This window comes from Tursiops truncatus, chromosome 11 (assembly GCF_011762595.2).
Source record: "Tursiops truncatus isolate mTurTru1 chromosome 11, mTurTru1.mat.Y, whole genome shotgun sequence".
Lineage (NCBI taxonomy): Eukaryota > Metazoa > Chordata > Mammalia > Artiodactyla > Delphinidae > Tursiops > Tursiops truncatus.
This window is the reverse complement of record NC_047044.1, coordinates 16,812,601-16,869,149: the sequence shown is the minus strand read 5'-3', so window position 1 is coordinate 16,869,149 and position 56,549 is coordinate 16,812,601. Positions and strand designations below refer to the sequence as shown.

Below are 56,549 nucleotides of genomic sequence, written 5' to 3'. Positions count from 1 at the left end.
AGTTATTAATCCACCATTTTAAGAGCAGCACCTTTTAAAAACTTGGCATTGAGATCACGTTATTCCACTCATGCTGCATAGTACATCCCCTCTGCTGTGATTTCATTATGATGTCCTGGTTTTCTTTTGGGAATTAACTGTTAAAGGTACAGAACCAACTTTAGTTTTTTTTTCAGGGATGTTCCAGAAAATAACCACAAAAAGCAAAAGAAACAGAAAGATAGTTTTTATTTGCTAGCTTTTATTGCTAGGTTAATTTATTATTACAAAGAAAGTGATATTACTGTTGAACTTCATTATAATTAAACATACTGTACCAATTAAAGATCATTATACTTGTTTCCTAGTGGGCTGGGATGCCTGGAACCGTCTATGTCAGGATGGAAATTGGAACTTTTATACCAAGCCCCATGGCCAGCTGTGCTTCAAGTGAGTTTTAAAGTTAATTGATCCCTTCTTTAAGGAGGGTCTGGCTCAGAAGAAACAGGAATTGGTAGAGCTGCACCCTGTCCATGGTGATCCACCCCTAAAAACAGTATCTAAAGGACCATGAACTTCTGAATGCTGGTTCATTAAGGTTCCACTGTAAAACTAAACATCTTTTGTGGTACTCATCTGCTTGTCTTTTTATTGCATGATGTTTGGACAATTACCAAAACTAGACCTGCATTTCTGCTAGTGCTTGAGCCTCAAAGCACAGGGCTCATCACCTAACTGCACAAATTAATGCTGTTAGGTCCAATTATGAGACAGACTTGATTATAAATATACAATTTTCAGAATGACAGGCACTTAAAGCTCATTAAGTAAAATACAAAAATAGATTATATTAATAGGAAATATTTAGTGTTTATCAAATTATAAATCTAGGCTTTTACCATTTTTTGGAAAGATACTGGAAACTGAAAAGAGATGACACTGAAATAAAGTGAACAATGCATTTTTCCCATAGCTTTCATTCTGAGCGCTGAACAATGCAATCTAAGAAAAGGACTTACCACAAAGCACCTAAAATAACATTTGTAGATGGGTATGTTGTCAACCATTTCTTACTGTTTCCCTCCCAAGTCTCAGTATCAAGGCATCAATAGTACGTTCCACAAGCAGCTGTCAGCATTCTGAAACCAAGTGGTGTGCCTGTATCAGAGAAGTTGAAAACCCTTAAGGAGGTAGCTCTCCTTCCTGGGTGCTCTTCACCCAAAGGCGCAAGAAGGTTATGCTTCAGATTCTGCGCCTCTATTTTCACTTGGACTTCCATCATTGTCATCTGGTTGATCGTTTAACAGTACATATTTTCCATCATTGGTTAGTGGTATGGACAGCATTAATTGAGCCAATGCTTCTGGATCCTGAAGTTATGGGAGTTTAAGAAGGAGAAAAGAAAATGCTTAAAATGCACTTAAAACCCCTTTGGCTTGGCTGTCACTATGTTCTGTAATCTAGCCTCATTCCTTCTGACTCGTCTATGTGCGCCTTCAGTTGGGTCTCCTTGAATCTCTAAAGAAACCCTCAGTTGAATTACTTCCTCCAGAAACTAGGCCAAGTTTCTACCTCTCAGCCAAAATATCATTACAGAGCCAACTCAGAATCATCTTTCTGGAAAGAGTCCAGAGAGGAACTTCCCTCACAACTTTGACCTTGTCTTTAAACTCCTTTTTTTCCTTTTACTCTATACCAAGAGTTGGCAAACTATGGCCATTTGGCTCACCGCCTGTTTTTATAAATGAAGTTTTACTGGAACATAGCCATGCCAATTCATTTACATACTATGGCAGCTTTTGTGTTAACAACAGCAGAGTAGAGTAGTTGGCAACAGAGACAGTAAGCTGAGAAAGGTTTATTATCTGGCCCTTTACAGAAAGTTTGCCAACTCTGATCTACACCATAAAGTACAAACTTGCAGGGCTTGCTGTGTTTTCATTATGTTGGTCTTAGTCCTTGATCTGTCTGCCCCTCCCTGATAGATTAGAACTGCACAAGTATGATACCCACTAGCTATTTCAATACATGTTACTATTTACATTAACTAAAAATTTAAAATCCAGTTCCTTAGTCACACTAGCCACATTTCAATCTGCATATTAAATAGATCCTTTCCGTTACTGCAGAAAGTTCTACTGGACAGTGCTGAACCAGAAGCCCCCTGTTCACTGCTGCAATTCCAGGGGTTTTCTTATACAAAATTGAATCTCAAAAATTAGTTGGGTAAATAAAGATTGCAAACTGCTGATAGGTCTGAGAGTCTTCATTTCCAATAAGCTTCCAGGTAACGTCTCAGTGTTGCTGGGCCTGTGACCACTCTGAGGAGGAAGGCCTTAGAGCATGTGGTAGATGCTGAGGCTTGTACCAGCTTCATTTGAAAGAAAGGAAATCTAGCCAACAACAACAGCAACAAAAAAACTGATAAAACAGTAGGAGGTGCAGCAGTGATACTTACTAAGAACTCTACGTGTTACCAGCGACCATGGAACTAGCTGATCAAAAATGCCTGGTAGTTAGAAGGCTTAAAAGGAAATCCCAAACTTGGCCACCCTGCCTAGTGAGCACCATTTCTCTTTTTGAGAGCTATCTAGGTGTAAAGATAGCCTTTGAGTTGTTGTTAAACCAGCACTAAAATGCACCTTACCTTCTGAACCTCAATGATTTCTTTTCCCAAGTTAATAGCATAACATATCTGCAAAAGACAAGAAAAGTAGTGTTTGGCAAAGGCAGAAAAGGATAAAGAATTTCAGAAAGAAATGTGATTATGAGAGTACAACGAGGTCACTGTCTGCTCACGTCAGCATGGGGACAAAGGACCTGGCTGTAGGAGACTCATCACACAGGGCTCTGAACACTAGCGTCCACCCGTCCTGGTCTCCTGTTGCCGGTTTGTGCGTACAAAGAATATCCAGGTTAAGTGAAAACTGAAGGTATTAAATCGTTTAAAGTTCTTACCGGGATACTTTTTTCCTTTCTCTCTTAACCATATTTAACCACTGCACGTTCATACACAGTGGTAAACAGATACTTCCTGAAAGAAGGGTTGATTCATTTTGATTAATTCTAAGTAGTGAATGCAGTTTTTCACACTAAAGAACAGTTTAGATATACTTTCCTGACACCTGCTTCCTTGGTTTGCTCTCTGAGAATAGATTTTCTCCATTGTAACTTTTGCTTTAATTTTTTAAAAAAGAATAAATTTGAGGGGAACTGCTTTAAACATTTCCGGATAGCTCTACTAAACACTTATATTTCACCATTAAGTTCTTCATTCACTCTATTTTGGTTGATATGTATTTTCCACAAGGAAATTATATTCTAGTTTTCTTTCGGTGGGGTCTTACTAGGAGGTATTATTATCTAAACTACTCAATGGGGACCTGAAGAATAGTCAACTAACTATCCAAGGAGGTTGTGTAAAATAACCCTTTAAGTATCTTTGTTTGGGCTGAAATATTATGGAATCTTAAGATGAAGAAAATAACAAGACCTTTTCGCCTTCTGAGTTGCTTTCAAAAACGTATGTGCTCAGGGACTCTCCGCCTGTGGATTCGGGCATGCGGACCACAAAGCCAACCAGTCTCTTGTTTTCTTGATGAGCAGCAAACTGGGTGACACTGGTGAGTTCAAACTAGAAAAAAATAGGAATAGACCTAATATCACACAACAAACTGGAATTAAAAAAGACAAGATCATTCTCCATGGCAAAAGTCATGAAAAAAGTACACTATTAGTGACATTTAATTTGGCAAATAAAATTTACTAAGTGCCTACTTTGTATTTCAGGTGGCTACAAAGGTGAATTAAGGAGTAATCACTAAAATTAGCATGCATGAGGGTACTTACATTGGCCCTTGTTACTTGAGTCTGAGGATCTATCAACCTGAAATTTTAAGAGATTCACTGTATCACAAATGTTGGATAAAATTATATCCTTAGATGAGTTTGTACAAGTTCAGAATAAAATCACACAAAACCCCTCGAAATATGAAAATATAAGACCTAGTTGAGGGCGAGGTGAGATCGCTCCATGTGACGATCCAAAGGGAGCATGTGCCATGATTTCTGCCTTTGTTGAACCTGTGTAGTTAAACCTCAGGGTATCTTTAATGGAAGATTATAGCAAATAGAGAATTTCACAGTATTTTAGTGCTTAGCCAAAAAGGCTGCATTATAATTCTCTAGAAAATTCTCCAGAAAATTAATGTGGATGGATCTTATTCCATATAGCCTCCATCTCAGCACTTACTATCAGTCTGTTTCCCTTAAAGTACTGGATAAATGAATACTTTTAAGTTTAACAATTTTTTTTTTAAACATGGGGTAGAGGTGAGACAACAGTGAAGGGATTTTAACAAAACTATTCCCTATCAGTTTGGGTGTAGGAGGAGTAACTTTAAGAAGGTATTCTAGATAAATTCTTTAACAACATTTTAAGCATCATCAGTGTCTCTGAGAAAATTAACTGCATTAGAGAATTTACTATTTTATATATAGATAAAAATTTCTACTTTCTAACACATGATATTGTGTATATAAATTATTATTGATTTGCTGTAAGTTTCGTAAGTGAAAGCAAAAAATCTGTTAAAAAGATGGTTATAATTCTGTTTAAATGAAATGTCCAGAATAGGCAAATCTATAGAAACAGCAAGATTAGTGGCTAGGGCTGAGCAGGTTGCAGGGGAAAAGGGAATGACTACTAACAGGTATGGGTTTTCTTCAGGGGGATGATGAAAATGTTCTAAAACTGTTTGTGGTGATGGTTGCACAAATCTGAATATACTAAAAAACACTCTAAAGGGGCAAATTGTACAGTATGTAAGTTATATCTCAATAAAGCTGTCCCCCCCCAAATGGTTACAATTTGAAAGGTATGCAGTTATACTTGTTAAAGCATGGTGTATTTTATAATCAGAGGGCTTAAGACTGAATTCCAACCTGGCTACGTATTTATGATCTTGTGTAAGTCACCCTGACTTCTCTCAACTGCTTTGTAAAATTGGGATAAGAACCTCCATATTTCAAAGAGGTGGTTAAGAAAACGAGAAAATGTGTATGGAATTTTAAGCTACAAAGCTAAATAAATAAATTTTTATGTCCCTATAAATGAGTATGAATTTAATGAGTTTTAAAATTTACATAATCAACAATTTCCCTCAAGTTGGGATAACTTTAAATATTTTGTAAAATTTTTCTATAAATGAAGATTTAAACCATTCATATCATATTTTGTGAGTAACTTTTAAGTTTGCTGTCTACATCAGGTAACCTGGATTTGCTTAAGGTCTGATTTTCTGTGTGACTTCTAAATTGTCTCAAAACATGAATTCCCATACAAGGATATGTATGGTAAAATTACCATTATTGATATTTAACACATCACAACGTTGTACAACCATCACCACTATCTAGTTCCAGAACACCTTCAGCACCTCAAAAGGAAATTCCATCCCTGTTACAGCATCGCTTCCCATTCAACTTTCTTCTCAGCCCTTGGCAGCTTCTCACCGATCTGCTTTGTCTCTATAGATCTGCCTGTTCTAGATATTTCATATAAATGACCGTACAATATGTGGCTTTTTGTGTCTGTCTTTCAATTAGCATAATGTTTTAAAGGCTCATCCATGTTGTAATATGTACCAGTACTTCATTCCTTTTTAAGGCTGAAAAATATCCCACTGTATGTATATACCACATTTTATCTATTCATCTTTTGATGGACGTTTGGATTATTTCTACCTTTTGGCTACTGCGAATAGTATTATTATATGAACACTTGTTTTCAATTCTTTTGGGTATCTACCCAGGAATGGAATTCTATGTTTAAGTTATAGAGGAACTGCCAGATTATTTCCCACAGTGGCTGAACAATGTTATATGCCCACCAGCAATGGGTTCCAATTTCTCCACATCCTTGCTAACACCTGTTACTTTCTTTAAAAAAAAAAAAATCCATAGCCATCCTAGTGGGTGTGAAGTGGTTCTGGATTTGATTTGCATGCCCTAGTGACTCATGACACTGAGCATCTTTCCATGTGCTTGTCGGCCAATTATATATCTTCGGAGGAATGTCAACTCAAGTAGACATTCTTCCATTTCTTACCTGGGTTCTTTCTTTGTTGATTTGTGAGCGTTCTTTATACTGGGTACTATACCTTTATTAGATAAATGATTTGCAGATGTTTTCTCCCATTCTGTGGGTTGTCTTTGCACTTTTTGGGATAGTGTTGTTTGATGTACTATGGTTTTTCACATTGCTTTTACATATATTTACTCTGATCTTTTTGGTGGTGATTTTAAGAAAGATTATCATAAGCTTTGTAGCTTATGAAAGCTTTCAATGCCCATGAAAGGTCCAGGACATACTTAGAGAAAATCTTTAAATAAATATAAGGCTTTATTCATAAGAACCTCATTCTCAGTAAAAGGTTTATAACAAATGAAAAGGACTGATTTTAATAAATGGAAGAAACTATATTCTGATTTTTGCCAAACTGCTAATTAACTTTTTTGAAACTATCATTTATTACTTTCTGTGTGCCCATCACAGCTGTAAGTGTTTTACATGAATTAACTCACTTATTCCTCATGACAATACTATGGGGTGTGGATATGGTTGTTTTCATTTTATAGCTGAAGAAACCGAGGCACAAAGGTTAAGTAACTTTCTCAAGTTCATACAGCTAATAAATGCCAAAGTCAGGAATAAGGCTCTAAAGCAGTGCTGCTCTGCTGTCCCACAGAAATTTAGTGTCAGCCTCATATGTAATTTAAAAATTTCTAGCAGCCACATCAAAAAAAGTGAAAACAGCTGAAATTAATACACTTTAATAAGTTGAAAATATTACCAGCTAGGTGCATTATTAATTTAAAAATTACTTTGCATTCTTTTTTTGGGGGGATAGTATGAGATCTTAAATGTTTGGTATGTGTTTTACACTTAAAACACTTCTCAATTCAGATGAGTTAGGTTTCAAGTGTTACATGTAGCTACAGTATTGTACAGCGCAGGTCTTAATGCCCATGGCAGCCACAGCTTGACTGTCATTTGCCATCATTCATATGGATCTTATTACTTGAAACCACAAATCATGTAGCTAACATGACTTGGCTTCTTTATTTTCAGCCCAACAAATATTAATCAGATTTTCCTTGTGGTGGTCTAGTTATCTCAGGCAGGCTCATGTTCTGTTTTCATAGTTTTTAATTTTTATAAATAGTACTCTCAGAGATGGAAGAGAAAAAACAAAAACACTTCCACTTGCAACCTCTGAGATACAGAGAGTAACTCTTTGAGTGATGGCATCTTTACGCCCAACAGGGTAGAATTCACTCACCACTAAAGATACCAGTTGCTAAAAATATCAGCTCATATCTTTAAGGGCACTTCGTCTAGCCAATGTATCTTATAAAACCAAAATGTAAAAAACAGCAGAAACATGAGTAGCATCTTTACTTACTATGAACATTCTCGATGGTTAAACGTGCTTTCAAAGGGGAATCAGTCAAAGCTGTAAGAAAATCTGAAAACGAAACTGAATGTACCTCAGAGCTTGACTGGTGACCATCAGATGGGATTCTGTCATACGGAAGATGTTATGAATAGCCCGAGCAGCCAATACTTGTCTCATCGCTTCGTAAATCACTTCAGTAGTGTTGTCTGTTTTAACTGCCATTGATCCCAAAAACCGAACTATAAACATCTGTTGCAAAAGAGAATCTGCAAGAGAGCATTTTCTGCTCAGGATCATTTCACTTCCTGCCTGTCGATGCGCATACCAGAAGCACATGTGCTGGTCTGAGAACAGGCTGAAGACCTAGGGTTTGCCTTGCTTTCTGGAGGGCTTTCTACCAAAACTCCTGAATACTCTGCTTTTATATAAGCCACAAATTGCCAAAGCTCTGAATCTCCTATTGTCCATATTTTGTCTGTTTGGAACTATTCATTAGACTAGAAAAGCACCTCTTTTTCTTCATCTATAAAATGAAACCACATGAACATCCTTCTAGCATGAAAACTCTAGGTTGACTACACGTAAGTGGCAGTATATGCATCTTACTTTTTCTCTGAAAATAAGAGCTTTTCCACTAGACAATAGAAAACTCATTCATTACTTTGGCCCGCTGTAAAGTCCTCTTACAGAAGAAAATGTATTTGAAGAAATAAGACCTGATGTTGGGTTTCATTCAAATCATGCACATCATTTATTACTGAAGGGCAGTGATGACGTTCCATAAACTAATGGAGAATGCAGAACTATCAGCTTATTTGATGCTAATGAGCTGGCAGTATTGGCTTCTTGATAATGGCACGTAACCTGACAAACTGAATAACAGCAGCCACACCTGGAAGATCATGAAGAAGGTTTAAAAGATCCTTTTTTTTTTTTTTTTCTGTAAGAACAGTAATTCACTTATCCACCATTTGAAACTAAGAAGGCTACTTTTTCTTCACTTGTTCTCCCTATGAGTATCCTTGCCCCTAAAAAATAAGGGTTAAAAAAAACTTATTAGGAAAATATAACTGATATGTTGTAAATGGTTACTCCCATATGAAGCTCGTTTTTACAAGTTAGAAAGTTTTTTATGTAGACAGTTAAGAAACTGGACTGTGTGAGAAGTCAGCTAGATAGTCAGATTTGATGCAGAGCCTATTAACATCATTTTTTCTTTTTTTACCTAAAGCTGTAAGGAATGCCAGTTCTCAAGTCCTACTTTTAAATTTAAATAAGTGGCATTTCATTCTAATGACATTCTCAGGCTTCAGTCAAGGGCTGTGTTAAAATGAGGTCTTGCCCGCACTTCTAAATTGCCTTGGCTGGGAAGTGTAGCTCTTGGGAGTAGCAGGTTTTGGTCAGCTCTACTGAGTATGTTCTTATGTACCTTGTAAGAATGTAAATCAAACACCAAAAATCAGAATCTGAATTTGAACAAATTAAATACCATATTTTTTTCATGTCATCTTCAAATTTAAGAATGAGTTATTTGTGTTTTTGGTTTTCTAAAATGAAATAGCAAGTCTGTGACTCACCCAGATTTTATCCTCTTGGACTTTGTTTTGCAGTAATGTTATAGCAAATTTAGATTTGGCAGCATTTCTCTGCAGGAGCTACAAAAAGGGCATGGATGTGGCTGATGGTACGACAGCTGCAGGAAATCTGTCAGCCTCCCCTTAGTGTTTATGCCAGGATGGTCCTAACTGCATGTGTCCTAGTGAGTCTGCAGAGAACACACATCTGTGGATCATAATTTCAATTCATATTTCAAGTCAAAGCTCTTTAGAACATGACTTCACATCTTATTTCAATGGCCCTGGTCATTTTGTGCCGGGGAAAGAATAAGAACACAGAACTAGCCACTTACCTTCTGTTTCTGGAAACGTCTCATCCTCAGTTTCACCAAAAGGGTTGATACGCCTAGGGGAATAGCCAGAGTCAAACATCCTGACAGTTTCAGCTAAAGGGACACGTGACACTTGAACTCTAAGTCAGAAGGTGATAGTCTCTGGAGGTGGGTAGGGACACGAGATGTTAAATTTATTTTCAGTTCTCCCAGAGATAAACCCCCTTAGCCCATACCTGCTCCCTCTGTTCTGATCAAGGAATTCTGTAGCAGGAAGTACAATGTCAAACTGAATAGGTGTTCCAGGTGCAATTAGTTGTTCAGCTTCAGGTATGACTGCTGCTTTGGGAACAATCTTGTCATTTTCCACCTCTGAATTTTTCATGTTCTGGCTGGAGTACAAAATAGGAAAAAAAATTTTTTTTTTAAATCCCTTTTAACCTTAAGCTTTTACAATCAAATGAATACTTGTTGAATGCCGATGTAACTTTTACAAGTAGATAAGGGAGAAGATTTAACCCACTCTACCAATAAATCTTCGTAAAATGTCATTTACGTCCATGGTTAAAATCCCTCAGATCTCCACATTACCTATAGCTTGTTCTGGTGCACAGCATTCTGCATTGTTAAGACTACTTATTATATTACCTGTTAATTTCCTGTTTGTATCTTTCTCTTGTTGAGACAGGTTTTTGAGGGTGGGAGCTATATAGCTAAATCATATTTATTACTTGGTACGTAGTAGGTACTCAAAACCGTTAGCTGAATGAATAATACATCTTGGCCTAGCATTCAACCACCTGGCTGTCCTTTCTCCTGAAGGTCTCCCTCTCCCCTCCCTTAATGCATCCTCCACTAGAGCTACACCAAACACGCACGTGCTTCTCATTTCCAGCTCCATCGCAGGTCTGCTGCTCACTCACTCTCTCCTGCACTTCAAACACCAGCTCAAATCGCCACTCATCCGCTAGGCCTTTCAAGCCAGCCTGACCCTCTCCTTCCTCTGCAGTCCTGTGGTTCTTCTCAGTAAGCCACGAGGACAGTCTTGGATCTCTATGTGCCTCCTGAGCTTAGCACTGTGCCCACATGTACTGTTTTGAGACTGTGGCACGTAAAAGGAGAGCACGGTCTGTAGTAATTGATGTGCCTCCATGTTTCTCTTCCAGTGTCAGAATGCTGTAATCTAACCTTTCATGTTTATAATCTTTTCTCCCCAGCTAGAGTGTAAAAACCTTTGAGGGGCAAATCGTGTAAAAGTATTTTGATTTCTTACATTGTTTGAACCATAAGAAGACTCTCAATATCTTTCCATTCATTTGATATTTTGTATATCAGTATTGCAAATTTCTCAAGTATGTCAATAAGTAAATAGGTTGTATGGGGCTTCCCTGGTGGCACAGTGGTTGGGAATCCGCCTGGCAACGCAGGGGACACGGGTTCGAGCCCTGGTCCAGGAGGATCCCACATGCCGCAGAGTGGCTGAGCCCGTGTGCCACAACTACTGAGCCTGCGCTCTAGAGCCTACGAGCCACGACTACTGAGCCCACGTGCTGCAACTGCTGAAGCCCGTGCGCCTAGAGCCTGTGCTCCACAACAAGAGAGGCTACTGCAACAAGAAGCCGGCACACCACAACGAAGAGTAGACCCCGCTCGCCACAACCAGAGAAAGCCCATGCGCGGCGGCGAAGACCCAATGCAGCCAAAATAAATAAATAAATAAATTAAAAACAAATAGGTTGTATGGAACTGTTATAGCATCAGCTGACGAATGAGCATAATGAATGGAAAATGGATACAAGCACAATAGACAGAATGGTAGACGGTCACTGCAAGGAGAGATGCTTAGTTTTAACCTCCGTTATTAACAGAAAAGGAAACCGAGGCCTCTAGAGAAGTTGAGTGGTAATCCTGAAGGCACTCAGTTACCTGGGGTCAGCTAGATTAAGAACTGAGGTCTCCTCACTGCCAGCACAGCGCTCTCCCACAGTGTCACACTGCCTCAGTAACCAAAATCAATCACATCTGCTCTATGGTCCAGTCTTTAAGAGAGGAGTATGACACAGTAAGTGAAGCACTGCAGGAAGGGGTGAGTAGAAGCTTCAAGGGAAGGAAGCGAGTCCCAAGATTTTGGCTCCCTAGTGGGATGAGGGGAGACCACACAAGGAAGACAGGATGGGGCCGGGCTGTTAACACCATCGGGTGAGGTCTAACTTGACTCTGCATGTAGGCGGCCACTGAAGACTCTTTGAACAGAGGAGTGAAATGGTAGAAATTAAAGCATCACGTGTGCTCTGCATGTCACCAACTCGAATGGACACTTTGGGATCATCATCCCGTTTGATCTCCCGAAGCATCTAACATAACTGACCTCTCCTCCGTGAGATTCTCCTTCTTGGTTTGTGCTGATGCCACACGTTATAGGTTTTCCTCCTACTCTTCTGCTGTTCCTGCAGTGTTTTTTGCAGGCTCCTCCTCTAATCCACATGTTGGAGCTCTTTAGACTTCTGTCCCAGGCTCCACTTCCCTCCCTCTACACTCTCCCTAGCTGACCTCTTCTACCACCACTTCCGTGCTGATGGGCTCCCAATTCAGACTCAGCCCAGACATTTTCTTTGCCCTCCAGACATATATCAGTTGACTACTTGACAATTCACTGGAATGTCTCACAAGCCTCTCAAACTTCTGTCATAAACCGAACTCCTGATACTGACTACCAACTCTTCATGTCTTCATGGTGGTGTCATATCGCCACCAACTGCCAAGGTGTTCAACCCAGACTGTGGTCATCCTTTGTTTGTTCCTTTCTTTCCACTCCGCATCTCACATAACAAACGTCCTACAGATTCTGCCTTCAAAGTAAGTCCCCAATCCACCTACTTTTCATCTCCTCTGCCATGATCCGTTTAAGACACCATCGTGTTCTCCTGGACTATTGCTACAGACTCCTCACTGGACACCTGCTTGCCCAGCTCTGCCTTGTGTATCCTCCACAGCAGCCAGAGCTGACCGTGGAAAATGTAAAGTGGATCATCTCTCTTTCTCTCACTCTCTCACACACACACCCCTACCTCTAAAACCCTTCCAGAGCTCCCCAAACCCCTGCCCTGACTTCCTTCATGATCTGTCCCTACCCCCCTCCCTCCCAACCTCATCTTGCTCTATGACCTCCCTCTGCCGACCACTGTCTAGTTACAGTGATCTCCTTTCAGTTCCTGAAAGACACCAAGCTCTTCTCTGCCATTCAGCCTCCACAGCTGGGATCAGAAATGCACTGCCTCTGGCTCTTTGCAAGAGAGGCTACTTCTCATCTCTTACTTCTCAATTTAATTATCTCTACAGACAGGCCCTAAATAGGTCTTCTCCTTATTCTCCACGACAGCACCCTCATCTTTAACATAATAGTGCTTTCCTGTATTTTAACTATTTGTTTACCTTTTGCCTGTCTTCTCCTACAAGTCTGTAAGTTTCACGATCTAGCTCAGCGCCTGGAAACATACATCTGTTGAACAGCTGGATTAAGTGAATGAATATTACATATAAGTAACCGCAGAACGAGGGAAGGCCACGTAGGAAATCTGCTTGGAAGTGAACGGCAGTTTGTTCCCAAGAACAGAGTTTCTCTGCTTCATTCTCCCACTGTCATCAAAACACCTCTTTATTCCTAATGAGCTGACCCTAAGAGAGATGCTAGCCCGGCCCTCCACTGCTCTGGGGCCATCATCTGGCAGCCACATCTGTCACCCTTCCGATCTTTGCATTGATTCAGCTGTCTGGCTACAGTCATTTTTTTTTCCTAGGGATTCTTCTGTATCCCTTCTATGGGTTCCTTTCTAAGCATGTGATTTACTTATTCTATTGTAGAACAGAGGAGAAAAATCAGTTACTGAATAAATAAATCTGAGCTGCAGACTGTTTTTTTAGAAAACCAATCACACCTTCTGATTACACCCCAGAAAGACAGCATTTTAGAGCTGGAAGAGGCCTTGGAGGTGGTCTGATTTCTCTCATCTTATATCACAAAGTTGAGGAGACAGAGGCCCAGAGTGCTGACGACCCACTCAAGGACATCTAGCTGTGTTCAGAGCTGTTATTAAGACCATGTCTCCTAACTCCAAGTCTAGTGCAGGGTTCTCCACTATGTCCCTCTAACACTCGTGTGGCTTTACAGAGAGAAGACAGACACATTTAGCCAGTACAATGCTCACAGGTTAGCCCCACTGGCCAGATCTGTATTTCCATTTCCATTTATAAAGTGCTTTCCTTAAAGCTGCACTTAGTAAACATGCTACTTTTGTGTAAACTGTTACCCTTAAATTATGGCACTGGAGTGTTCTCAGACTTGTTGCCCCGTCCCCATTTTTATTCCCTTTGCTCAGGTTCTCATGTTCTGTTTCACAGCTACTATCACAGGGACATCCCGTGGGGCCTCGCTGCCCTCCCTTCTCCCGCCCCACCCGCTCTCTCCCAGAAGGTGCCGCCCAGCAGTCTTTCCAGCTGGTTCTGACTATGCCTCCCCTCTTGTCAAAGCCTGCAGTTCTGTTCCCCTGCCTGTGGCTCCTCAGCAGGGCACCTAGTTCTTTCACCATCGGACTCAGCCTACTCTCTGCTTTCTCTCGGGCTGTTCCTCCTGGCGTCCCAGGGCTGGGTGTGCGAGCGCTAGCTCCACACTGCACCGCACTGAGACCCTGGGAAGTTACTCAACCACTCTGAGCTTTCTGACAACTTTCTTCTGGAGTCATCAGACAGTATCTGTAAAACATGTAATGGGATTCTTTCTACCATGCCACTAAAGATGGAGGCCTAATACAGTCATGATTTCAACTTGCCCTGTGATGCCATGCTTTCATTAGCATAACAGATAATACAGCCTTCTATTATTTAATCAAATGGAAACTCCCATTAAGATGGCATTCCTGGAATAAATCCTAAAGCAGTATTCAAAACAAGAGGAAAGCTGTATGTGTGAAAATGCTCACTATAAACAACAAGAGCAAACAAAGGAAGGGGAAGCAAACTAAATATTCACATAGTCAATAATAATAAATGATGGATAGTGTGTAAAGGAACAATTACGAAAAATGTGAAAATATGAAAAATATATATGTGAAATAAATGCACATATGATAAGGCCTGCACCATAACATGGACACATAAAAGGTGATTTTCTTCCTTATTTAAAAAAAATTTTGTTTTGGTTTCATGATTTTGTTGATGCTGATACGAAATGTGGGGAGAACTCCTGACTAGCAGGATACTCAGTGCATGTCCTATGTGCTCAGGCTGCAGCTGCATGGTCCAGGGGAAGGAGGTGGACATTGAAAGCAGACAGCTTTGAATTCTGACTCGGCCCCTCACTTGTGGTGTGAACATGGGCAAAGTATTTACCCTTTCCTGGTCAGAGTTACTGCTTCTGTACAACAGGGCTGAACACCACAGTGCTGTAAAGATGAAATTCCTAGTACAGGTGAAATCCCTAATACACAGTTTGGCTCCACGAAAGCTAGTTTTTTTCTGTCCTTTAGTTACCTGGGGCAAGGGCTTTCTTGTTTTTTTGCAAAACTTGTAATTGGAGTCACTGCTTGCAGAGCCGTCTGATTCAACTTGATGGCGACTGCCTAAAAATCCAGAGGAAGACAGGCTCAGTTCCAAGAGGTGGACGCTTACCTTTCACATTGAGAAAAGAGCGGAGACGCATGTAGGGCAGCTGTGAATTACCTCTGGGTTGTCAGTCAGGTAGATCTGTCTGGAGATGTTGTTTATTGCACATATCCACTGTAGATGACATTAAAACAAGTGCTGAATCCCAAAGTCACCCACTATACCAGAACAGAAGTGAAACAAACAAAACCCTTACCTCTTCGTTTTCCTTTCTGCTTTCCGCCTGGAGGATTATTCCCCTGAAATAAAGTACATCTAAGTAAGTGCTTCCTGGACCTCAGTGACTGAATATCTGCATGCAGCGGGCCAGGAATAAGACACAAACAATTCTGCTCTACTCTGCGAAGGCGTCACTCTTAAAGGGACTCCACACCTGCCAGTCCCTCTGTTCCTCATCTCATCTGTGGGAGGTGGGGAACATGGACTTTATCCCTATTTCTTATCTGAGGGAACCAAGGCCCAGAGGAGTTAAGTAACTGCCTGGGACTGTGACTAGAATCCAGAAGCTTCGTTCCCAGGTCATTTACCATCACCCAGAGAGGAAGGATGATGTCTAAAAATGCTCTGCCATTCTGGGAGAAGAGATGGTCTACGTCATACCAACGCTGCCCCCCCCCAAGAATGTGCTATTGTTCAAATAAAATCTCAACTCAGAAGCCCAACAGAGAAAGCAAACGCAAGCAGAGCAGCTCTGAGAACGGGGCCACTCCTCTCCCTCAAGCAGGTGAAGCCTGGAGCACTTCATGGGGCTCCAAACTCCTTGGAGCAGTTTGAAACCACTGCTCTAAGTGAGAGGGGGTCCCCCTGGGATGGGATCTACTGTGATGACACACGGCTGCCATTCTGCAAACATGGCCTCTCCCGGGCCCAAGGTGCACGGCAGATGTGGGGACAGAGTGCTGACGAATAACTCTGCTGCAGCGGCATGTCCTGTTCACATCTCCTGTGTCAGCTGGGGAAGCGGACTCCTCAGGCAGGCACCCACTCTCCCCGTCAGCCCCCAGACCCCGTGATGTGGACACAAAGGCTTGTCTAGAACAGACGAGGAGCGGCTATGGCCCCACCCCTCTCTGAGTCTCCGCTGACAAACAGCTCCTATCGCCGTCTTACACGTGGAGGTCACCTCTTCTCCATAGCCACAGACAAATCCTCTCTGGGACCTCTTAGATAAGGCAGGCTGGATTCCATATGGTCATGTGTGCTTGCTTAAAGAGGACATAAAACCACCCTCCCGAAAGGTCAACACCACCCAGAACAGGGCCTCCCCTGTGGAGGGCTGGCACAGAGGAGTGACCTAGGAGGCCCTTGGCAGAAGTGGGGTCACTGCACCTGTTTCCTCCCACATAAAACCCGTGTGGCCTACGCTTTTCCATTGGGAGTGGTGATCTGGAAGCAGTATCGTCGGTCTTCACAGTCCACCGCCATCACTGAGCAGTTGTCCAGGTCCTGGATCAAGCCTCCAGCCACGGCGCCCCTGGGCTGACACATGAGATTCCCACCTTGGGTGAAGAAGTAGAGTCTCTCCCAGGTGGTGGTGACCAGCCCTGTTTTACTGTAAGAATTGTGTTGTGAAAAGCTCGTTAGTCCTAGGAAGCATAAGAGGCACCTCAGTCTTGCTGCCTCTTTATGGGTATTGGTAGCATTTTAGAAATAATGTGTTGCTTTACATTAAAGCAAAACTTCTCTGAAAAGAATTCAAGTGCAAAGAGTAGCAGGAGAGGCACAGGTTAGCTTGAATGAGCTGGGAGCTGATGGGCTCTGCTCAGACGGGAAAGGCTGGTCCACAGCCAACTCCAGGGTGGGGGCAGGGGGCGCCCACCCCCACTGCAGCCAGTCTCTGGCTTCTAAAGCCAGGATCTGGAAACAGAATTAGTCCATCACCATCGGGAACTGAAAACCTGGAAGATCATTTCTCTAAGACACAGAGCTGAACTGCTCTAAGTCTAGTTAGAGTGACCAGGGTTACCCCGGCCACAGCGCACACCCCAGAATCCTGGGCACTTTATACCAGATTGGGTTCTGCTCCAGCTACATGTTATGCTTCTTCTGTGGGCTGTTTACAAGAGAAAAATCTAGTTCCTGGCAAATAAAACCAGAACCTTGTGGAGTTTTCTATCTGTACAGAACTAAAGGAGACCTCTGGCTTGTGATCTCAACGCGCTTTACAGACCTCTGAAAGGCTCTAACCTGGTAAGAAAACAGCTGGCAATTCCTCTTCACACATCCTCCACTTGGGGGATATCAAATATATTTATTTGATTCGGTATTTACTGAGTAGCGACCATGTATGGGGCACTAGGTTTCCTGCCTCAATAATGGTAACAGCTAACATTTGAGTACTTATACCTGCTAGGAATTACCTCACTCAATCTTTGAGACAACTTTATGAAGTAGGTGCAATCTTCAGCTCTATTTTACAGATGAAATGCCGGGGCAGCGGGGCCCAGCTGGGCCAGGATGTCTGACCAAAGTCAGAGCTCACCACCACACCTGACAACAACCCCACCTGCTCTCAGACACAGTCAAACCTGGGCACCTCTTTAATTCACAGTGAACATCTGAAACCTGAGGGTTAAACATGGGGTTCAGTCTATATGAACCTAGATGATTCTGGAAGCTTCCTGGCCCTCAGGCTCTGGCCTCAGTGCTGCATCACCGGCACACTGCTCTCACCCATCAGGGGGTCTGGGGAAGGGTCTCAATGGTCTAGGATGGTGACAGTTAAGAGCAGTCTATGTCAAACGGCCACGGTGACCAGGGAGGGGTGGCCTGTGGTGTCTTGGGAGTCTACACACTGACTGGGTTCTTACTCACACGACTGTTTCAAGCCCCATCTCTCAGTGCAGTTTGGGACCTCGGCCCAGACACTTCCTATGTCCCAGGCAGGAGGGGCGCTGTGGCGGGAGCTATAACCCAACCTCACACACCCCCGCCCTCTGATGGGGCACTTAACAGGTGCTTTTTAGCCACTCCCAGGGAACACAGATTTTAGAAAAGGAGGCAGGCAATGAACTCTCACTTTCTAAGGTTAAGGTAACCAGCCTTCTGGATGAGGTTCCTGTTGATCTGGGGTGCAGCCACATCGAAATCTGGAGTGTAAACAGCTTCCTCAAGAGAAAGTAATTCTTGCTGGGATGCCTGCATCTTCTCCGCTTCCGCTTCCAGTTCCACCTGGATGCTTGAGACAGAAGGTTTCAGGTCAGTCACTTGTCACAGCAGATGGTGGAGCCTCCCCATGGCTTCCTGCCTCACACAGGGGGGCACGACACTCCACCTCCGAGGCTCTGAAAGCTGGAGATCACAGGGACTCCGGTCTGTGCTACCAAATTGTTTATATGACTGTTGTTTTCAAACAGAGCATAACGAATACCACTGGACGATGCCTGAACCCAGCTAAATAATTTCTCTGTTGACACAGTGGTATCCAGTCTCAGACTTGTCGATGCAAGTTTTAGAAGATGAACCCATCCTCAGGAGCCGCGTGTGCTGGCAGCCTGTGAAAGAGCCAGAAAGGCAAGAAGGAAATGGCAGTCATTTGTGGCCCCCACCCCCAGGTTTAGGCAGGAATGGTGGGGACGGCCACTGGAGACCGGAAGGTGACCAGGAGGTGGTACCAAGGCGCGACAGCAAAGCCAAGAGCAATGCTTTTCCTTATATGAGAGCCTCACAACTGCCCTGAGGCGGTGCAGGCTGGCCGGCCCGTCTGCCCATGGTCTGAGGCGTGGAAAAGCTGGAAGCTTTAGCTTGAAATAAGCAGCTGCCCTTTCTCCCCATAACGTGAGGCCTCAACAGCTACCCCACCCAGGGGTGACAGCCTGGGTGACAGTCCTAAACATAGTCTGCCAAAATGCGCCCTCCATCCGAGAAAACAAACTCTAGAGGCGTTGTTCCACTTCTCCACTGTGTAAAGGAGGTAGGACTGAATTCCGATGTTGAAATCGGGAGGCACCCTAGGGGCTAGGGAGTCTAGTGTTTTACAGAGTGAGCTCCTCAGCATTTCCTTTCAAAAGTGTTCTGTAGGTGAGTGAGATTGGGCTTGTGTGTTCCAGATGCTCCTCTTAGAGGTTCACAGTGTATACCACCTGTATCCTGTTTAATGCGACCCTAAGGCAAGCCGTCAGTCCAAGTTAATTTTGGCTATTTTGATGTTTGAATGGAACAATCTGGGGCTCCACCAACAAACTTCATTAGTTTAACAGGGTTGTCATTGCCAAGGCTGAGAATGGAATGGGAAAAAAGAAGTTAAGCTGTACAGAGGTGGACGGAGGGAGCCAGAAGTATACAGAACCGCTTAGGTCCTTCAGCTTTTGTGAGGAGCCTCTTTGAAGATCTGATGAAAGGTAAGGATTGTCTCCCCCAGAAAAGCCCTCATGTGAACCAACGTGACACCATGCACACAACTCCAGGGAGTTTTTAGTAACTGTACCCCCTCTGCTCCCTGATCCATACAGGGAGGCTCAAAAACTGAGCTAGGGCTTCCCTGGTGGCGCAGTGGTTGAGAGTCCGCCTGCCGATGCAGGGGACGTGGGTTCGTGCCCCGGTCCGGGAAGATCCCACATGCCGCGGAGCGGCTGGGCCCGTGAGCCATGGCCGCCGAACCTGGGCGTCCGGAGCCTGTGCTCCGCAACGGGAGAGGCCACAGCAGGGAGAGGCCCGCGTACCGAAAAAAAAACAAAAAAAACAAAAAACTCTGAGCTAATCCAAGCCTCCCAGAACTCAAAGAACAGGGTAGAAAAGTGACTCCCTTCAACTGTTCCCTTCGAAGATTTTTATTTTAAATCATGTTTCATTTAATTAAAAAAAAGTGCGTGTGTGTGTGTGTGTGTGTGTGTGTGTGTGTGAAGGAGCCAAGAAAAAAGCCTGAAGTGTATCACTGTGAAGTAGGGACTGAAAGAAAAGCCCCTGGAACTGTGGGGTGGTGTGAAATGCCACCCATCTGGGTTTAGGCTGGGTTCTGAATCCTCTCACACCCTGACGCAGTGAGACCAGGCATCCACCTCCCGGGGAAGGACTGCAGAGCCCAGAGCCACCACTAGACGTTGTTCCTTGGCCACTCGGGCTGGCTGGCTGCTGATGCCCAGCAATGTGGCAGCAAGACCCCACCTAGTGGCACAGGCGCAGCAGTATTTATCTACTCACCAGGGTACAACGTAAGGGATAAGAAAACTAGAATTCTTAGCTGAATGCTTCAGCCGTTTGAACCAGGAGGTTCCTGTGCTCCCAGGTTCCACTGGGAGCTCTGCCTGCTGCCCCTGTAACAAGATGTGCCTGGTCAGGCAGCAGAAGCACGACTCACAGAACTAGACCCGGCCCTCGGGAGCAGGCTGTGTGGCCGGGGCTTTCAACGCCAGTCACAGAACTGTGGAAACAGCCGGTGCTGCACTTTGGTGGCCTAGTAACGGCTCAGAGAGACACTGACAAGGAGAGAGGACACAGGCTGCAGGATGTGTGGAAAGATACACACTGCAGCATCTCGGAAATGGGCATGAATGTCCTGCCACCAGTTAATAAAAAAATCTAGTACATGAAAAAAATTTGAAGCACAGGTAGTTCTCTCAGAAACAAAAACCATGGGATTCTGAGAGTTAAGGAAGGTAAGAGAAAGACAGTGAGAGACAAGGGAGAGAGGGTTTTTAAATGACAATTTAATAGGCTCCCTTCTCTCACTTTCTCCTAACCCTCCAGGGGCTAACAATCAAATTAAAAGGCAGGAAACGGAGCTCGGATTTCACAAATTGCCTTCTAGCATAATTATAAATCTAACCTGCATCCAACGATCAGGAAGAAAACAGCTCAGGGACTTTCAGGAAGGAATATATGCTTTCCTAAACCACAGCTCTCCCCTCGTGCCTGTATGATGCTCAGCACTGGTCTTCCTTGGGATTCATTCTCTATCTTCAGCATTGTACGGAAACTTCTGTCTAAATAAATTTACTGCTTGGCCTCCTTAAGGTATTCTGAAATGCAACATCCTCAAGAAAATGAACAACTTTCTCTTCATTTTTCCACACAAAATCCTATACTTATACTTGTTTTGTATATTTACCTATCAACTACACACGTATATACAGAGAGGCGTTATTTCTATACTCCAGGAGTCATGAGGAGTACTCAAGGAACCACACGTCTGCGCTGTTAATGAAATAAGCCTGGTGCTGGCAGCGCCTGGGCGCCTCCCGCGAGCTCAGTACCGCAGACGCTGATGACAGGAAGCAAGAAGACTCAGGGCAGCCCCAGCCTTAATTAAACGTGGGCAGGACAGTCTGCAGAGATGACACTGTATTTGTTAAAAATAAACATTTGCAAGGCTGAACTGCAGTTTGTTAAATTAATTCAAAAAAAGGCTTAAGGCCTTATTTATCTATTATAAATCAATGTGATGTTAAGTTTCCTGAAAAGTTGCAGCACTTCTGGCCGCTAACCCCATTAGCTCTCAAAGAAAAAAGCAAGCATCTCTTCTAAACTGGACTCATAGGCTTATAGCATGTGAAATGTGAATATTAACAAAAGGAGATCCTAAGAATAGGAACTTGGACTTAATGGGAAAGTACTCCTGCGGACATTATAATCTTTTATTTAGTCTTTTAATGTAGTAGATAGGACTCTGGCTCCACACGGGTCAAGAACTGCAGAAATCATGACTTTTCAACCACACCAAGAGCAGCAGCTAAGAGGAGGGCGCTGTTCTGAGCGTTCATGGAGTGGAGGGGGCAGGGGGCTCTCTGGGGCCCTCCCCCCACCTCCCAGAGAGACTGATTCAGCAGGAGAGGCAAAAGGCACACGAGATGTAAACCGGAGCGCAGCATTACCTTTGAACCATGTCTGCAACGGAGGCTAAGAAGCTGTCCATACTTTGGGAAAACATCTCTGCTCCCTTCTTAAAAAAGTTAATCTGAAAGATATAATTATGATATTCTGAAAATTGTCTAAGAAAGGTGATCGATGAATTCATGACATGTGAGACTAACAGCACAGGGCAGCAGACACTGGCTGGCCCCGCCTCACGCACTTGCTGCCTCTCTGCTGAGCCCCACCTCACTGGCTGAGATTGACTCCCAAAGCCCCTGGTGTATCTGTAGAGGGAGGAGGGTGAAGCCTCCTAACTTGCTGCAAGGCAGTAAAGACCAGGGATAATATAAGTGCTTGGTACATACCACCTCATCCGTAATTACTACTGATAATTATTTTGATATTATCATCAGCAGCCTTTTTCCTGTGTGAATTCTAGACAGTAAACGGTTTCTTGAGGGCAAGGATTAGGTCTTGTTCACCTTTGCATCTCCAGGGGCTAAACTGGTGACCAATGACATGCACAGCACCAGCAAGGAGCAGACAAGCAGCGTGCGGCTCTCAGTGAAGTGAAGGCCACCACCGACTGCCCCTGCTCATCGAGCCACGTGCGGCTCTGAACACAGGCTGTGTGGATGGCGGTTTGGCTGCGATCTTGCAGAGGGAAGACCGGGCAGAAGATCCTTAAAAGGCTCTTCCAACCCAGACATCAACTTCAAAGTGACTGTGTATGAGAAGGACACAGCAGGACTGCACAGGTGCTGGACACGGGGGACAAGGCCCCTGCTGCTCCCCAGCATTCTGATCTGGAAGCAGCCCTGGCCCTGGGTGGTGGGCATGGAGATCGACCTCTCACCTCTAGAAGGCTAGTAGGTGTCATCAGCACAGTCTGACTCCTTACACCTGGCTCCCCAGACACCCTGGGGAAGTATGTACACCAAGGTACTTAGTTTTCACAGTACAGAAACACGATGATCATGATTATCCTAATGCAAGGTATACCTGCAGGGAGATGTTCTGGCCCCATGATCTTTGAACCATACAGAGATCAACACTGTAAATGCCATCCTGAGTCCCTGAAATGTTGAATATCAAGGTTTGTTAAATAAGCATTCTACATTTCTAAGTGCACAACATCAAGGTGGCTTTTTCTCTCCTTCCCCTCCCTGAACTCCTTGGAATTTATACTCTAAGTCCATGTCTTAGCTCCTCTACTACTCTGTAAATGCCTAGGGCAGGGGCTCATGCAATCCCTAAAAAAAACCTGATGAATGAACGGATGAAGGAAGGGATACGACACTGGCTTCTACAGCCACATTATGTAGTACTTACCCTGTAAATATGACACTAGGGTTCATTTTTGTGTTCTCATGAACCTGTACACAGATAACAAAACCTCAGTTTGTATGAAGGCCTGAGGAATGAATCATGGTCTAACTGGAAACCTCTTTAATGAGGGCCACGGAAGGAAGAAATGGAGTCAAACCACCTCCACTAAGGTGGGTGGTGCTGAGAAGTCTCGTTCAGTGCAACATCATCCAAAGACCTAAGTTCATGGCCCTTTGTGAACAGCAGGAAGTACTATGGTCATATGACCATCAACTGACAAAGTAGATGCTCAATGGGCATTGGTTAAAGAGGGCTGATGAGGCAGTAGGACAGCAAATGCTTTAGAATCATCCCAAAGATTCATGGTGTCAGACAACAACCTGGTCTTTAGGAAGGAACTATGGTTTTCATCAGGATTAAAAAGTCTGCAGGGTGACATTTTTATTTGGTCTTCTGTCTTGAAATCTGCATACTTTTCATATGAAAAATGAAACATGCCATCCTCGGTCCTCAAAAATGCTGCTGCCACCACCCAACAACGACGGTGTGCTCTGTTCTGACTTCCTAGGCACGGGGGCTACACTGGTGCTAATGCACCCAATGTCTTGTCCTCCCCACTGTGTCCAGGCTGGGAGAGGTGGTGGAGTCCTTGGCCATGGAAGCGAGTGAAACCAGCCAGTATCAAACCCATCCTTTAGGACTTGTGAAGACCCTCCTCTAAACAACCAAGCTCCCTAAGCACTGATCCATCAGGCCTGGAGCAGTTCATCCTTCTGAGATGCTGAGTCCAGGTCCCTCCCTGACTCAGGGTCTCCAACTGAGCAGGAATTACTGCTTCAAAGGCAAGAAATGTCAATCAGGGAGGACAGATGTGAAAGGAGGTATTAATCACAGAGAGCAAAGGAGTACTGGCATTCTCTAACAAAGCAAGGACATCGGCAGGGGCACAGGTGCAACAGGAGAGGGGAGGGTGACAGAGAGTGAGCGAGTATACACGTGTGGACACAGTGCCCATTATGAGGAAGCGGGGGAAGCTCCCAAGGATTTGCTGAGGACTGAAGCCCACAGCTGCACAGTGCTAGTTTTTGGTTTAATCCAGCTTTACTCAGCTGACACAGAAAGATTTTATTGCTCTAGTTAAACACTACCTCTAAAGACACCAAGCTGACCTTAGTGTCCCTATCACTCAACAATAAAATAACCATATGAAGAAGACAGACAGCTGAGCTTAGATGTTTAAAGATCCTCTCTTGTTCTCCTTTTCCCTGAATGAAACTGTATTCTTTTGTAATATATGTATTTTTAAAATGTATTTAAAAAAATAGATGCTCACATGTGGGTTTTTTTAAGTTGCTTTTTTTCTTCTCAACATTTTGCTTCCTCACATTCCTTTCTGTTCCTAGATTGTCAACTGAGAGAAGGTTCCCAGCTGTGTTTCTCACATGCCCAAGTCAACCTAAGTGGGGTCAACCTAAGTGGGGCTAAAGCAGGGCAGGGATGGAGGGTGAGGGCTAGTGCCGCACGGTCAAGGGCCCATCCCAAAACTGGAGCCTCCCTGCAAACAAACGTTCAGTAGCCCACAAAATGGGAGGAAGAAGCCAGATAAATATTCTACAGAGACTTCACCAGGCAATGGCAACATTTCCCCACGCCCCAGATGCCCAGGTCCCAGCAATAACCTCAGCAACGTATCTTTAAAGAACAGCCCAGCTGAGGGTGACCCTTACCACACCGAGCAGCAAAGGATCGTGCGGAGTCCTGGGTTGTAGGCCTAGCTCCACCAACCTGGGAGGCAGCTGCTTCTCAGGAAACTGGACCAGGCCTGGCTTTTATCTGAATCCGACACAAAGGGTCATGCCAGCTCCTCCCCATAGGAGTCTTGAGATCAAAGCCATCATTTCCTGCACGTATAGCCTAGTAAGTCCAACTAATGATGACCCAGCCCCTCTGGAAGCTCTCCAAGTGCTGAATCTCAGAAATTTCTAGGGAGGCTGTGCACCTGTGTTTCTTTCTCTGATGATGCCTCAGTATCTCCTAAGGGCTACATCAGCAGAATGCTATGCTGTTCTCCACAGCTGGCTTAGGTCTGACGCCTCAGGGAAAGGGATCACCCTACCTGTCCGTGGGCAAAGCCTAGCATGGGCTCCATCATGGCCACTCGCTTTCTGTACTGCAGCGCGTTGAGAGCACAGTAGTACTGAAGGGATGAAAGATGCTGTTTCCGCCGGGCAGCTGCCACCTCCTTTACAATTTCAGTCTTCACCTGGTTAAAAGGGGAAAGGAAAACAAACATCAAGTTGTCCAAAGCAAGTGGCAATTCTGTAAGAGCATGCAACTTCAAAACATGTTTGTTTATTCATTAGAACAATTTTTGTGACAAATAAAAAACAGATGAGATTCCACCTCAAGTTTTTAAAAATTCCAAATTAAAAATACCAAATTAATGGCATCTCAGTGTTTGTGAGGCTGCACTGGGGTGAAGACAATACTTTCTGCTGGTAGCACTACAAAGAGCTACAATCCTTTAGGAAAACAATATGGCAGCGTGCATTCGAAGCCGTAACTATTTTGGTTCACTCATAAGATTGTACTCTCAGGAAATCATGGAACAGAAGTAAAAGCTATATGCCTGAAAATATTCGATATTATCTATAGCAGCTAAAAAGCTAGAGAGCATGAGTTAAAAAATCAGAGTCAACATTCAGGGCAAGGAGTTCAAGTGCCCAAGTATATGTGAGTCAGATAACCATATGAGCTATCAAGCTTAAGTTAGAATCATTATGTGATTATCATTTTACAATGGTTCCAAGTTGACATTTAATAAACCAGTTTGAAAAAAGCTAGAACAGAGAAGAAGTCTACTTATGAGATTTGGAATAAATATTTTAAAAATCCAGGGACTTCCCTGGTGGCAGAGTGGTTAAGAATCTGCCTGCCAATGCAGGGGACACAGATTCGATCCCTGGTCCGGGAAGATCCCACATGCCACGGAGCAACTAAGCTCGTGTGCCACAACTACTGAGCCTGTGCCCCAGAGACCGCAAGCCACAACTACTGAGCCTGCGTGCTGCAATTACTGAAGCCTGTACGCCTAAAGCCCATACTCCACAAAAAGAGAAGACACCACAATGAGAAGCCCATGCACCACAACCAAGAGTAGCCCCTGCTCGCCGCAACTAGAGAAAGCCCATGCGCAGCACCGAAGACCCAACGCAACCAAAAATAAATATATTATTTTTTTAAATCCATGTACAGGAGAAAAAAAAGAATTCATCAGGACACCCTCAATGCCACAAATTCACAATAGGGAAACATAAAAGAAGCTTAAGTAAATGAAGTGAAAAATGGAAGGTAGGTATTCGTACCTTTTCATTCTCCTTTTTTTTAGGAAGCCTGCTATATTTTGCCATTGACAGGTCATGCTCTAAAAATAAAGAGATATTTTAGCACCTAGATGGGCTGAAAGGCAAGAACAGTCATTCAGCATCTCCTCCCACAGACATACTAAACTCACATACCAAGAACAGAGAAGATGCTTACCATTGCTGGCGAGTCCAAAAAGATCCTTTAAAGTGCTTACTTCTGAACAAGAGAAAAGAAACATCTTAAAGCAAAGAAAAATAAAATATGCTAACCTGGAGCTCTGTGCTTTCCCAAGAAAATAAAGGTATGTGCGTGGAAGGGGGAACCTCCGCCAGCACCCTCGGGTCCTGGTGCCTGGGGATGCTTGTTTTAATGAAAGAAATCTGAAGCAATCTAGTATACTGTACTTGCGACAAGCCAACACCAATAAATATTACTCCATGTGGGTGCCACACCCATCATGCACAAAGACGGCTTAACAAAGTCTAAGACCAAAAAAACAAAAAGTTAGTGAGAGCAATGACTGTCCAAGGTTAAAAATTTAAAAACACAGAGATATTTAAAAGGAAGTGACACTTTCTTCGATTCTAAAACAATCCATTTTTACTTTGTCAAACAGAGCAAAGCATTTTTCACATCTTCTACATTGTTTTTCGATCTGTTCAAAACTGCCTCCAGCTTTTAAATTTCTCTTCACATTTTTCTTACTCTTTCTGATAGGGGGCTGCTTTCTGCCTTTCTCTTCTTTAATTTTTCATTTCTTTCTCATCTTCTACTTCCTGATGGAGCAGTTTTAGAGTTTCTTCCTCATCAATTTTAAATAGCTTCCTAAATAACTCTTGTATTCTCTTCATTCAGATTATGTACCTATATTGGTGGGTAAATGAAAAAGGCAACAAAATGTAAAATAAAACACCACTCCCACTACTGGGCATATACCCCGAGAAAACCATAATTCAAAAAGAGTCTTGGGGCTTCCCTGGTGGCGCAATGGTTGGGAGTCCGCCTGCCGATGTGGGGGACGTGGGTTCGTGCCCCGGTCCGGGAGGATCCCACATGCTGTGGAGCGGCTGGGCCCGTGAGCCATGGCCGCTGAGCCTGTGCTCTGCAACGGGAGGGGCCACAGTGGTGAGAGGCCCACGTACAGCAAAAAAAAAAACCCCCAAAACCCAAAAAAACCCAAAAAGAGTCATGTACCACATGTTCACTGCAGCTCTATTTACAATAGCCAGGACATGGAAGCAACCTAAGTGTCCATCGACAGATGAATGGATAAAGACGATGTGGCACATAAATACAATGGAATATTACTCAGCCATAAAAAGAAACGAAATTGAGTTATTTGTAGTGAGTCTGTCATACAGAGTGAAGTTAAGTCAGAAAGAGAAAAACAAATACTGTATGCTAACACATATATATGGAATCTTAAAAAAAAAAATGGTTCTGGGTCCTGGCCTAGGGGCAGGCCAGGAATAAAGACGCAGACATAGAGAATGGACTTGAGGACACGGGGAGGGGGAAGGGTAAGCTGGGATGAAGTAAGAGAGTAGCACTGACATATATACACTACCAAATGTAAAATCGATAGCTAGTGGGAAGCAGCTGCATAACACAGGGAGATCAGTTTGGTGATTTGTGACCATCTAGAGGGGTGGGATAGGGAGGGTGGGAGGGAGGGAGATGCAAGAGGGAGGAGATATGGGGATATATGTACATATACAGCTGATTCACTTTGTTATAACGCAGAAACTAACACACCATTGTAAAGTAATTATACTCCAATAAAGATGTTAAAAAACAAAAGCAAAACAAACAAAAAAAAACACCACTAAGCAGAGGGGATGCCAGATTCTAATTTGGTTCTGATTCTGACTCAGGTATGACCCAAGCCAGATACTTAAAATTTCTGTCTTGGTGTCAGCAGAAAAGTATACCTTGATTAACTTTTTTCATAGGTACTAAGAGCTTCTCCTTTTACTACTACTAGATAGTTTTATTTTCTTAAAAAAAAAATCATCATCCTGGGTAAATATTACTGATACTACTAATCCACAAGTTGAGCCCTTTTGGACGAACAAAGGCCACATCATCAACACGACTGGGCATTCTCAATCCTAGGTTCCTATAAACAAACCTGAAAGACATCAATCTGACAATACAAGTCTTAGGGGGTAATTATTTTGTTTCTAAAAGACTTGGAGTTTGTTTTTTAAATGATATCCCCACACATTTCTAATGTTTTCATTTAGAGAAAATCTTTTTTAAAAATGCACGCAATGAGGCTTTCAGTTACTACTGGATAATCAGCACATGACTGCATTTAAGTTTGGGTTTTACATGCAATTACAGACGAGTAACACTAAAAAACACTAAAAGCCCTGCTCAATCAAGGTTTCTCTTTATACAAGCTTACATATTATTTATTATTTTTTATTTATCAAGTGTTAGTGCTATCACTCTGCCCTTGGGTAGAGTTTATGCCAGTTCTGCTATTTCCCCCATAGGCTGCAGATGACATGATCACAGGGGATCTCAAAGTGAGGGGAAAAAAAGCTTCATATTTAAGATTTGGCCTTCCATTTACTGCATCTTTTCTGCCTAAAAAGAAAGTTTTAAACTTCCTGTTTTTAAACAGGAAGTACTATACTGAACAACAGATATTTCAGCACTCAGGTTTAGACTTTTTTGGTCAGCAATGTTTTATAATCAGTGTTCTAGAAAATACAATTCTTTATTCTCTATGCAATGAATATTTTCAATGACATAAGAAAGGACTAAAGGACTAGAAAATCTGCATTCCCTTTTGTAATATCAACTAAGTTTTTTCAAGATTATTTATTTATTTATTTTTTTGCGGTATGCGGGCCTCTCACTGTTGTGGCCTCTCCCATTGCGAAGCATAGGCTCCGGACGCGCAGGCTCAGCGGCCATGGCTCACAGGCCCAGCTGCCCCACGGCATGTGGGATCTTCCCGGACCAGGGCACGAACCCGTGTCCCCTGCATCGGCAGGCGGACTCTCAACCACTGCGCCACCAGGGAAGCCCTTATTTATTCTTTATATTTAGTTTTTGACTACCTTGAATTCAAATGATATAAAATTATTCTAAAGTTTTATTTTAGTTGAAGAATCAAAATTAATCCAGAAGATCAACTAGGCTCTCTGAACTAGTCACAGATACTCCCACTCACTAAAATGGAGCTCCATCAGAACAGGGACCCTATCTACCTTGTTCACAGCTGTACCCCCAGAGTCTCGCAGAGAGAAAGCATGGTCCCCACTCTGTCCTTTCTTCTCCAAGCCTCCCACTTTACATTCCAAAGTGTTCATGGCTCCTCAAGAACAGCACGCCTTTACAAATGTCCCCTAACCTGTAATATAAGCCTGCCGTCTTTGTCTACTTGGTAAACATTTATTTATCAAAACACAGCTCAGAGATCTTCTTCTCTGGGAAGCCTTCCCTGGCACCTCATCCTCAAAGGGTAATCACGCCTTACTGTGTGCCATTTCTATTCCTTGTACATCTCTGTCCTGCTGCCCTCATCACATAATATTACAGTTGTCTGCTTCCAAGTCTGTTTTCTTATTGGCCTGTGACTTCCTTTAGGTGAGCCAAGAACATAGTGAAGATTTAATAAAAGCTGAAAAAGAGGGCATTTCTCAATGATCCACACAGTTAAACAAATAATTGCAGTAAAAATTACTACTAAATGAATTAATATTCTTAAATTATATGGCACTGAACTCAGTTACTTTACCTGTAAGGTCCTTTTCTCGAAACTGTATAATAGGTAGAACCATTGTGTCTGCCAACTGTTTAGCCAGCTCTGTATGGAGAACATTAAGCTGAAAGAAAGAGAAATCTACTGAAGAAAATTATACCCACTATTACTGACACTGTCTTATTTCACTGAGGGATCACACTGAACACATCCATGTGGTTAAAGAGCTCAGTTACACTTCCTTAGCAAATAAATACCCTTCACAAAGCAGTAAATGACATAAGCTAAGAGGTATTAAAAACTAAATGCAAGTTTCCAGCTGACCGGGGCATCAGTTAAGTTTGCTAAGAGTCTCCGAGCCCACAGTTATTGTTTGTTAACTGTGCAAGATGTGGCTCTGTGCTCTTGATGTGAGCCACACCCACCTAGACAGGGAGAAAGCTCTGATGTGCTGGCAGCACAGGTCAGCACTTTGCTGGGCCTCTGTGTGCTCCCACCTAAGAGGGGGCTGAAGTCACCCCTGAAAGACAGGCCTGCTGGGAACCTACTAACCCTGCAACTACAGACACTGGGGGCCGGGGAATTGCCGTGGAGAAAGAATGTTCCCCGCAGAAATAACTCAGCCAGATTTCAGACATCTGACCTTTCTGAGCACAAGAAAGCTGTATTCAAATGTGCTCCTCCTCACTAGATAATTTTAACAGCCCTTGATTCTTTCTCCCCTTCTACCTCAAGGCCTTAACTAAATCCTGCCTTTGTAAATCGTCTAGGAGAAATAAAAATGATCGCCATCAGCACTACCACTTTTGAGCTCTTTCTGTGTGCCGCCTCTACATGCTTTATACCACTCAGTTCCCACCTACTCTGTTAGACGGCTGTTAGTTATTATCCTCATTTTTACAGGAGGGCAAATAAATCGCCAAATCCAGCGAGCAACTAAGTGACACACCTGGGATTTTAATCCTGGGCTACTGGGATCCAAAATCTATGCTCTTTCCAACACACTGTTGGAAAGAGAGTGTGTCTTTCATGCTCACAAAGCTGCCACAACTTTAAACACGTGGTAGTCAGTAATGAACACAGTGCAAGGCCCAGACTTCCGGATATTGTGAGGGTGCTCTGGGATTCCTGCTGGGTATATAAGGGGAGGTCACCCAGCAGTCATCTTGTGGAGTAAACATTTGGCAAAGTTTTCTTTCGGCAGCGATAGCAGTCACGTGTCCGAATCCCCCTTCTGCACACGGATCTCCCCGCAACAGATCTGGTCCTTCAGGGTTGTGCTTGCACAGGCTGCTCTGACAAGCTTAAAGACTGGCTTCAGGTCAACCATCTGTCGGGCCAGGGAGTGACAGGCCAAGAAGTCAATGCTCTCCCTATCTTTCAATCAAGCCAAAGAATGGCAGCTTTTTCTGAGGGGAACACATGAAGACAGCCATGCCAAAACATGCATTAGGATATAATGTGTTAACTACTTTTCCTGAATAGCTTCAATAAGAAATGTACTGTTTTTTGTTTGTTTTTTTTTACTAACAGTTAATTAGATGAATTGGCTCTGCGCCGAATGCTCTGATATAATTATTTAATTTAACCTTTATAACAGCCTAATTTTGTAAAAAATTGTAAAAAACAAATTTTGTAAAAAATTGTAAAAAAACAAAACTCAGAGAGGTTAAATGGTTTTCTTTCCAGTGGTTATGCACTTCAAGAATGGCAAACTTCCTAGCTACTCTACTACTGCTTCTTAAGGATCAAGTGGTCCATGTCACCAACTTTTTGCCTTGGGGCTCTGAGAGGTAAGGGATGATCACTTCCAAACACAGCACCTTTGCTGAGGAGAGTGCGAAGAGCACAGACCACCTCTTGGCACTTCAGTATCGTCACACAGAAAATGGGCATAACAGCATCTTCCTTGCATGGCTCTTTTGACGATAAAACAAAACATGAATAGGAAACACTCAGAGCAGAGGGCCTGACACATAGTGGGCAATGAAATCCATAATGTCAAAGATTTCCTGTCTCAGATGCACTAAAAGGAAGTAATCTAGAAACCTTGCTTTTGGTACAATCACCAAGGATAAAAAAATCTCTGTATGCCTAGGACATTGAATACCTGAATCTAATGCATTCTATTAAATATAAGCAACACAAATCTCTACTTTTAGTTGGATTTTTCAATTTCTGAGTCAAGTTACTTCTCTTGAAAAATTTTCAACCTGATGCAGGCCCACCTTTTGAGAAAACCACCTCAAAAGCTACTCCACTCTTCCCACCTGAGTTAACTGCTTTCCCTGGCTTAGGTCTTGACATCAAGAGGCTTGTTTAAAAACTCACAGTGTTAAGCTTCCAGGAGGCCATGACACTGCCTTTAAACCACAATTCTAGGCTTCCATCCTTCTGGAATGATTCACCCCCCACTAAAGGAACTGTCATTAGCTAATAGGCAAATGAAAAGATGCTCGACATAGCTAATTGTTAGAGAAATGCAAATCACAACTACAATGAGGTACCACCTCACACCGGTCAGAATGGCCATCATAAAAAAGTCTACAAACACTAAATGCTGGAGAGGGTGTGGAGAAAAGGGAACCCTCCTACACTATTGGTGGGAACGTAAATTGGTGCAGCCACTAAAGAAATCAGTATGGAGGTTCCTTAAAAAACTTAAAAACAGAGTTACCATATGACCTAGAAATCCCAATCCTGGGCATATATCCACAGAAAACTCTAATTCGAAAAGATACATGCACCCCAATGTTCACAGCAGCACTATTTACATGGCCAAGACACGGAAGCAACCTAAGTGTCCATTGACAGATGAATGGATAAAGATGTGGTGTGTATACACACACACACACACACACACACACACACACACAAAATGGACTACTACTCAGCCATAAAAAAGAATGAAATAATGCCATCTGCAGCAACATGGATGGACCTGGAGATTATCATATTAAGTGAAGTTAAGTCAGAGAGAGAAAGACAAATATCATATGATATTACTTATACATGGAATCTAAAACATGATACAAATGAACTTATTAACAAAACAGAAACAGACTCACAGACATAGAAAGCAAACTTATAGTTTCCAAAGGGGAAGAGGGGAGGAATAAATTAGGAGTTTGGGATTAGCAGATACAGCCTACTATATATAAAGTAGATAAACAACATGGTCCTACTGTATAGCACAGGGAACTATATTCAATATCGTGTACTAAACTATAACAGAAAAGAATATGAAAAAAAGATACATATATCTGAATCACTTTGCTGTACACCAGAAACTAACATTGTAAATCAACTATATTTCAATAAAAAATTAATTCAAAAAAAAGAATCATCATTCCCACTTATGAAAATACAGCTCTGAGTAAATATCTTAATGTAGAAATCCTGGTTTAGGGTTTTGACAACTAATCACATCTCCTGAGCAAATCTCCTCTAGTCAAGAAAACACATAACTTCAGTGGGTGTAGACTACTGCTTCTCCCCCTGGGTTATTCATTCACTGTTAATTAAGAAAAATTCTTCTCCCCACCTTCAAAAAAATTTACTTTCTGCTCCTCTCTAATTCCATTCTCCATTCATCCTCCTCCTCTTCTGGAATAGATATGCATCCATATTATCACACACTTCAAAGAGCCACAGCAGTGGGACAGAGGACAAAGTTCACAAGGAAGTGGACAGTTTGTATCTATATCCCCGGTGCCTAGAATTGCATCTGCTAGATAGCAGGTGGTCAGTAAATGTTTGTTGAATGAATAATGCCTCGGTGAACGGATCTGTTGAATGAATGAACAGGCATCTGGTACAATTTCATATGAACGTTAATTTCTCATTTTATGAACTGAAGATAGCATTACGTTCGTATCAATGATTGCACAGTGAAATGGCACCTGTACATTGCCTTTTTTGCTTATTCTCTACGGTGATATTCTACTGTAGGTACTACACACTCCTTGGAAGGTGAAACAGTTCATACCTACCTAATTTGGCAGAGGGTTCTGCCCAACACCTGTAGAGTCTGAGCTCATGTTTTTTACAATTACGATTTATGTACTTTTTCTATAACAATACCTGCTTTTCACAAATATTCCAAATGTATTATACAATACAGCTACAAAAACAGTTGTAAGAAATCTCTCTTTAGTGGGTTCAATCGCACTCCCCCCAAAGATATGTTTATACCAAACACCATGTGAATATCTGGGAAAAGGGTCTTTGCAGATTCAATAAAAGATCTCAAAAAAAGACCACCCTAGGTTATCCTGGTGGGTCCTAAATCCACTGACAAGAGCTCTTATAAGAAGAAAAGACACAGACAGAAGAGAAAAAACACGAGGGTGGCGTGGGGAGAGAAGGCCATGTGAAGTCAGGGGCAGAGACTGGAGTTATGCTGCCACAAGCCAAGGAACACCCAGAGTCACCAGATGTTGGAAGAAGCAACGAAGGATTCTCCCCTAGATCTTTGGAGGGAACGTGGCACTGCCAACAACTTGATTTCATACTTCAGGCCTCCAGAACTGTGAGAGAATAAACTTCTATTGTTTTAGGCCACCTACTTGTAATTTTATTACAGCAGCTCTGAGAAACTAATTCTCCCTCTTTAGGAAACTGAATTCTTAGAAGTCTTTCTTTCAGTCTATTGTTCATATATATACCAAAGCCTTTCCCCTCAAACCAGAAACAAATGGAACAGCATACAACCTCTTTTATGAAATGAACCTTGGAAGATAAGGTTGAGATACCTTCTCAGATATTTAAGTAGATATCTAAAAATAAAAAGTGGGCCAAAATAAAGATGAAAGAAAGTTCAAAAAAGAATCAAATAAAATGTTGCCATGTGGCTATCTTACCTCATCCACCACTTTGGAAAAGTAGTGGAGTGTAGAAATTACTTCTTCATCGCCTTTGCCAAGAGCAAAATTCTACCACCAAAGAAGAAAAGCAGCAGGTGTTAACTGAATGCTAGGGAATTCAGCACCATAGCGTTACCCCACAATACCCTGCCCTCCACCTCGACTTCCTCTCTTCTCCCAAGAGCACATCATGTCAGAGCGTCTGCGGAGAACTAGAGCTCTCCCCTTGTTCTGCCCCAGCCACACAGTCAACCGCCCTTCCCAGGCTATTCCTTTGTCGGTCAGCACCCTTCTGTTGAGATATAACGGTATCTTTCAGTTTATTTCCTGGAATTCTTAGTGTTGATTCACTTGTATTCCCTCGGAAAATATGAACCCTCAGGGCAGTTGATTACTTCTGTAGGCTAATAAGAATACATCATAAAAACTTTGGGATAATCATCAGAATTTATCAGTGGATAGGAAAAGGCAAGACAAAAGAAAAAATGGAAATTGCCTATGGAAAAAAAGAAAGGAAGGAAGGAAGGTCTCTAAAGGTTGCCTCTAGAGAATTCCTTTATAAGAACTCCGCTTGAGTCCTAAGCACAGCATTATATGCCACATATATATCAAGTTACCTGTTTTTCATATGCCAGCAGTTGCTTAGAAAGCTGTTGAGTAGCCAGGCACATTTCATTCTGTAGGGAGAAGAGAAAAACAAGTAAGATTTGTCCAGTGCATACACAGTCACTGAAAAAGGCCACCTCAGAGACTCACTTAAACATAATATGTATGTATCTGTAAAATAATAAAATATTTTGTTCAGAAATTATTTGGAAAACAAGACCAAAACAAATTAAAAGGTTAAAGCTTGCTTTTTCCTCCCCATCATTTATAAACTGACGTTCCTTCTGGTCATTCAGTCAGTAAACAAATGTAGTGAACAACTAACATGTGCCAAACCTCCAGCAAAGACGTGGTCCCTGCCCTCATGGGGTTTACTGGGGAAGCAGACACTAAAAAATAGTTACAAGCATGAGAACCGCAAAGGAAATACTGCGTGCAGTAGGAGGCTCTGACTGGAGGATCTGCATGGTCCTCAAGAAGACCATGGAAGAGATGTTCTAAGCAGACCCCTGGAGAAAGACCAGGAGCTAGCCATGGGGATGAGCTTTCCCCATGGGACAAGGGACAAGCATGTAGTAAAAGCACCCTGCCTGTCTGAAGAGCTGTAAAGCAGGGCATAGCTGGAACATGGGGTGCAAGGCGTGGAAATGAGACAAGCCTGGCAACATAGGCAGAGCAAGGGCATGTGGGGCTCCACGGCCCAGTTGCAGACTTTAAGTGCAGTGGGAATTTAAGCAACATTATGACACAGTCAGATTCTACCAAACTTATAGCACTAGGTCAGTAATGATGGATGGTAACACAGAAGCACAGCTACAATGCCTGGGAAGGCCCTTTTTGTGCTGTTTTTCACTGACCAATACTGTCCACTTTCTTCTTCTCATATTTATCCCTCTGATCTCCGGCTACACAGCAGCTGTCTACCACTATCCTCCCATCATCAATACATCCAGCCTAGAAAACGTGTCTTACGTTTCTAAAGCTCAGTTAAGGATTCTTTTTCAGTTCAGGGTGTATTCCTAAGAGAGGGAGGGAGCTACTGGGTCTGACCTGGAGCAGATAAGGGGAGGGCACTGGCCAGCCTTGGCCTCCACTTCCTTTCTAATTCCCCTGGGTTTGCTGTTCCTGAGGGGTAAGGCCTGAACTCTGCTGGAGCTTGTTTTATTTTTCATGGGCCTCCTTTGCAAGACCCATCAGAGCCTAATCCTATGTTTTTTGAGCCTTCTTTGCAGATAACTGGTCAGCCTGTTCCCTGACTTCCTTCATCTGCCCCAAGAAACAGCCATCAGTAGACCCTGAAACGTGGTGCTCTCTCTTCTCCCCCAGAATAAAGTCAGGCAAACATAATGATAATTCCTGGCTTTGGCACCCTACTGGGGTGCCACCACTTTGAAAACTAACCAGAGCTGGCAGTCACAAAGCCAAGAGGAGGGCAAACAAACAAGTCCAGAAGTACTATGTCCTGGATCTAGACAAGAGCATGCAACCATTACCTAGCACAGAGCAGGCACTCCACACATGTTTGATGAATGAAGGAACAAACAAGGTTAGAAGATTCATATAAATTTCAAGTTTTTAAACAATACCTGGAATCATAGTGTGAGGGGAGAAATACTTCTTAACCCTGTAAGGCAACATCACAAATGGTGGGAAATAAAATACAGAGTGGACCGGCATAAAGCAGTCAGCCAGGAAACAGCCAGTTGACCATCTTTAGCAGTGCTGTTTTGAAGATCAGGGCGCATGGGAACAGGGTCTTAGCCCATTCACTGAGCTGCTACCCTGCTGTATCAGAAAATCCCCATCTCCTCTTCTCTGAGTTCGCAGCAGTGCGTTTAAGATGGATTTGTTCAAGTTACCTTGGCATCTGCCTCCCCAAGCAGCCCCATGTAGACTATGATTTGCAGACCCACAGAATCATCCTAACAACAGCAGCTAACATTTACACAGCACTTAATTCATGCCAGATACCAACTAACTGCAATCCAGGCATTATGTCATTTAATTCTGACAACCCTGTCAGGCATGTTCTAATTAGTAACTCAATTTTACAGAAGAAATGGAGGCACAGAGATGTTAGGCCACCTGCCCAAGGTCACACAGCTAGTTAGTAGCAGGGCTGGGATGTGAATTCATGTCTGTCTAAAATCCACACTCTTAAACACTACTCTCTAAGATCCCAAGTCCTGCTAAGAGAAAAGACCTGAGAAGGCCATTGCCTTAGGCTAGAGTTGACAAACTTCTCCTGTAAAAGGCTAGATAGCAATTATTTTTGGCTTATGGGATATACAGTCTCTGTCACAACACAAGAGCAGCCATAAATAATTCATGAACAAATGAGTATGGCTTCGTTCCAATAAAACTTTATTTACAAAAATAAGAGGCCAGTCCAAGGGCTGTAAAGTACTGATCCTGCTTTAGACAGTAACTGTCTCAAAAGAGCTGTCCTCTGCCACAGCTCCCTCAGGAGGCTCTCCATGAAGCTACAATCCTTCAGATTCAAGAAGGATTGAATTCTACTCTTCTACTCTTCTAGTTTCTACTCTTCTAGTCCATTCTTTTCTTTATTTTAGCTAAGTCTAAAATATTACTCCCCCATATCTGTATTCTTTAGAGACCGGTCAACAGATACGATAACCGCCCTCCGTGCTTTCATAACAAGCAAGTGCCACAGGCTACTTGAATTCTTCTCTCCTTTAGAAGGTACTGGCAAGCACCCCACGTGTAGTGGACACACCTGCCAGGGAGCTGCTGGCATCCGACTGTGCCCAGGTCAATGGGGGGCACTCGTGTGCCATGCGCACAACTCCACTGAGGCCAGGAAGAAGGGGCACAGCACACAACAGACAACTGCTCCCAAATTCCTGTGTACAGTGGACTCTGCCGGGTCTCCCCTAGAAATACTTTCTGAAAGTGCTATGTCCTTCAGATGTGTGTGATTTCAGGCAGCAAGATTCTGTTCTACCAGCATGATTCCACTGGGTACAAACAATACATGTACAAAATGGCCTGTCATCTGCCCTGAAAAGAAATGAACCTCTCCTATACAGAGCACTTGACATGAAAAGTCTTTTAAACTAGACCAACCTTAATCTTACTCACTGTAAGATTCTACTGTACACAAAGGTTTTATGAAATGCTTTACCTAATTAATACACACCCTGTGAGGTAAGCCTGCTTAATTATCTCTTCAATAAGACTTGCAAAACTGGAACTTGCGTGAAGAGTAAATATTAGCAGTAACAATAATAAAGATAGCTGCTAACATTTACTGAGTCTTTTTTAGGACCTGACATTGCTGTTAAGCACTTTTTATATATTATTACATTTAATTCTTACAAGGCACTTATGAGGCAGGGTATATTCTTACCCTCATTTTACAAATGAGGAGAAAAAGGTTCAGAAAGGATAATACCTTTCTATAATTACACAACTAGTAACTGGCAAGGCAACGATTCAACTCAGATCTGTCAGACTCAAAATCTAAAGTCCAAGTGCTTAACACCATACTATTCTGATCTGAAGTCCAAAACTGTATTTAATAGTACTGTACTCAGTGAGCAGGCCTCACAGGCGCTACAGATACCAGCATAAATCCCATACTTTTCTAGCTGTAGTCCAGCAAAAGTGGTGGCGTAAAATGTAGATTCTAAATGGAGTTCTGCGAGTAAGAGTCCGACACCCTGGAAAAGCTCTCTGGTTACTATCTATGCTATTGGGTACCTCACAGGAAGCCTTAAGAGATGACCTGACGAAGGGTTTACCGACAGAATATCCTATGTTCATCAGAGCTTCCCAAGGCTGGCGCCAAGGCAGAAAGACCAGTGGTTAACAAACCCGGAAGGAAAACTGAGCTCTGGGCAAAGGAATGTTTACCTTATGGTGGCACAGAGCGCTCGCTAACTGCAACTGTCACCTGAAACTACCCAAAGGCCTCTGGGCAGGAATGGAGAGGCCAGGAGCAGGGGCAGAGGAAATCCACTAGAGTCCGAGTCACAGTGTAGCCACTGCTTTGATCTAGGCTAAACAACTGGCCAGAAATGTTACCTAAAGCCAAGTGGCTGAGAGTCTGATTCATCGCAGCACTACCCCAAAGCTGGGGTCAGGGGGTCGCACTGGATCAGGAGCCCCGGGGGGGGGGGGGGGCTGTGCACAGAGGGAGTGGCGAGGAATGTAGCAAGGACAGGCTGGAGAGCTGTGTTTGGGGCAGGCCGTGTGGGGATGCTTGCTGAGGACTCTGACATTATTCTGCCAGCACCAGGGAAGCCCCAAGGAACTTTGGCAGGAGAATGACAAGGTCAGATGTGAGCAGAAGAAAAATCATGAATGGCTGTGGTGGAAAAAGAGGATGACGTGAGGGTCAGGAGACCACCTGAAGTCGAGTGAGAGAGAAAGAAGGCTGAGCCCAAGCCAGAAAGTAGCAGAGATATGCCTGGTATCGCTGAGGCAAAAACAACAGGCTAGAGTGAATGAGGAAGGAGGGGGAGTCCAAGACGAATGGACCCTAGACTGGATGACCCATGATGGCAGTGCACCGAGCTAAGGTGCTGACAACGGGACACAGATCTGGGAGGGACAATAAATCGCACAGAGGGGGTGTGCCGACGGTCTGGTCGAGGTGGCCCGGATGCAGTCTTTCATTTAACACCTATTTATCAAACACTGAGCGGGGCCACGGAAGGTGCTGGCCATTGGAGACAAAGACAATCTGCTCTCAGAGCTCACAGTGCACAGGGAGGAAAGAAAATCCCCCACTGTCCCTCAGTGCTCTGACCAACAAGAGTGCAGGGCATCTGGGCACACGGGTGAAGGGTGCTTTCGTCCGAAGGGAGAAAAGGAAGAAAGAAAAGGTGTCAGACACCTCGGACCTGAGGTCAGTCTTAAAAGCCATTTGCTGGGAAGGCCATTTGCCAGGGCAAGGGGTCCATGTGGAGTCCTGGAAGCAGGAAGGGCATAGCAAAGTCTCGAGATGTGCAGAGGGCCTGGCACATTCTGGAACAGCCAAAGACGAAGCTAGAGGAGTAGGCTGAAACTCAGCTCATGAAGAGCTTTGCGTGCCTTGATGAGGAGTTTTTACCTCTGCCTGTGGTTACAGGGAGCCACAGAAGCAGGTGAAGACAGGGAGGGAAGGGAGGTTTGCATGTGGCAGCTCGAGAGTAAAGGATGGACTGAAGGGGAAAACAAGCCCCTGACGACAGGAAGACTGCTTAGGACGGTGCTGCAATAGCCCAGGTAAGAGCTGAAAACTCACTCTCCACAGTGACAATAGGCAAAAGTCGTTTGGAATAAGGACCTAGAGACGAGGGCTAGAAATAGATTCTGAATGGCCAGGCTTTGCTGAAGAAGTGACCTTGCCCAGGAAACGAGTAGAGACTAACCAGAGAAGGACTCCTGTGGAATTTTGGAGAACACCAAGACTTAAGGGGCAGGCAGCATAAGGGCGCCAGGAAAGGAGAAAAATCAAGAATGGTGGGTAGAGACTCGGGACAGACACTGTCACAGGAACCAAAGAAGGACAGTTTCGAGGGGGTCATTGTTAATAGCATCCGGTGCTACCTGGGATGGAGGGTGGAGAGAGGCTATGAACCAGGCATTAAGCAGCCTGTGCTGCCAGTGGGGGATCGAGCCCAGACTGAGGTACCTGAGGAGCAAATATCAACTACACAGTGAGGAAGTGAGCAATGTACAGACTGCTCCTTCAGGAAGGTCAAGATCAGAGGACCAAGCTTCTATTTAACCCAACTAGCAGTCCCAGGGTACAGTGCTATCATAACTACTATTATTCTAAGGCTTAGAAGGTGGTTACGTTAACAGTGAGCACTTCGTGCCAGGGACTGATCTTATACTTTACAGGTATTAGTTCTAATAACAACCTATGAGGTGGGTATTATTATGGCCTGTTTAACCAACAAGGAAACTCAGGCAATCACGTGACTTGCCCGAGGTCACACAGCAAGTGGCCAAGTCAAGACTGGAACTCAGATCTGATGCATCTAAGGTCACATACTTAACCTCATACCTAATGAATGAGCCTGGCCCAGAATAATCTTCCATACTAATCTGAAAGCCTTCAATGGCAGAATGAGGGAAGGCTGTAGATCCCACATGCAAATCAAGTGCAAAAACTCAGGTCTCTGAAGGTGCTTCCAGAAACCACTCAGGGGCTCTCTACTCCCAAATGCCTGAAGCTACACACATATTTCTCTGTCCCTGTCACAGAAACCTCAATTTGACTGTTTTTGAGAGCTGTTAAAATGCACTGATTGAAACCATTATGGATAAAAACCAATTAAACAAGGGAAGTTACTCTGGGATACAAAAAGGAGCTGGCTCCCACCCATAACACACTACAAAGCTGTTAGGCTGATAAGTGTGGGTGTTCTATGGTGACAAGAACAACCTTTGAAGACTCCCACTTCCTTAGCCTCTGCTGCCATTTCTAGAGACCAGTATGTCAAAAGAGTACAGCAAAGGGGTTCAGAGTGACAGTGGAGGTTTTGGAGTCAAAGACCTGAGTTCAAATTCTGTTCCTGCCACTCATCAGCTGTGTGACCACAGGCGAGTTACATAACCTCTCTTATATAATAATACCTCTCCTTTATTGTGAAAGCTAAATGAGATTATACACAGGTGGTGCCTTGCCTAGTGTGTGGTATGTTTATGTGCCTAATAATATTTTTATTATTAAAATATACAGTTCTGATCCTGTCTGCCTCCCAAATCCTTCTCTCTCCCCTATCACAAGCTCACACTCCTGGATGCCCACTACTCTGTTTCCCAAGAGGAACATTAACTTATTTAGCTTGATATCTATATATATTATCATTTCTAAAGAAAAATATTTTCTTCTTTATAATACCAAATGTATGCATATCTTCCCTTCAAGGTATTTTACTCCTATCCCCTCCCACGGTCTCACCCCAGTTTGAAAAGATACTACTCCCAACTCCAATGCGGGCTTTTACATTTCAGGATCAGGAGTTCTGCACTCCCAAAGGTCTGGTTCAGAGCAGCTGCAGAGATGAGACTGTGTTTGTGTAAGCCTGCTTTGCTGAAAGGAAGTGAGAGAGCCTGAACCACGGTTCTCACTTCGAAAAATTCCATCCAAAATGTACTTAAAAAAAAAAAAAAAATCAACAAAACAAACAAAAAATTCCATCCAGACTGAAGGCACCAACTACAGAGGCTTGTCATCTTTTGGAGGAGAAAGACAGGTTCCAGGAGATGCCAGGTTTCACTAGTACTGCTAGGAACATCATTTGACCTTCCCGTTTTCTCAATACAATGTCTGAGAGGAGAAGTAAGAAATTTACGTAAGTAAATTTCATTGTAAAACCCTAAAAAATCCATTTCGAAAAGATTTTTTTAAATTTTAACCTCTCTAGGAAAGAAACAAAATCACGGTAGATATACAGAATCAAAACAAGTATACCAAATGTATTAAATGCAAAATTTGAGCAGATTTTACTGAATAAGTATACCCATGCATCTATTCAGACACTATAGAAGTTTTAAATTTAGTCAATAGTTTGAAAGATAGCAGAGCTTTCTAAGTAACCCGTCTCTTGCTGCATGAGAAGTGTGTACGGCTTCCTTCATTCAGATGACCCATGATGGAGTACTCAGTTCCCCCATGTGCAAAGGCACATCTGACAATTAGGAGACCAGATGTGACCAGGGACTGCTGTAAAATGCTGAAAACAGCTTATAGCCTATAGCTTCATTCTACTGCTTAAGCCAAATAAAATTTAAAATCTCCCCCAAACTAGCCAAAATCAGCAAAACTGTTTGTTCACAGAACTTTCCTCTAGTTCTTTTTACTCTTCCTCTTTCTAAAACTAAGGTCCAAATAGTATTCACTATATCAGAATCCAGAAACTTACCATGTGGCCTGATTTTAAGTATCTTTTATGAACATTTATCATTTATCAGTAGCATAAATCTGGTTTAAAAAATATAATAATGAAAAACAACATCTTACTAAGCGCCTCTGTTTTTAAAAATGAAATTATAAAACTCTATTAATGCAATTTAACACAACTAGGTGTAAAATATTTAAGGAAGAATGTTAAATAAAAGCAGGTAAACATAACTTTGGGGGAAAAAGTTGAATGAAAACATTGGTAACTCTTTTCTTTCTTTCTTTCTTTCTCTTTCTTCCCACCCTCATACATATAAACAAACTGATCAAAGAGGAGTTAGAAAGTTTTCTTTTTAATTTAATTGAAAAGAAACAAAACAAAACATGTTCAAATGAACCTGAAAAACAACTGACCCTGACCCAGCCGACCTGAATGCCACTGACCACTGCTTGTATCTGTCACTGAGTGGGCAGCACTAGCCAGACGTTCTTGCTAGCTTCTGCTGCAGGAAATGCCGAGGCAGAAGGAAGGGCTTCTGCCAGTAACCCATGTGATGATCATGTGATGTGAAGTAAAAGCTGGTTACAGCCTCTTGGAATGCAAGACCCACTTAATTTTGGCAAAATGCAGTTTTCTGGCTCAAAAGAAAAAAACGCATAAGAGAGCATCTGGACATCTCCAAGTAAATGATTCTGACAGACATGGAAAGGCAGAACAGAGACTCTTGGGAGTGATGGAGTCACAGTCCGTAAGTCTTGGGACTCTTAAACATGAGAAAAATCATTTAATAACAATATTCAAACTACTAAAGAGCAGGTATAAGCTCAGTAAAAAATTTTCTGTTCTCTTAAATTTTGAATAGTTAGGGAAAAATACAAAAACATGTAATAGAAATAAATAGGGCTTTAAAAAATCGACAAAGTATGTCCCAGTTTTTAAATGTTTTACCTAAACAAACGAGCAAAATCACAAATGTGCACATGATTCTTTTGGTCGTTAAAATTAGTTCCAATTAATCAAGTTACACTTCTATAATACAGTAGTTTGCAAATATCTATCTCCAGCCTGAACTCTGGACCTGAACTTTCAACAAGATCTCTTTCCCCACTCTTATGCCCCATGGACACCTCAAAATCAGCCTCTCAAGAAAGAATTAAGGGGAATTCCCTGGCGGTTCAGTGATTAGGACTCTGCACTTTCACTGCCAAGGGCCCAGGTTCAATCCCTGGTCAGGGAACTAAGATCCTGCAAGCCATGGTGCGACCAAAAAAAAGGAAAGAATTAAGATTGACATCCCTGCCATTCCTGCCACTGCCACACACACACACACACACCCTGCTCCTCTTCCTGTATTCTCCCAACTATGCACCCTGTTATTGAAGTCAAAGACGTGGGCATCATTCTTGATTCATCCTTCACCCAGCCAACCCCTTCACATAGAATCAGTCACCAATCCACTTCTTCCCAATTCCACTGCCGCTTCCCTAGCTCAGGCTACCACCCTTATGCTTAGTAGTTAATTGTTTGGGCTTTGGCTTCAGGTTGACTTGCTCTACCATGTATTAATGGGGTGGAATTGGAAAGTCCTTCATCATCAGAATCCTTAAATCTCCTGACCTATAAAATGAAGATATAATAACAACAGCCACCTCAGAGTTGTTAGGGAATTGAAGTGACCTGATTACATGTAAAAGCCCCTGAAACTGCACCTGGAACCTATGAAGTATTCAATAAGTCTCAACTATCATAATCATCCTCCTTTTGGGTGCCCAGCACAATTCCTCCAGGTTAGGTGACCCTTCTCTCCTAGCACCTCTAACACTCTTTGGTAATTATTTTTGTCTGTCTCCCAACCCAGTTGTAAGCTCCCTAATGGCAAGAGCTGAGTTTTTTCCCCATATAGGATATGAATGAATGATTAATAAAACCATGATAATAATAAATGATTATATATGAATATTAAGAGCTATGTAAAATAAATGAGTATACATGATTATTGATATATTATATTATTATTATACACTGAATGTGGTATTTATTTAGAGATCGTCAATGAGAAAAAGGAACATATTAACAGATACAGGCTTAAGTCAGCAAGGAATCAATAATGAAAAGTATCGGTTGCCATAATATTTTGATGTGTAACATAACAAATTTTATTTTTAAGTAACTCACAAGTTTTCTCTTAGAAAGTAACATACATGGGCATTTCTTGATCTTAAAAAGATCCACTTTTGCTACTCAGCAATTTATTTTCCATGGTTTTGCAAGGCAGAGATATTTGTTCCTCAAAACAAAGAAGCCACCCAACAGTTCCAGAACTGTGACTCAAGTCTTTTCAGAGGAAGCCCTTGAAAAAACATCTCTACTCGCCTGCACTGACATCTAAGACTGACCATTTATGAGAAAGACAAAGAGCCATGCCTTAGAATACTGAACCCACTCATTCACAAGTAGGAAGAGGAGACTCAAATGTTTCCCTTTGGAGTAGAATTTTTTAAAAATTAAAAAGCAGTTATGTGGTACCTTTCTACTGGGTCTACTAGTTACAGAAAAATTACCCTATTTCTTAACCTGTGAAAATGAACTGTCCTCAGTTTTTTGAGGTGAACAGAAGAGAAAAACAATTGTGATTTTATTTCAAAAGTTTAAATGGTGGTGTTCTGACTCAAATCTCTCAACCTCCTGAGAGAAGTTCAAGGTGGGCAGAAGGCTCCCACTCTGTTCCTCTCCAGGTGAGGGGGCAGGAGGATACCTGGGCTCCATAGACGCGTTGCATCGCCTGGAGCAGCTGGTTGGTATAATCCGTGAGAGTGCCAGCATCTTCTTCAAATACACTCAGTAAAGAGCGAGTCTGCAAGAAAAGAGGTCAATTTTATTTCTAAGTGGAGAAGTTACAATGGAGGTAAAACAAACACACGCACACAGAGATATGGGGAGGGAAGATGTCTGTTGTCTGGCTTTACTTTTTTATTGCTAATACTAATATAAGCTGATTCCTAGAGCTTTAATTCAGAACTTCTTTTCTAATCCTTTAGACTACATTGCGAGGGCAAACTGAATACAGTTTGAGTACTGGGGCCAGGGAAAGAAAGCCAATTTTTAAAGGGTTAAGAAGACTCAAGGGCTATTATGTGTCTTGACGTTAGCCTCTACCTAAGTACCAGTAAAGTCCATCCAATAAAATAAGTGTTAAAAAGGGCAGTCTCTCCCTTCAAGCCCATAAACTGAACTCAATGTCTGGCCTGTCTGTATACCTGGGGTGTGGTCACCCAGCACTGCATCATCACAGCAGTTAACCATCTGTCCGGTTTTCTGCAATCCTGGAAGTCTTGCAGGGGTGTGTCATTCTTTCCACTTAAGATACTACAGTCAGGCTCCATGTCTTTCGTCATATTCTATTCAACCAATTTTCAAACTCATGACCAGGAAATTTCATGTACCATGGGCCCACCAGTGGAAGCTCTGGGCACAAAACTCAAATAGCAACTTAAGAATGCTAGCTCAGTTCCTTTGGGAAGACTACTCAGTGCTTCGAGAGCAGCTGAGCAATGTCTTAGATGAAAGGTATTTCCTCTCATTTTCATGCGTAGTGCCTGATACGCTGAGCACTAAAGAAATATTTATATATTGGACGGTGCCTAAAGAAGTATCAAGGGACCACATAAGAGACCATATCTATTCAAGGGACTTTTGTTAATGTGTCCAGCACAGTGGGAATTTAAAATACTACATTAGTGATAATGGGATCTACATCTCAGAAAATAACCCATTAGGCATAGAATGGAGAGTAAGCTATAGAAATGTCTTTAATGAGATGATACCAAAGGCACCTTACAAAGAACAATCCATTAAGGTTCGTTATTTTCCTGCAAATGAATTTCAATTCCTTCTTTCTTTTTCTAACCTATCTCAGGTAAGAGAATAATAACTGACCCAAAAGCACCCCCATAAACTGGAAGAGGAACCCCGACGTTTGAATCATTCTACCTTTGATTTTGTTGACAAACTCTGGTGGACTTCACAGTAGTACATGCTTATCCTGGTTTTGCCCGAGGTCTTTAAGGCTAAAAATACCTGCTCTCAGACCAATGTACTCTCTTCAGTACCAATTCTTATCAACAGAAGGATCAGAACAAACAAAACAAAAATCATGGATGTGACCCACTGGATCTCATAACCCATTAATGGATGTCAATGAGTAGGTGAAAAACATTGGTTTAGAATTCTTTATTACATCTCTTTAAAATACACTACTTGAAAAACAAAGATTGTTAAAAGACGTTTTGAGAACCTACAGTGATTGGTCTATCACTCTACATTCATTCATGTATATACTTCTGCCTTCATCCAATATTTGATGAAACGTTGTGTTGGGATCTGAGATTCAAAGGTGATCAGAACCAACTCTGTCTTCCAGGAGCTTACAGTCTACTGGGGCCTCTCAAAGGATCTGGGATCCCCTTGGGACCGTGTCAATCCTGGGTCCAAATTTAGGCTCTAACACTAATTTGCAGGGAACACTAGAGGTAATGAATTACATAAAGTGCCTACCAGTGCCTAATACACAGATGATGCTGATTATGAAGAAGATAATGAACTTTGCTTATAACATGTTGGACACTAAGGGTTTCACATGTTACGATTTCATTTCAACACTAAAGCAACACTATTATCTACACAGTTATCTATAAATGTCATCTAATAGGAGAGAATCTTTTGGTATTTGTGGTGCCAATGCTGGAGAAGTCCTTCTATGGTTATGATGATTCTCGTTCCTTTCTTTGCTATAACAGTATATCTAAGAGAATGAAAAAGAGTGATACAACTGGATTGAGGATATTTAATTTTTTAAATACTACTGATGTCCATTTAGTTGAGTCCTATTTATTGTTTTTAATACTCTTAGAAATAAAATACATAGAATGGAAAATGAGCCACAGGATGAAAAGAGAGGGCTTGTATAAATGTCCTCCATAAAGAGAGTAGAAAGAAAACTAAAACTACCATTTACTCTGTACTTCCTATGTGTCCGACACTGTGCTGAGCACTAAATATTACTTCATTTAATCCTTCTGACAATTTTATGAGGTAGACACCACAGTTACATTAATCCCATTTTAGAGATGATGAAACTGAGGCTCATCAAGGTTAAGAAACTTGCTCAACCTCCCACAGCTGGGAAGCAGCAGGGTTGCAATGTAAACCCAGGTCTGGCTGGTACCAATGGCCATGCTTTCTCCACCGCAGGAGGCTGCATCCACCACCTAGCAAAGGTGGGTCTCATCAGTGGGCATGCTCTTTGGCCCACAGCCCACCATTCTGTCTGGAGGCAGGATGCTGACTGCTTGGAGCTGACTTCTCTTGGGTCATCCTACTATCATGCTCTCACCTGTGATAACTGCCAAAACTACATCACAAGTTTTTTTTTCTTTATATTCTGAACATGTTTACCATGACATCCATTGGAACTGACAAAAACACTCCCGTCTTCCCTTTCTAACTTAACTAGGCCATGATCATCCTTGAAAAAAAATATACCCAGCTATCTCAGACACTGTTTTAATATCCACATTTATCAGCTCCGCATCTGCTTAAACATATTTGGAAGAACAAGAATGTTCGGAGACCTAAAGAAGGAATAAGACCAAGGACCAGGCAGGTATACCAGTTGCTCGAAAGTTCCACAAAAAAAATCCGAAAGACTGGTGCATATCACTTATAAAGACAATAACAGCAATCATTTATGGAGTTACTATAATATGCAGGCATGAAGATACTTTACATATGTTATTTATTCTTCATAAGAATTAAGCAACTATTTTTATTCTAATTTTACCCATGTTGAAACACAAGCGGTTGTGTTTGAGTAACCTGCAGAATCAAGATTTAAATTCCATCCTTTTTCTACTACCCTACACTCTCAAGAGTATGCATGGACAGAAAAACGAAACCAAACACCTTAGCCTTAGCTCCACATTACCCTCTATCTTAGAATAAAGAAACTGGGTGTCATCTAATAAACTAGTTCTAGACATTTTTCACTCCTAAGAATAGCATCTAGTTATATAATGGCACAATTTTAACAGCTGTGATTGTAAAATACACACACGCACACACACGTGTATATTTTATATATATTTAAATATATTTTAAATGTTTTAATATTTATCATATATAAGTATAAATATTATACATATATATATTTTTTAAGGTAAAAACAATTAAAACTCTTATTCCCATAGTGTGGGAGAGGGAGAGAAATGTCTCAGTAGAACCAAGCCTACTGAAAGGAAAATGTATCATAAACAAAGAGTACAGCAGGACAAAAGCCCTCCACAATGAAGACAAAACCACTAGGTAATGTTTTGAGGCATCCTGCTTGAGTTAAAAAAGGCCTGGTTTCCCAGCTGGACCTCTCACTGAATAATCTCAGAACTTAATCTTTAAATTCTCTGTGCTTCAGCTGTGCCAACTGCAAAGGAAACAAACAAATATCGTAACAAAACAGCAAGCAACAGTGCTACACTTTATCTCAAAAGCACACTACTTACAGGAAAGAGAATAAGCCCCTGGAGAGGTGTGAACTGCAGCAGCTCAAAGCAGCATTTGTGTTCCTATCACAGCAGCATTCACACAGTACTGCAACTGCTGCTTTCCTTATCTGTCTCCCAGAACAGACTGTGAACCAGCGGAGGGAAGGCATTCTTATCTTATTTGTCATTACATTCCCAGCATCTAGCAGCACCTAGCGAGGAGCAGAGGCTCGCAAACAGCAATGGAGACAAGTAGCTTAATCCCTAAAACATTTCATCTTTCATACACCAGAGGTAACCAGAAATAATACATGTATGCACAAAGACTTGTCTTACAATACACTGTGCAGCACTGTGAACTTAAAAGGGCATGAATAGATGTGTATAAGGTCAGTCAACTGCTATTCAGCTCTTCTTGGGTCACTGAGCTCAAATATAAAAGCTTTTGTGTTCATTTAATGAATCCTGTGCAACCAGGTTACTGGAGCAACCCTCATAAATACTCTACATAAAACAAGAGGAAACAATAGATGGTTTCTTAAGATCACTTCCTTTTAGTGAAACATTTTAGGTCACTGATGACAGAAAAGCCAGGTGCTAGGTAGCTGGGCTAACTTGAACAACATAGGCCGACTGCCTGGGTTCCAATCCCGGCTCTGCCACTTGATAATGTATAATCTTGGGAGCAAGTTATTTAACTTCTCAGCTCCTTGGTAATTTTAATACCGTACCTACTTCAAAAGACTGTTGAAAGGATTAGCTAAGTTAACATATGTAAAGCACTGAGAACAGGGCCTGGCACATAAAAATGCATGTATGACACAGGTGTTTGCTATTGCTTTTATTCTTTACAGATAAAACTAAGGAGTTGGATTAGATTCCTTCCAGTTACAAGTCTATGAATCTCCTTGGCAGTAAAGCTGCATTAGGCACATACCCCATACAAAAGAGCTAAATATGTTTTGATGGTTATCAAGGACCTTCCTGGAAGTTTGCTTCCATTCAAACCTCACCAAGAACCCTCACAGGGTGACACCCACGTCTCAAAAGCAATGACAAATTCCCTACATAAAGAGGAACATTAAATAGAAATGACAATGCCTCTTAACCTCTTCTTCCTCATACAAGCTCAGTTATAAATCATGCAGATATGTTAGACTTGTAAGCCCCTTAAATATTATCTGCTCCGTGACCCTCATTCTGCAGATGAGAAAACCCAGCCAGTCACAGGATGAGGATGAGTGACTTGCCCAAATCAAATGATAAGTTAGTGTCAGAGCCACAATTAGGACCCAAGTGGCCTGACTCGTTTGCCAGTCCGCTGTCTCGTACCTCATTGCTGAGCACATCCTATAAACAACTCAGAACCAGTGCCTATTCACTGATGTGAGAGCCAAAAATTCCAAATGTAACTCCTCTGTGAAGGCAACATGGAGAATCAGTTAGTGCCACTTCTTTAACCTGGCTCAGCCATCACCATGTCCAGTTAGGAAAGCAATATATCTTTGCACCTCAGTTTCTCCAACTACAAACCAAGTGGAAACCCCTGTTCAAAATGATATCATTAGAAATTCCACAATATTATCTTCAGATCGCACGCAACAGGTGTGAGGATGGACAAAATGACTTCTACCCAGGGTTTTGATCCCATTAAAATGCCAGAAGTTTAGAGGCTTCAGAGAGGCCTTTGAGAAGTCAATCAGACCAGCGGATAACAATTTAAAAAAAGAAAAAAATCACAGCTTGCTTACACTTTCTTACTTGCCTATGTAAAGAAGATCACAAAGAAATGGGCACAAGGCAACTAAGCACACAGTCCTTTTGACTACTAATTCTGAACTGGAGAGATGCAGAGTGGGTGTAGGTAAGTCCATCAGAGGATCATCCCGGGGAGGCACAATTCACTAAGAAGAAAATGGAAAGGAAGCACAAAGGGATGAGAAACGGTGAAAGGAAAAGAGGTTACTCTTACTCTAATTTTTCAAGAGTTGAGATACTAGGGAATAAAGAGAGGTATTTAAATAGCCCAAGGATGCAGAGCCTCTAGGGCAGATATGAAGCTGGGGAAATGTTAATGAAGAACAAAGGTTCCCTGGGGAAAGGTGCACTGACTTATGAAGTAATGTCATTCTGCATACATTTACTACATTTGCGCACCAGCTTTCATCTGCAGAGCTCAAAGGGCTTGATTCTCATCTCGGGTGCGCTAATGAAGTTCCCCTGTGCGGCAAATAGGGCAGGTATTGTAATTTCCTCTTCACGAATGGGAAAACAGGGCCAAAGGGAGGTCTGACACCGCTGGGGAAGAGGTCTAGGCTCTCTGTATCCCACTCCGGTCCTAAATCCACCAGGTCCCATCATATCAGTAGTAGTAATAATAAGTAAGACTGACTTCTTATTTTGTACCAGACATTGCCAGCGAACAACTTGACAGGCGTTTCCTTATTTAATTCTAACAACTCTAGGAGGCAGGCACAATTATTCCTATCTTACGACAAAGCTGAGGCAAAGAAAAGATTATTTGCCCGGGGCACTTGGTGGAGCCCAAGCGTAGGCCGAGCAGCCTCGGTTTCAGCTGAGTTTGGAAAGGGGTCGGGACACAAAGACTCCGGCCGCGGGGGGCTTTCCCGACGTCTCCGGCCCTTTCTGAGGGATGCCGGCTCCCGGAGCATCCCGGACTCAAGACACAGGGCCGGGCCCGCCCCCTCTTCGCCCCCGAGGGGGCCCGGCGTACTCCCAGCCTCCACCCCGGGGCTGGTAGGGCCTCCTCGGCCTCAAGCCCTCGGGCGAGGGGGACCCGGGCGGCGGGAGGTACCTGGGGGCTGTCCTGCAACGCCTCCTCTAGCAGGAGCTTGTCCACGGCGGGCATGGTGCCGCGCGGCGGGGCCGAGGGCCGGACGAAAGCACGGAGGGCAGGTGACGCGGCGGCCGAAAGTGCTCGAGGATCAGGCGACGAGGCGGACGACGCTCTGTGCCCAGGGCGGCCCCGCGTGCGCCCACGCCTGGCCAGTGAGTGACCGCCGCCCGCCCGCCGGCCCTCCTCTCCTCCCAGCCCTCAGCGGAGCCGGATCAACAGGAAGTGTGGCGAGCGCCCGACCCGGACACCGGAAGTGTGGCGGCCCCGCTTTCCCCCCGCGCCCACCTCTCGCGGGAAACCGCAGACCCCCACGGGTGAGCCAGACGCCAAGTGAACGTCTAGGGTGTTAGGCTCAGCAGTTAAGGGGCCGAATCTTATGCCGGTCAATGCATCTAAAGCCCAGGAGGGGGAACTCAAGAGCGGAAAGATAAGGTTTTATCTACTTGTGGCTATCCAGATTTTTTGAGTCAGGGAGATAGGAGCTAACAGTTTTGCTGATTTGAAAATCTGTGAAATGCTGTGTGAAAATCCCGCGCTTCCCGCACCACTTTTTCTACGTAAATCTCAGTGCCCTCGTAACAGCTCTGAGAGCAGAGAGATCAACTAGTTCTAGGGGAAAAAAAGGGGGTAACTGAATCATCTGTGATATTTAGAAGTAACTTTTTGGGAAACCACAGCTATTTAATTTGGCCAATATGATTAGGGCTCGTCCTCGTCGATTGCTGTGTTTTGTCATTTTGGAAAGTTTCATAATCAAGTTTTTAGAAGTGGAAGGGATAGATAATCTAGTTCAGTGTTGTCATTTAGAGATTAAATAATAATAATAATCAGGGACCCAAAGAATGAAGTGATTTGGTCAGAGTCAATTAACGAAAGAAAGCTAAAGAAAGAAGAGAAGGAGGTAAGGGGAAGTACTTGACATCTTTTAATACCAAAGGCAAGGGTTTCAGAATCTCCTTCTTTAGGAATCTGTAAGATTTGCGTAATAGGACACGCAACCAAAAACAAACAAAAACGGTCAGAATATGGTAAAATAATACAAATTCTGTGTTTTATAGAAACACTTAGGTATATTAAGGCACAATCTGAATTGCCAACACCTCTGAAAGTCTGATCACATGCTGCCTGATCACTTGAAAACTCCAAGGCCATTCATTATTCCGTCTGGCTCTAGATCAGCACTAACCTTTCCTGAGCCATCGTGTAGGCTCCATGGGGAAATCATCCAGCATCCTTTCCCCACCGTATTCTTTCTTCTTCTTGGGTAGAACCATGCTCACACCGTGTTTCACCCTTTTTCTGTATTTTATTTTATTTTATTTTTTGAGATAGGCGGGCCCCTCACTGCCGTGGCCTCTCCCGTCGCGGAGCACAGGCTCCGGACGCGCAGGCTCAGCGGCCATGGTCCACGGGCCCAGCCGCTGCGCGGCATGTGGGATCCTCACTCACCAGGGCACGAACCCGTGTTCCCTGCATCGGCAGGCGGACTCTCAACCACTGCGCCACCAGGGAAGCCCCTTTTTCTGTATTTTCTATCAAGTACCATTCAGTTAATTTCACCTCATATACTCTCCCAACTCTTTTCTCACTGAAATCCTCTTGCACAAGGTCAGACTCAAGCACTTCCTGCTCCCTTCCTGGCCCCAAAGATCACTGAACAGGCATCGCCTTGATTGTCATCCAACATGACTTACCCAGTAGTACTTTTTCTTTCTACGTGTGGGTCTTACTTCCTGTATAAATAGTAAGCCTCTCTGTGTCACCTTCCTTCTATTCTGAATACTGAGACACATAATAACAAATACAAGTTTGCTGTTTATGACATGTTCATTTCTTCCAACTCTTTTCCAATTAAGAGAAATTTCCCTCGACCTTCCATCTTGCTTTGTTCCTACCCTTCCATCCAACTGGAAACTCAACATTTGTTAATTGCCTACCAAGCAAACAATAATGATCATGCTGATGAGAGTAGTATAAGACTGTGCCAAGGGAGAGAAATGCATGCATTTTTATTTGAAAATAGATGTAAAAAGGAAACAGTAGGGCTTCCCTGGTGGCACAGTGGTTGAGAATCTGCCTGCTGATGCAGGGGACACGGGTTCGAGTCCTGGTCTGGGAGGATCCCACATGCCATGGAGCAACTAGGCCCGTGAGCCACAACTACTGAGCCTGCGCGTGTGGAGCCTGTGCTCCGCAACAAGAGACGCCGCGATAGTGAGAGGCCTGCGCACCGCGGTGAAGAGTGGCCCCCGCTTGCCACAACTAGAGAAAGCCCTCACACAGAAACGAAGACTCAACACAGCAAAAATTAATTAATTAATTAATAAACTCCTACCCCCAACATCTTAAAAAAAAAAAAAAAAAAGGAGATAGTACCCTCCAGAACACTTGAAAGGTCTCAGAAGTCCCCTTTGGAATTACCACATTTTTCATGCACCACCTCATCTCCTAATTAAAGTTACTTTTCCTCAATCACCAGTATTCCAAATTGTTTAAACCGCATTCTGACACAATGCCATTACTTTTCTACATTTTATTGCTACACTATTGGCTAAACAGCCTTAGTGGGATTTCTTGGCACTTAAGTACCATTTATAAAATTGTTTCCGTGGGAAAATGCATCCCAAATTCAAACCAACTAAGTTACAAAACCAATTCTGGGAATACAACACATTTGCAAACTGTTAATTTAATTAATTTCATTCATTAATTCATCCATTTAATAAATATATTAAATAATATAAATATATAAATAAATATATATTTATATATAAATAAATATAATTTATAAATATTATTCATTTATTTATTTATATAAATTTATATATAAATAAATATTCATCCAATTATTCATTCATTTAAATATATAAATATATTTTTAAAATATAATAATTAAAAAAAATATGCTCGATGTTAAGCACTGTATCTCTCACTCATTTTACTGTCTTTATTATGACCCTCATTTAAATTCTGAAGCCAAATATTCTCCTCTTCAACAGATAATCTGTGCAAAACTATGTAAGAGGAATTTTCATGTAAACATGAGAAATTTTAAAAAATGTTCCATTAAAAATATTGGTCCCTATTAAACTATTGTGAGGGTGGATTTCAAACATCCACACAACTATATCTGAAATCCCTGGACAGCTGTGAGGTTGGCGACAAGAAAGTACACAAATGAACAATTTAGAGTTGCCATGTCCTCTGCGGAGAGAAAGGATGAACTCTATGGAGCTATACTCTTTTTACCCATTGAAGACGAATGGGGAAAAGTACACTGGCTGTTTCCATAGGTACCTATCCATGTGTCCTGTATTAATCAGGATTTTTTCAGTTGCAACTGACAGAAACCTAACTCCAGTTTGCTTAAAGAAAACATAAAAGTCTGGGAGAAACTGAGGGGTGAGAAGACTGTATTTCTTAGATTATTTGTACACTGATGAGGATAATCCAATAGAGTAGGGAGGAAAATTGAAGATACAGGAGGGTGAAGGGACAATTGCAGGATGAAAGTCCTTGAGCAGACAAAAAGGAGTGGGATACAAGTCACACATGATGGAAGCAGGGACAGTGCATTCAGGCTGATACATGAGACAGTAGGTTGGTGGATGAAATGGAGGAGGCTGAAGGAATTCT

At 42.7% G+C, this 56,549-nt stretch overlaps 1 protein-coding gene across 3 annotated transcripts; it reads right to left on the bottom strand.

Moving 5' to 3' along the window:
* Nucleotides 1-211: 211 nt before the first annotated feature.
* On the bottom strand, nt 212-53,121 carry APPL2 (adaptor protein, phosphotyrosine interacting with PH domain and leucine zipper 2). 3 transcript variants are annotated; one of them, XM_073788243.1, is made up of 21 exons: nt 52,872-53,121; nt 46,276-46,374; nt 35,670-35,729; nt 35,050-35,121; nt 30,224-30,311; nt 26,644-26,685; nt 26,469-26,527; nt 25,220-25,366; nt 21,795-21,877; nt 18,005-18,163; nt 16,349-16,537; nt 15,182-15,224; nt 15,043-15,099; nt 14,854-14,942; nt 9,564-9,719; nt 9,349-9,401; nt 7,531-7,705; nt 3,829-3,865; nt 3,473-3,613; nt 2,627-2,674; nt 212-1,137 (listed from the first exon to the last, which is right to left on the bottom strand). In XM_073788243.1, exons 1-21 carry the CDS (start codon nt 52,923-52,925, stop codon nt 1,111-1,113), a joined length of 1,878 nt encoding a protein of 625 aa, XP_073644344.1. In that variant the 5' UTR covers nt 52,926-53,121; the 3' UTR covers nt 212-1,110. The 3 variants fall into 3 exon arrangements, with proteins under 3 accessions (XP_073644344.1, XP_019808266.1, XP_073644345.1); XM_019952707.3 differs by having other exon boundaries at nt 212-1,349; nt 52,872-53,120; XM_073788244.1 differs by lacking the exons at nt 26,469-26,527; nt 26,644-26,685; nt 30,224-30,311 and having other exon boundaries at nt 212-1,349; nt 52,872-53,120.
* Nucleotides 53,122-56,549: the final 3,428 nt, after the last annotated feature.

Bases quoted from the DNA above. Each gene is read 5' to 3' on its own strand.
- APPL2 (XM_019952707.3), bottom strand. From the start codon at position 52,925: ATGCCCGCCGTGGACAAGCTCCTGCTAGAGGAGGCGTTGCAGGACAGC. The intron at 21,878-25,219 runs GTAGGGTGATCC...TATATCTTTCAG, and splicing joins TAGGCTTTGCCCACGGACAG to ATTAACTTTTTTAAGAAGGG. The intron at 3,866-7,530 runs GTACATTCAGTT...TTAAAATTTCAG, and splicing joins GTCACCAGTCAAGCTCTGAG to GTTGATAGATCCTCAGACTC.